Genomic DNA, 68,471 nt, shown 5'->3' on the forward strand with positions numbered 1-68,471 from the left:
CTCAGGACCTTTGGAAGAGCAGTCAGTGCTCTTAACTGCTGAGCCATCTCTCCAGCCCGATTTATTTTTTATTTACATTTTATTTTATTTTGTTTTGTTTTGTTTTGTTTTGTTTTGTTTTGTTTTTTAAGACAGCATTTCTCTGTATAACCCTGACTGTCCTGGAACTTACTCTGTAGACAACTCAGAACTCAGAAATCCACCTGCCTCTGCCTCCCAAGTGCTGGGATTAAAGGTGTGCACCACCACTGCCCAGCTTATTTTATTTTTTTATTTTATTTATTATTTATTTATTTTTTATGCTTAGACTTTTTTGGATAAGGTAAGGGTAGTTGAGACAAGATCTTCCCTTGTAGCACAGGCTAGCCTCAGCCTGCCAGGTGCTGGGATAAACGTATACAACCATGTCAGCTCTCTATGCCTTTGATTAAAAAGGAGTGGTGGACAAAAGGAAATGACCTGACCTGTCACCTGTATCCCAGAAGGCCTTCCATTCCTTCATTTCATGGCCAGTTGGTGGCAGGTCTTGACTACATATAAAATAGGTTCAACATTGCTAACTCTGAAATCTAAATGTTCCCTGATCTTGAAGGTGTGTGTGTGTGTGTGTGTGTGTGTGTGTGTGTGTGAGAAGGTGGGGCAGGGAGAAGCACCCCACACCAAGCTAGAGGTTAGTTCTCTGCTCTGAGGATCAAGTTCAAATTGTCAGACTTGAGAACGGGGAGACAGCAGGTGCCCTAACTCACTGATCCTGTTTTTAAACTTATGTATATGTGTCTGTGCATTCAAATGCCACAGAGGGTTGTACGGTTCCTTGGAGTTACAGGTGCTTATGAGCCACCTGATGTGGTTGCTGGACTCCAAACATGGGTCCTCTGATAAAGTGGCAAGTATTCTCCAGATCCCAAATCCATTGGTTAATTAATTAATTAATTAATTTATTTATTATTTTGAGACAGACTTTCTCTCTGTAGCCCTGGCTGCCCTGTAATTCACTCTGTAGACCAAGATGGCCTCAAACTTAGGGATGTGCCTGCCTCTGCCTCCAAAATGCTGGGATTAAAGGCATGTACCACCACCGCCCAACTAAAAATCTTATTTATTGCTTTTTGGGGGTGGGGATGAGCATTTTGCTTCAAGTCTGAGTGACATGTGGATGCCAAATATCTGGGGGGGAGGCCAGAAGAGGGCATAGAATCATCTGGAACTGGAGTTACAAACAGCTGAGAATCACCCTGGGTCCCCTGGAAGAGCAGCAAATACTTTTAACCTATGAACTGTCTCTCCAGCCCCCACTGAGCTATCTTGACACACTCAACGTAATCCACTGGTATTGCTTCATGGCCTTGTGAGAGCAATATAAAGGCTGTAGCATTACTTCTTAGTGTGTATCAGGCACATAGGAAAGAAAGAAATGCATTTGGGCTTTTGTCCTCTCCTCGGGGGTCTCCTATGTGGCGTTCTCTGCTCCTCTCAGCCCCCTGTTCCTCAGGAAGGAGGCTTCTGCTGGCCGAGCCCATTCTTCACGGGAAGAAACAAAGACCAGAGAGTGATTTTCAAGGGTTTCCCAGCAAGTTGCAAGCGGCGTGCCTTGTCGGGGTTCTCCTCTCAGATTAGCAACAACTGGTATTTCCTGCTGCTTCCTGTGAGTCAGGTCTTGTAATACCCACTAATAGCTGAACCCAGTTTTACCAATGCAGGGCCCCTGCTTACTGTTTCATGCTCAGTGGGGTGGTGAACCCCTCAAGACCTGCCAGTTTGCATTCTCTATCTCATACATGATGGGGAAGCTGGCAGATAGGTCCGTAGCGTGCTGCCCAGTGCCAGTGCTGGCTGGCTTTATTTAGTCACTTATTTCTGAGACACTCGCTCTGTGTCTTCCACCCTGGGCTAAACATGTGTCATTGAACAAGCCACCTTGGAGGGAAGAGGTAAACCTTTATTTTCCCAGTAAGGGGGCTTTGTAAAGTTAGGTCTAGGAATGCAGGTCTGTTTAGGTACAGGATGGCGGGGAGGTGGGGAGGGGTGTGGGAGCATTGGGGAGGGCTGGATAGTGAAGTCCCTGGCTTGTTCAGTGAGTAGACACTGTGGGATTTCTCCCTATGGACAGAAAGTGTAGCCTAGTGGTAGAGTGAGAAAAAAAAAAAAGAATCCTAGTTGGGTGTAGTATTATATGCTTAGAACCCCAGAACTTACAATGGGAAGAAAGCTCCAGACCAGCCTGGGTGATATGGCAACATCCTATACTTTAAAAAGTGTGTGTGTGTGTGTGTGGTGTGTGTGCGCGTGCGTGCGTGCGCGCGCGCCTGTCATAGTGGCAAATACCTTTCATCTCAGCACTCAAAAGTTAGAGGCATGTTGCTGTGAGTTCTAGGCCAACCTGGTCTACATAGCAAGCCCCAAGTCAGCCATGACTATACAGTGAGACTGTCTAAGAGAGAGCTGGAGAGCTGGCTCAGCAGTTAAGGGAGTTTACCGATCTTTTGGAGCATACCAGTCCATCTCCGTGGCTCCACAGGGCTAGTTCTGAGCTTTGGCGCTGACATCACAGAACCTAGGGATTCCCCGGTAAAGCCCAAACTGGAAACACAGAGGCTGAGTTCCATTCTCCATTCTGTTACTGCTCTCCACGTGCCTCCGCTAACACTTCTCTCTCGTGGCTCCACTGAACTCAGCAGATGCTGACTCCCAAGCTCAGGGTTCCCCCAAGCAGTGGAGAACCTGCAGGGTGTGGGGAAGAGCTAGAAACTTGGTGGGCATTTCTTTCGATCTCGCTCTAGGTTTTCATTTCTTGTGTTAGTACAGTGGCTGCCGGTGAAACTAGCTGTCAAGTCACAGTGAGGAAACTGAGATCCAAGACAGGCAAGTCACCCCCAAGCTTCCTAGTTCCCATTCCTCACCTCTTACCACATCCCTTACATTTCCTGTTGGCTCCAGCCTAAGCCATAGCACTCGGGACATGAAGCAGGAAGAGTTCTGGGCTACATAATAAGACAGTGTCTTTTTATTTTTATTTTATTTTATTTTATTTTATTTTATTTTATTTTGGTTTTTCGAGACAGGGTTTCTCTGTGTAACCCTGGCTGTCTTGGAACTCACTCTGTAGACCAGGCTGGCCTCGAACTCAGAAATTTGCCTGCCTCTGCCTCCCAAGTGCTGGGATTACAGGCGTGTGCCACCACTGCCCGGCTTTTTTATTTTTTCTTTATTTGTGTGTGTGTGTGTGTATAGTTATTTTATTTTATCTTGGAGATAAGGTCTCACTATATAGCAGACCAGGCCAGCCTCATAGAGATCTGCCTGTCTGTGTTCCCAAGTACTGGGATTCAGTGTACGAACCACTATGCCAGGTCTTGGAAAACGGCAATAGCTAGATAGCTAGATAGCTAGAAATAAGGAAGGAAGGAAGGAAGGAAGGAAGGAAGGAAGGAAGGAAGGAAGAAAGGAAGAAAGGAAGGAAGGAAGGAATGGAGGGAGGGAGGGAGGGAGGAAGGAAAGAAGAAAGAAGAAAGAAAGAAAGAAAGAAAGAAAGAAAGAAAGAAAGAAAGAAAGAAAGAAAGAAAGAAAGAAAGAAAGAAAGAAAGAAAGACAGGTGAAACTCAAAAATATATCAGGGAGGAGGGCTAGCAAGGTATCTTAATGGGCCAAGCAAGCATTTGGCACACATACCTGAGGATCTGGACTGAATCCTTGAAACTCACATAAAGGTGGAAAAGAATAACTGACTCACAGAATTGTCCTCTGACTTCCACATGTGTGTCTTGACATGCATGTGCTACACATCTCTCCCTCCCTCCCTCTCTCTCTCTCTCTCTCCCTCTCTCTCTCACACACACACACACACACACACACACACACACACACACACGAAAAGGATCAATCTGCAGAGACAAGTGGAAGCTTTTGGTTGGAGTTCAAGGGTTCGTGCATAGCTTCCACCTGAGAGAGGATTGTATTGGGTGAGTCATCTGAGGTGAGGCAGGAGACAGATCTTTCGAAGAGTAAATTCTTCAGTATCTGAGGAAAGGAAGAAGGAACAGCCAAGTGTAAAGGCTCTGAGGACCTGATGTTCTAAAAACAACAGAAAACCAGAGTGTCAGAAGCGTGTGCATGGGAGCAGAGTGAGCGAGTTATAAGAACTTGGAAGGATCCACTCGAGATAAGACTTATTGTGAGGAGGGGATAAGCTATCCCCAGGTCCAGTGCTCACAGGTGGGGCCACTTGTGCAACACTTTGGACGGCACTGCAGTTTCTGAGCCCCCGACATGTGAGGGTGCCTCCAACTAAAGGTTGGGAGAAGGGATGAAGGCCAGAGGGACCGGGAGGGAAGGCCAGGGGCCCAGAAGACTGTAATTAAAGAGGAGGTTTGTTTGCAGAAGCACAGACAGCGGAAAGGCAGTGGACAGAACTGAGGGAGTACCAAGGATTGAGTGCTTCGTGGTGAGGAGGGGGTGGCGTGCAGAAGAGTAGAGTGACCAGTGTGCTTATCCCACACACACACACACACACACACACACACACACACACACACACCAGCAGTGGCTGGAGGAGCTGCTGCCTCTGGGACTGATGCAGCCAACATCTGCCTGGACCAGCGTGTTCTCCTCCAGCTTCCCTTTCCTTCCCTGAAGCTCTCTAATAGCTTCCAGGATTTGACATCTCCCTGGCACTGTGGCCCAAGGATCCTTAGATGGGCAGTTCCTGGGCAGGGATGAGGCGGTTCGATACCCAAAGGGGAAACCCCCTTAGTTTCTATCTCACGACAGGAACCCAGTAGGGAAACCCCACAAGTCCCAAAAGGAAAGCAGGACTTTGGGGAAGAGCAAGAAACCCCCATGCTCTCTCCGAAGATGGGAAACCAAGGGTGTGGTTGAGAGCAGGTTATGCTAGAAGGAGCGCTGTGGTCAGGCCCCAGCCCTGTGAAGATCATAGAGTTCTATGATCTTCATGGTGCTGAAACACTAGGATTACTGTGGGTCGTGGCTGAGCCTTGACCTGACCTCATGCAACCCCCAAGTTGGCCGCAGGCTGAACCTCAATTCTAGTCATTGGTTGAGTACTCACCCTAGCTTCACCTTCCCTGAATCATGGCTTCAGTCAGAGACTGCACAGCTCTGTCCCTGATGAAGCTCTAAGCCTAACCCTGACCAGCCACAGCAGAAGGTTCCTTGATAGCTCTGAGCCCAAACACAGAGAGATCACATACACTGGCCCCAGGCTAGGCGCTGAGTTTCACCTTAGACCAAATTCTGACCCTTTCATATGGACTGACCCCTAATCCTATGTGACTCTGTCCATAGACTGAGCCATTGTCTAAATGAGGCTGATCATGAGACCATGGCCCTGAGCTGGGTCTCCTTCATCCATGATACTTACTTATAGACACCTGAGTGGCGGCTCTCAAGGCATCAAACCAGTTCCTGCCAGCCCCACACAGACTCATCCAGCACCATGGAACTACAACTTCCCGCACACTCTACAGCCATCTGGTAAACCAAATGAGGGTGTGGATGAGTCACCTCCACTGAGTCCCCTCTTACGGGTAATTCCCTTACCTGGCCATCTGTCATTCACAGGACAGTGGACTGCCAATGGCCCTTGGATGCTCATGACAGTAGAGAAGCACAAGGAGATTGGGTCTTTTGGGTCCCACCGGTGGACAGTGCTATGTGAGTGGCCAGAGCCCCAGGGGCGGGGAGGTGAGGGAAGGGCTGGCCCTGGGTCTGGAGCTCAGATGGGCTGAAACCCCAGCTTCCTGCCACCCCCATGCTTCCCCCTCTGGGAAGGGAAATTACGTTTCCCCATTTTAACCAGGGAAGACTTAGCACAAAGCTGAAAGTACAAGCAGGACAGAAAGTGAAACTGGGCGCACCCCCCAGTAGTATAAGACCCCCCTACCCAGGAGATGGCTGCACACAGAGGCTGGGCCCTGACATGGGCCAGGTGACAGGAGACCTTGGCTGGCGTGAGTTGAAAGTGGGGACTGGGTAGAGGGCTGGGAGGTTTGGGAGCCTGGGAGAGGTTGGGAAAGTTTAACAGGTAGGGTTGGGGCAGAAAGCTGAGGGACGACACTTTGGCCAAGCAGACAGACATGGCTAGCTGACCACAGGAATGAGACTGGTGTAAGTGGGCAGGGGTTAGAGCAGTGGAATTATGGTTTTGCCCAGGCTAGGCAAGCGATAGCACCTGTCTGGGATATGTGAGGAGGACTGGACAGGGAATATGGCTGGGAGCAGGGCTGAGTAGACAAATGAAGGGTGCAGAGGAAAGAGGCTGAGAACCAAGGACAGCTGGAGAAATGGCACAGGGGGCTGGTACAAGTGGTGACTGGGACCAAGGGGGCAACCCCTCTGCATAAAAGGTCTCTAACTGGAACTTAGAAGGTAGCTAAAGGAACAGAGCTGTGGGAAGAGGGGCAAGTGGTAGGGCTGGATGGGCTCAAGAGCTGGAGCATGAGGGCAGAGTCTCTACAAAGGGATCTTGGAGTGTCTAGAACTTAGAGAGGCGGTAAGTGGGTATGAGCTAGCACACCTTAGTCTGGGGTGTAATATTTACCAAGGCGCAAGGGCCCATGTCCTGTCCCCATCCTAGAGCTAGGAAGAATTCCATTTAGTCTCCAGGATACTAGGGAGTCAGAATGGCTCTCAAGCCAAGAGACTGAAATGCCAGAGATCTCAATCACTGCCCACTTCTGAAAGTGCATGGGGAAAATAGATGGCCCCTGAAGCTTCCATTAACGGCCGCTGAGGGCACTTTGGGGAGGCTTATAGATTATGAATGGATCGGGAAGGGACCTGGAGAGGAGCAAGGGTGGGGAGAGACTTGGGGATGGTTTTGGTTTGGGTTTCGGGGAGAATTGTGTAACTCCCACTTGAGAGAGAAACCACTGAAGATTGCTCTCTTCCCAGAGCCCCCACCTCACAGCCTTGCTCCCCTCTTATCATGAAACGCAGGGCTTGAAGTCCCCTGAAAAGTCAGAGAGCCTGACATTCCATAGTTGGGAGCCTGGGACACCAAGATAAGAGGTGACCTGCTCAAGGCAGGATGAGGAGATTCCCCTCCGTCAGTGCCATCCCCACCGCATGTCCCTTCCAGCACCGTATATACTGCTGATTTACCCCAGAAGGGCTCAGTGCACAGTGGCGTGTCTTCCATATGAGTCCCTAGAATAGAACCGCTGGCTTTGTCAGGTCTCCCCCATAGGGCCCTAGGTCTGTTCAAAGCATCAGAGCTGCCTGGGTGTGCCTAAGGAATCCTTAGCAGAACACAGTGTCTTCACTTCTGGGGCTGGTGGGTTCTTCCTCCGAGTTCCTTGGGGAAAGAGTACTGGCCTGTGTTTGGATGGATCTGGAACCCACCCTTGCCTCCCTGACCTCTCACTAAACGTGGCTATTCACTTTACCCAGTCTCAAGGTCTAGGGCACATACTGCAGTTATGTAGGCTGGGCTCTGGAAATGGCAATTGACCAAGGGAACTAGTTGGACTGTGTGTATTAAGATGCTGCCTTTGGTGTTCTTACAACAGTATGCAGAGATGACATGGGGTAGCCTCTGTGGTCCAAATGATGGTTCTAAGGGGGCAGCTTGAAGATGCCAGCCAAAGAGACTCAGTGATCGTATAGACTGGTTTCTTCTTTCTCCAGGGTTCTCCAGCCTTTATCTTGTCCCCTTTACCCCCTCTCTCCAGGGCTCAGCCTGTTGCTGCTACCCTTGCTTCTGATACAAGCTGGTTCCTGGGGGTTCCCAAGAGACCCCCTGAGCCTTCAAGAGCTGCGCAGGGAATTCACAGTCAGTCTGTACCTTGCCAGGAAGCTGCTCTCTGAGGTTCAGGGCTATGTCCACAGCTTTGTGAGTCTCTTTAGTGCAATTGGGTCTGGAGGTGAGGACACCCCCAAGTCTCACTGTCCGTCACTAACAGAACTTACCCCTCAGGCTGAATCTCGCTTGCCAGGAGTGAACCTGGACCTCCTGCCCCTGGGACACCATCTTCCCAATGTTTCCCTGACCTTCCAGGCATGGCGTCACCTCTCTGTGAGTGAAGGGCAAGGGGATGGGGAGACTGGCAGTAAAACATGGCACACGGACAAGTGTTCGGGCAGATGTGGATCTGTAGATTTGTGTGACTAATATGTCTCTGTATATGGGTGAAGCTGGAAGCTGAGGGTAGTGGTACACATCTGTAATCCCAATGCTTGGGAGGCAGAGACTAGAATTTGAGAGAGACAGAGAAACAAAGAGGGAGAGAGAGCATGCTGGGATTTGAAAATGGGAACTGAGATGGTGAGCATTGACACTTGGGTGGGGGAAGAGGTGGGGCTGGGATCCTAATGTGGTCGAGAATGGAGGTAGCTGTGGGATGTGTGACTAGGATGGGAGTGGGGTCAAATCAGAGAGAAGACAGTTGTGGATAGGGGTGAAAATTGGGTTGGATAAGAGAAGGAAGTGCAATGGACAAATTGAATTTGAGCCCGTGGAGGGAGGTGGATTTGGTTTAAGAATAAGAGTGAAGGCTGGGCCGGGCAGTGGTGGGGCACGCCTTTAATCCCAGCACTTGGGAGGCAGAGGCAGGCAGATTTCTGAGTTCGAGGCCAGCCTGGTCTACAGAATGAGTTCCAAGACAGCTGGGGCTACACAGAGAAACCCTGTCTCAAAAAACAAAACAAACAAACAAACAAACAAACAAAAAGAGTGAGGGCTGGAGGGATGGCTCAGCAGTTAAGAGCACTGACTGCTCTGCCTGAGGTTGTGAGTTCAATTCCCAGCAACCACATGGTGGCTCACAACCATCTGTAATGGGATCTGGTGTGTCTGAAGACAGCTTCAGTATCTCTCTCTCTGTCTCTCTCTCTCTGTCTCTCTCTCTCTGTCTGTCTCTGTCTCTCTCTGTCTCTCTCCCTCTCTTTCTCCACATATATCCCAAAGAGGTGGGAAAGCTGGTAGAGATGCTGGAACAGGGTGTGACTGGCAGGTTGTGTGGGATGGCAAAGGAAGGAATGGAACAAGGCTGTGCATGGAGGGAGTGGGTTGAGGAGAAGAGTAGGGCTGAGGGGATGGGGCCGACCTCACAATGATAGGAGAAGGCAAGGATAAATCCCAGGAGGCTAGTGGTATGGCTCAGAAGAGAAATGCTTTTGCTGCTAAGGCTAACAACCTGAGTTCGGTCCCTGGAACCCACATGATAAAAGAATCAATTTCAGTAAGTTGTCCTCTGATATTCACAGGCATGTGCACAGGTACACATACACACATGCTATATAAATAGACATGATATAATACTATTTGTTGTTGTTTAGGGTTTTTTTGAGACAGGGCATCACTATTTTCCCTGGCTGACCTGAAACTCACTAAGTAGACCAGGCTGGCCTCTGACTCACAGAGGTCCACCTATATCTGCCTGCTGAGTGCTGGGATTAGATGCGTGTGCCTGAGACAATAAAAATTCTAAAACATAAACTTGTGGGTTAAATGGAAGCTAGAATCAAAAAGAGACCCACATAGAGATGGTGCTCGATTTGGTGTTCTACGGCTGTCTCTTGACCATCCCCCTTCTCTTCAACAGGACTTCGAAAGACTCTGCTTCCTTGCTACCACGCTTCGGCCCTTCCCTGCCCTCTTGGGAGGGCTGGGGACCCAGGGGACCTGGACCAGCTCTGAGAGGGAGCAACTGTGGGCCATGAGGCTGGATCTCCGGGACCTGCACAGACACCTCCAGTTCCAGGTAGAGTGCACACTATACCCTTGACCCCAGGGCTCTACAAGCAAAACGGGCTCGCTGGCTGTCTTTGGAAACACCTCTGGGCATCAGGTTGAAAAGGCCTAGTGAGACACTAGCAGAGCCTGGCTCTGCCCACAAGTTTCTGCCTTCTCTCGAGTGCTGGATTCCAGTGAAAGAAGAACCGTGGGACACCAGGACAGCCCCTGTCATCATCAGGCCCAGTCAGTATCCATCTCTTCCCAGCTCCGACTTCGCTCGGATTCTCCGAGATGGTTCAAAGGGCAATAGAAATTTTACCTTAGTAAAAAGAAAATCGAAAATGCAAAACAGGAAGTACCTGTTTCACCCCCTCTGATCCTGAAAAATCCTTAACAGCAGAGAATTTCCTGACCAGTGATCCACAGGGCAAAGCAATCCCACCCGGTTTAGAGCATCTTGCTCTACCATGACCATTTTCTAAGATAGATAGATAGATAGATAGATAGATAGATAGATAGATAGATAGATAATAGATAGATGATAGATAGATGATAGATAGATGATAGATAGATGATAGATAGATAGATAATAGATGATAGATAATAGATAGATAGATGATTGATAGATGGATAGATAGATGATAGATAATAGATGATAGATAGATAGATAGATAGATGATAGATAGATGATAGATAGATAGATAGATAGATAGATAGATAGAAGGATAAAAGGTAAGGGGCTGGAGAGAAAGCGCTGTAGTTCACAGCACTGCCTGCTCTTCCTGAGGACTTGGGACCAATTCCCAGCATCTAGATGGCAGCTCACAACCATCAGTAACTCTAATCCTGGGGCATCTGATACCTTTTCTCAGCTCCTTGGCACTTGGTAAGTGGTGCACATACATGCAAGCAAAACACCCATACACATAAAATAAATTTAAAAGTTTTTTTTTAATATAGTATGCCAAGTGTGGTGATGCATTCCTGTGGTCTCAAACACTTGGTGGGCTGAGGCAGGAGAATTGTGATTTCAAGTCCATGCTGTGACTATATAGGAAGACTCTGTAAAATAAACAAACACAAGCAACATAGAGCTAGAGAGACGGCAGCGGAAGTTAGGAGCACTCACTGTTCTTGCACAGGATAAATGCTAACACTCAGTGCTCTCTCTGGCCTCCAAGACCACCAGTCATGCAGGCAGTGCACATACATGTTTATATACACAGACACACATATATATTCAAGATAGCTCAGCAGTCAAGAGCACGGTTTGTCTTGCAAAAGATCCAAGTTTGAGTCCCAGCGCCTATATAGTGACTCATAACTGTCCCCAACTCCAGTTTCAGGGGACCTGATATCTCATCTCACCTTAAGCACTGCACACATGTGGTATACATCCATACACATAAAAATAAATAAATAAATAAATAAATAAAATAATAGAAATGTTAAAGGAAAAAAGAAACAAATGTAAGATTTAAATAAAGACATGTCTAGATTAGATAAAGACTTGGACCCTGGAAGTCTGAAGTGGAGGCTCCCCAGAGCAATCGTGGCCTGTGGTTACTGATGTCATTGGAGGTAATGGGCAACAGAAGGCATGGAGACTCTCTCGGGTTCCTGATGTGGCACTGTGCGACCCATGGGTCTTTCCTCACAGGTGCTGGCTGCAGGATTCAACTGTTCTGAGGAGGAAGAGGAAGAGGAGGAGAAGGAGGAGGGGAAGGAGCAGCTCCTAGGGGCTCTGGGTGGCCCCAACCAAGTGTCATCCCAAGTGTCCTGGCCCCAGCTGCTCTACACCTACCAGCTCCTACACTCCCTGGAGCTTGTCCTATCTCGGGCTGTGCGGGACCTGCTGCTCATGTCCTTGCCCAGGCGCCCAGGCTCAGCTTGGGAATCCTAACGCCTAGCTCCAGGGCCTGTGGAGTGACCTTCCAGCCCCCTTCCCTCAAGCACTAAGACTCTAAGGCTGGAGTCTGGCCGACTGTGCAGGACAGTCTCTAGCTAATCTGCCTCAGACCAGGCAGGGCTTCACTAGTTCCCAGCCCTGACCCAATAATTTAAAAGCCCTCCAGTCCTTACCAGATATTTATTTCTTGGATATTTATTTATTTTTAGGAAATGGTTTATTTATTGTTTCATTCTTGAGTTAGGCCACCATGCTGGGTGCCTAATAAAGCCATCCAGCCCAGTTTGTGACTCCACGTCTCTTCACAGGAAGGTCTGACACCCAAAGAACAGGACAGCTTGGGGAGGAGTGGGGGGGGGGGCTTCCAGCCGCCACAAACCCCTCTCTACTCCTGTATTCTTAGAGTTCCTGGGCACTGTTCCCCAACTCTGGCATGGAGGTTACCATAGTAACCTGCAGAGTTGTGATACTGAGCTGTCATTTTGGAAACTCAAAGCAACTGGTCTGTTGCCCGTGGCCAGTGACTCCAAGTGGTGTCCCTTGGTCCTTGCACCTCATTCCTTTGGGCTGTCTTCCACCCTGAGGTGTGCTATCTTACACAGCTCTCTGTGGGGCTCCATCATGACATGAAAGATAATTGGGAGGCGAATGACCATGGGGCGGGGAAGTCTCCCCAACCCTGTCTTCCTTGTAGTCTCTCGAGTAGCTGAAACAGATGCAAAAGGTGACCAGGAAAGGAATCCATGACAGATGCTGGGACACCAGGACCCCCACCACGCCGGGGCAGCAGGACCCCACCAGCTTAATCCTTAGATTCAAGGTCTTCATAAATATCTGGCTTAGCTGAGGCCCAGAGGGTGTAAACGAAGTGTTCCAGTGGCTGAGGGAGTCAAGAGCAACCAGGGTCCAGAGAGCCTTCGGACCCTCCCTTGGGAGGCCTCTCTCACAAGGCCCTGTCACTGTGGCTTTGGCTGGCTCAGTCGGGCTTGCAGCTCCTGCATCATGCCAGGATGAGCGAAGCCAAACCTGTGGAAGGAACAGACCCGTGGAAGCTGTGGGAGCTGGACCCCAGGGTCCCACAGCCTCCTCACCATCCCCAGCATAGTGCCCCTGTGCCTACCCACGCCCCAGCATTTTTCTTCTGGCTGGCACTGGAGTCCCTTCGGGCTTTGTGGCACTTAGCTCTGGAGTTTCCTCTAGCTGAAGAGGGGACTGCTCAGAGAGCGGCTGCTCCTCCCGGGCTTGGGGGCTGGGAGGGTCACACTGCGGCGGCGGCTCAGGAACAGAGATTCGATGGAAAGAGGGCCTTGAGCGCCTCCGTGAGGAGCTTCGTGAAAGGAGCACACGACTCCGAGGGACAGAGACATCCAGGCGGGACCCAGGGAGCAGGGCCTGCAGGGCAAGGGACACAAGGACTGTGGCGAACTGACTTCCGGATTCTGCTTGTTCCTCTTGGGGCCCTGCTGAAGCCCTCACCTCATTCCAGTTGCTGTGAACATCCCCTGGGGCACCTGCTGTGGCCTCTGCCGATTCTGAGGGCGCAGGCACAGCTACTGTGGGGATTTGGTGTGTCTGCTGCCCCTCCTGGCCTGAAGAGTCGTCCTGGCCTGGATAGGCCTCCTGGGTCTCTGTCCTCTCTGCTTCCTCCTCCTCCTGTAGCCTTCGGATCTCGCCCTCTGAGTTGTGGCCCTTCGGCTCTCGTGACTGCCCGCCCCCAGCCTCTTCTTTCAACAGCATCTGATCTCTTAGGAACCCCTCAGTCTCCACAGTGGTTATGGACCCCTCTGCGCTCTCTGCCTGGGAGCCTAGAGTCACACCCTCTGTCCCCCTTAGTTCTTCTGCCGTTACAGATAGATCCATCTCTGCCGGCTCCTCCTCTTCAGTCCCATCAATTTCTTGGATGTCATAGCCAGACAACTTCTCCTCTGCTGAGCTCTCCATGCCAACCTCCTGACCACTTTGCTTCTCTGTAGTCTCCTCCAGCTTGGTGCCTCTCCCAGCATCCCCTCTGCCCTCCGAATACCAGGCTTGCCCAAGCTCTGTTTCTGGAGCCAACCCAGCTTCCCATTTTGACCCTTCCTCTGCATCCATAGTACTGATACCCACAATAATCTCATCAGCCAAATAACTGGTCTGTGTATCTTCACTGTCATGCAGGCCCAGAGGCACCTCCTCCAACCTCCTGTTCCTGAGAGTTCCGTCTGCCTCCCAAGGCACTGCAGCCTCCTCCTCAGCCGCCTCATTTTCTGTGGGCTTGGATGTCCCCACTGACTGTTCTGTCCCTGCCTCAGTTCCTTGGCTTCCGCCCAGCTCCGGGTTAAGTGCTATGGAGGCCAGTTCCTCCACTCTTCCTGACCTGAAGCCCTCTGGCTGTTGGGCCTCCTGGCCTCCTTCAGCCTGGACCTCCACTGCCTGCTCCACAGCAGTCTGTTCCTTACCTGCTTCAGCATCTGCGTTTTCCTCCTGGCTATTTCTGCGGTCCATGCCCCTACTCCAGTTTCCCCAGGCTTCTAGCTCAGGACCTACCAAGCCCAGAGGCCTAGGATATTCCTTCAAGCTTAGCATCCCCTCTGGACTCAGCTCTGGAGCTCCACTCGTCTCTTCCTGACCCTTCTGTCCTTCCTCAAGTTGTTTAGTCAAGGTCTGGGAACCTCTCATCAGCTCAGGGTCCAGTCCTTCAGCGACCTTTACTCTCAATACCTCTGGTGTCATCTGAGCTGCTTCACTCTTCTCTCCCACAGACAACTCCTCAGTGCTGGCTTCTGGAGAGTCTTCCCAGTCAGGCTCACCTTCCTCCGTATCTAGGGCTCGTATAGCCTCTGTGGCCCAGGAGCAACTTTTCTCCCTGGAGGATTCTTCTGCCTGCACCTCCTCTTTCAGACTCACCCCATTATGTCTGATGGCTAAGTCTTGCCTCTCCTCGTCCTCAAAGCTGCCCCCTGTCTCCAGGTCTCCCACGGCCCCCTTTCCAGCTATCTGGTCTTCAGTCATCTCTACGGTTCTCTCGGTCTCCAGGGTCTGGATCGGAAGCCTAACTTCAGCCTCGCTCTTCTCGTCGACCTCATCCCCCTGGTCTCCCTTGCCAGGCTCTTCTAGGACCCAGACTCTCCCAGGAGCTTCTGGGATGTTGTCTCCTGGGTCTGACCTATATTCTGCTTCCTGAATTCCTAGGCTATCAGCCCCCTCCCTGCCTGAGACTGTCCAGGCCTCTCCACTCAACATGGCCCAGTCCTCAGATTCTTCCCCTGAGCACTGTGTCCCCTGTGCCCTTGCACTTTGGCCATCCCTAGTTGGGACCATCCTCTCCTCTTCATTGTCAGCCCCTTTGGTACTAAACCACCTGACTTCTGCAGCTATGTCTTTGGCCACCCAGTCCAGCTCTTTGCTGCTCTCTGTCACATTCTGTCCCTCAGTGCTAGCATTCCCCTCAGGTTGGCTGTGACAGGCTGGCTGTGCAAAGCTGGCCGTGACTCCTCTGGCCATTGCTGGTTCTGCTGCTATGACTTCCTCCTCCTCTTCCTTCTGTTCACAGGTTCTCAGCGGCCCCCCACTACTCACATCTTCCTCACCGTGCTCCCACCTCTCCTGGGCTGCATCGCTCCTGTCTCTGTGAGTCCCAGGCCCCGCCTCAGGCTTCAGTGGCTCCTGGCCCCTGGCCCCCTCAGCTGCCTTCCTGGACCCAGTGTCCTGCCTTTCTGCCTGGGGCCTTGTGGAGCTATCTGCTCTCCATCCCCAGGTCTGTTTACCAGCTAAACCTTCTTCTTGGCATCTTATGGTCTCTTCAGGTGCCCCTGCCCTCTCACTCTGGCCACTTTTAAGTCCCTCCAGTACCTCCTGGGCTTCCTCCCCTACAACCTTCTCTGCAGTCACCTCCCCCAGTTCCTCAGCTGCCTGAGTCTGCCTCTCTACTGTGGGGACTGTGTCTCCTATGAGGTAGGACACAAAGGCACTGAAGGAGTCCTAGAAGAGAAGAAAGAAAGAAGAGTGAAGACACTCAGGGGAGGTCTACCCACTTCCCCAAGAATACTCCATCAGCAAAGCCCGGGTAAGAAATCTGGGATCCGGACCTCTGCTAGACTGAGACAGGGCCTAGCTTGAGTACATGGGTGCGTTTGTGGAAGCGGGAGTTTGAAACCCAGGAAAGACTGGGCTAGGAGTCTGGCTAACTGTAGGAAAGGGAGCTCGGGCTTGGGCTTGAGGAGAGGCTCTAAAGGGGGAGGGGGTGGGGAGGAAAGGTGAGATTACAAGGAATGGGTGGAAGTTTCTGGTATCTCTCTGCCCCTCTCACCAGTGCTCCCCTCAAAGCCTGATGTAGCCCAGGGAGACGAAGCCGGAGAAAATCCATCCTGCAGGTCTCTGTGTGTCCAGAAAGCTCACAATGACCATCCGTCCCCACCCACGAAAGTAAGCCAGTCCTCCCCAGCACCCAAGAGACTTCCTCTTCCCCGTCTGTCCCTGACGTATCTCCACCCCAGGCCCTAGGCACCTCCCCATAGATGACTTCATGACAGGCAGAGGAATGGCTTAAGAGTGTCCAGGTGACTCAGACTCAGGTGTACATCTGGAACTAATGGGCAGAGGATCGGGTCAGGAAGGAAAAAAAATGTGGAAAATGGAGTGCTCAGAATTGGGTATGGGGGAGGGGGCGTGTGGCAAGTGCAGCCTGAGTGACTCAGGTCTTGTGTTCACACCTCAGCCATTTCCGCCTCCTCCAAGCAAGCCACAGCTTTCAGTGAGAGGAAGTTAGGGTTTGTGGTTCCTGATTTATCTGGGGAGAAGCAGTAGAAGTGAGGATATGACCAGTGGAAGTTCTGGCTTCTCATTTCAATGCTGTTAAGATTTTTCTGGGGATGAAAGGTCTGGATGCCCACACCCTCACCTGGGTTATTCTAGGACTGTGACCATTTGTCACTCACAGGAAGCTGTGAGTTCCTTAAGGACAGAGGCTGCAGAATTTCTGGAGCCCCGCGTGGGTGGTAGGATCCTTTGTCTCACTGGTTGAGTGATCTAGGAAGAATGGCACAGGAGGGAATATTTCAAACAGCAACCTTGATGACAGGTGGTTGAAAAGACCTGGTAGAAGTGGGCAGAGGCTGCTGGAGGCCATAGCAGTGGAACAGGCTTGATGAAGAATGATCAAGATGCTGTCCTACCATTGAGCGAACGGTAAGGGAGGGAAGGATTCCTTATTTGGGGCTATGTGAGGTGACGTATTCCACTTGGCCTCATTAGGACAAACAGCTGCTATCACAGACCAGTGAACTTAGCACCTCTGCTCTATTTCTTACTGCATGGAGTCTCTGAAGTCAGCTAAAGGTCTAGCCTCTGAGCACAGGGGGAACAGGGGGAAGGGGACCTTGGTTTTCTCATATGTAAAACCAGGGGTTGAACTATTTTTGAGGTATTTGTAATTCTAAGATAATATGGCAAAGGGAATTTCGTAACATCGTGAATATTGCCATAGATAATACCTTTTTTTTTTTTTTTGGTTTTTGGTTTTTGGTTTTTTTCACAGAGACCAGGTTTCTCTGTGTAGCCCTGGCTGTCCTGGAACTCACTCTGTAGACCAGGCTGGCCTCGAACTCAGAAATCTGCCTGCCTCTGCCTCCCAAGTGCTAGGATTAAAGGCGTGCGCCACCACCGCCTGGCGTGGGTGTTTATTTTTAATTGATCTACTCTCAGCTACTTCCCAGATGATTATTATAGGTCTTTACAATAGGTCTGTAAGGACTACAGATAAAAAGACTTGAGGCTGGTCGCCTTTGCCCCCAAACAGAACTTGTCCTTGGGACATTGGGTGGAGTAGTGGGGCAGACGCAGCAAAGTAGCCATATTTGTTTCAGGCAAGTAAGAGCAGCAGGAAAGCTGAAGCCTCTCGCGCCATGACTAGTACTGGCAGATTTGGTCGGCTTCTAGAGTGCCGCTTTTCATGGCTCTACTTGTGGCTCCCTTCGGTTTCAGTTCAAAATAAGTGCTTCCAGGGTTCTCTCGAATTCTCTTTCTTTCACTCCCCGAAGTTTGAGAAACCCAAAGGCGAAAAGGCGAAAGAAAGGACCCGGAAGTAGGAGGGGGCAACCTCCAAGCACGTGATGGAACGCTCACCGGTACTGTCACGTGACCCCTAACCTGCTCCTCTACTTTGCGCAGAGTTCAGCTGCTCTTAAAGGTACAGTCCTGGGGGCGGGGGCTTTGCTTTAGAGGGGCAGGGGGCGGGGTCAGACGAGTGGGACTTGGGTGAACACGAGCTAGAGATCTGGGGTTTTTTTTGATGGACAGTATGGACAGTAATATATAGCAGACAGCAGAACCTGGGAGTGACCACGGGGCATCGATCCTTCGCACCCACCTTTCCCAGACTTTAATCTGTTTTCTTGAAGCTAACTCCGAACACACGCTGACTTTGAGCCCTTTGGGGGACCCGAACTCAATGTTATGGGAAGCTCTGCGGGCTCGTGGAGGCGCCTTGAGGATTCTGAGAGTGAGTACTCTCGTCGGTTGCCATGGGAATGACCACCTCTGCCCCGCGGCTCTCCCGAGGAGTTGGGATGCTGGCCCTGCCCCCTCAACCAGATCCGGGATAGGCGGGGCCTTCGCATACCTAAGTGAGTGGTGGGTCACGCTTTCTCTACCTCCCAGGGGAGGAGACCAACTCAGAGCCCCAGGCCCCTCGGTTGGAGAGTCTGAGTGTCCTCTGGAAGAATGCGGTGGGCTTCTGGTAAGTGCTCTTAGAGTTGTGCAAAAAGTAAAGTGCAATTGGAGCAAAGATGATGAGAGCCAAGTTGTGAAACGCAGTTGAATACACAGATACCGAATCAACTGTGAACTTTACAACTTCCATTAAATTACCACCTTCACCAATTGATCATATCCTGTTTGTATCTGTAGTGTTTATTGAATGTTTTTCTCCAACCAACTCGGTTGCAGCAACTTTGGGTTTTCTTTCTTTCCTTCTTTCTCCTTCTCCTTCTCCTTCTCCTTCCTCCTCCTTCTTCATTTTGGAAAGGTCTTCTTCAAGTGCTATAAGCAGTAGAGGCTTGCTTTAAATTTCTAATCCTGGGGCTGGAAAGATGGCTCAGTGGTTAAGAGCACTGACTGCTCTTCCAAAGATACTGAGTTCAATCCCAGCAACCACATGGTAACTCACAACCATCTGTAATGAGATCTGACGCCATCTTCTGGTGTCTGAAGACAGTGACAGTGTACTTACATATAATAATAAATAAATCTTTGGGCCAGAGCAAGCAGATGTCCTGAGTTCAATTCCCAGCAACTGCATGATGGCTCGTAACCGTCTGTACAGTTACAGTGTACTCATATACATAAAATAAATAAATCTTAAAAAAAAATTTGTAATCCTGCCTTTGCAGGCCTACTGTAGCACCATGCCCAGCTCACCCACTGTTTCTGTTTGCAGTACAGGGTATTAAAAGCAGGTCTTTCCCGGGCTCATGCACTGCTGTACACGTGAGCTCTGTCCCCAGCCAATTTGTTTTTGCCAAGCGCAGAGCACAGCTCTGGGAGATGAAAATAAGAACAATATGCTCTGCTATTGTTTTGATTCCCTTGAGGTCAGCAGGTGAAAACTTGTTCCTGTTTTGCACAGGACTATGCTAGGTATTTCTAGTGTGCCATGGTGTATTGGTTGATGAGAAAGGAACAGAATCTTAGTGTAAACATAGAAGAAATAGCGCTGAGGAAGAGGTCTTGGCACTTGGCCATGAGTTGGTCTAATCTCAAGGTCTGTTAGATAGTGGAGAAGGAAGAAAAGTGTTTGCAGGGCACAGGTAAGGGAGGGATCTTTAAGATCTGTAGGGGGACAGGAAGCCAGACAGTGAAGATCTGTCCTCGCTCTAGGATCTTGGGTCTTTGCAACAATTTCTCATACGTGGTGATGCTGAGCGCTGCCCACGACATCCTTAAGCAGGAGCAGGCATCTGGGAACCAGAGTCACGTAAGTGAACCCCTCTTTAACCCCACCAGAGGTTAGTTCCCATGGGAACACTAAGGGCTCACCCAGGGCCTGAGGTCCCCTGAAAAAAGTCATGAAGTAGCTTGGGTGGGATATGGGAGCTAAAGAGTGTCTCCCACGTCCTCGCGGCAGGAGGGGTCCCAAAGAGAGCGACGGGTACTAGGTTGGTGAACTCAGATAACTGGCTGGGTAAGATCTTATTTTGTGGTGTGTTTTGTCTCTGTGCCCTGTTGACATTTGAGGTTAGGTGGCTGTTGTGAGTCTGTCCTACATGTTATAGGTGTTTAGTAGCATCCCATGCCTCTAACAACCAAAAGTGACATCCAGGAATGTCTCAGATGTTACAGATGCTCCTGGAAGGTAAAATCACCCTGGTGGCGAGCTTTCTGCATCAGGGAGCTAGAGCGTGCAGGTCCTAAGAGGCACAGCCTCTACTTTGCAGGTTCAGTAGGGAACTTGACCCAAGTTGAGATTTTCCAGAAGCCCAGATTTCTATAGGAATGCTCTTAAATATGGTACATCTGGGGAGGGGGGGCTATCTTTGACCTCTGGGCTATTAGTTTGAGATGTTTATAAACATTCTCCTTCATTATGGACATAGAAAAACTAAGGCCCCAAGAAGCTATGCCTACCGGCTATTTGTAAAGTTAGGGCAGAGCTGGGACTAGGCTTTGTTTGTGAAGTTAGTGTTTTAGCCTCCTGCCTCTTTGTAGGAAAGACTCTCTTTTCTCCCATAGGTGGAACCAGGCCCAACACCCATGCCCCGCAACAGCTCATCTCGATTTGATTGCAACTCAATTTCCACAGCTGTGAGTGTCCACGTGGGGTCCCCATGACCCATGCCTTTGCAACCTCATTCTCCCGGTGTCCAGTTGGGACTGTGCAGATTGCAATGATCAGTACTTTCTGTGAATGGTAATTATTAGCTCAGGGTGACACACACACACACACACACACACACACACACAGACACACACACACACAGCTTCGTGAATGAGACACTGTAAGCTTCCCTGTTTGGGATGAGGAGATTGGAACTCAGCGCGTGTAAGTCTGCCGCGACAGCCATCAGAGGAGCCTCGAACCGAGAGCTGTCTGACTCCAGAGCCTAACCTGCAGCAGCTCTCAGTGGCTGGCTCCACGGCTGGGCTGGAAGGTTGTCTCTGGCAGGCTCTGGGCTCACTGTGCTCTCCTGTCTCAGGCGGTGCTCCTAGCTGACATCCTCCCCACCCTCATCATTAAACTTCTGGCTCCTCTTGGTCTTCATTTGCTGCCTTACAGGTCTGGGTCGGGGTGGCAGGAGGAGGGCAGAGTGGGAGGAAGCTGGAGTGTGGAGAGTCTCGCGTGGAGGCCGCCTTCTGAGTTCCTCCTCATCTCTTCTCAGCCCCCGGGTGCTTGTCAGTGGCGCTTGTTCTGCTGGAAGCTTTGTTCTGGTTGCCTTTTCTCAGTCAGTGGGGTTAAGCCTGTGTGGTGAGTATGGAGCTGGGAGAGGTTGATGGGCCCAGAGAAGCCCCAACAGGGTGATGTATGGGTAGTGTCCCAGCTTCCCAGAGTAAAAGGATATGTCCGTAACCCCGGGAGACTGCTAGTGGTGTTGGTGTGTGTGTGTGCACACGCATGCGCATGCATGTGCATACCTCTACCACACACACACACACACACACACACACACTCTCGCACGCTCCTATGCAATTTTAACACTTGGGAGACTGAGACAGGATGACTGTGAATTTGAGGTTAGTCCGGGCCACATAGTGAGTTCTAAACTACCCTAAGCTTCACAGCAAAACCCTATGTCAACAAACAAAAACAAACAAGGAGAGAGCCAGGCCTGGCTGATCTGCATAGCAAGTTTCAGGCCAGCTTGGACTATATTTCGAGACTTTGTCTCAAAGACAAACATTCTAGAGCTTCCCTAACCAGAAGTGAGCTCTAGGAGCAATTGGAGGGTGTTAATAGGAAGAGATGGGAGAACTGAGTATTGGTGGGGATGAGCAGGGTTGAATAATTGGGAGTTATTAACTGAATGAAGATGGGGTACAGTCTTGGAGAGGACATGCGGAGGAGGGTGTGGCTCTTCAGATGAGACTCTAGCCTGTCACGTCTGCTCAGTGACAGATCTATTCTTAGCCCTGCTGAGCTGATGGGGATGAGGCTGTGAACAAACCACTGGGGATGTGGCTTTCAGTTAAAGGTCACCGTCTGCTGTTTGTCCTCCCAGGAGTGGTTTTGGCCAGCATCTCGTCGGGGCTGGGGGAGGTCACCTTCCTCTCATTGACCGCCTTCTACCCTAGGTAAGCGGCCTGGACCAGGAGGACTGGGAGAGGTGCGCCCCCTGCCGGCTTCCATCTCCCTAAATGCTCCTGTGTTCTTTTCAGTGCAGTGATCTCATGGTGGTCTTCGGGTACTGGGGGTGCAGGGCTTCTTGGATCCCTATCTTACCTGGGACTCACCCAGGCTGGCCTCTCCCCACAGCACACCCTGCTTTCTATGTTGGGAATCCCTGTTCTGCTGCTAGCCAGGTGAGTGTCCTTAGGCCCAAAGGATGATGGGAGAAAGGCCCAAAGGAAAGATGGGAGGAGGAACTTGATCCTAATCCAATCTTCAGAACTCTTTGGCCTTGTTTTGAGGGGGGTGAATTCTGGACTCTCGACGTTCCTCGATTTGAGGTCCAGAGTGGGGCTGTGTTAGCTGTGTGACTCTGGGCAGCTTCACGCCTGACTGACCCTCAGTTGTCTCTGTCTCACAGTGGTTCTGTCTCATCCACACAGGGAGGCCCCTGAGACTGGGGCTGGGACCGAGTGTACCTTAGTTTATTTGTTCTGTGTGTATTTGTGTGTTTTAGAAAACATTATTGAGCCAGGTGTAGTGGTCCATGCCTTTAATCTCAGCACTCAGGCAGAGACTAGCAGATGATGTTATAGTTTATGGCTGTTGTGGTGTCCACAGAGAAGCCTGCTCAGACACAGCTTTAAGCTAGTGGAAAGCCAGTTAGCCATCTTGTGCCTACACTGAGAGTTTGGAATCCCAGTGTAGCCTGAGCCTTTCTCAGCGTGAGTTTTTGAGTACAAAACCACAGTCATGGTTCAGTTAACGAGAACTGTTAGCCAGAAGTAGAACTACAGAAGCCAAAAAGCAAGGCTAGTAGTGCATTCAGAGTCTGTCCCTGAACGATTGACTTTGATAGATTAGGCCCTTGTTTTAGTTTTGGAAGGTGGTGCTGTCTACGTGCTGAACTTTATAGTTAGAATGGCACTTCCATTGGAGTGAGTCACCCTAAGGTCTGGGGGCCTGTTACAAGGACAAGGTGTGTAATGCCAAACACCTGGCTCTCGGGAGCTGAAGCAGAGGGATCACATGTGTGAAGCCTTCCTGGGATACGTGAGGAGACCCTGGCTCAAAAACTAAATGAGATATATTGGATATATGGCAAATGTCTCTAATCCAAACACTCAGGAGGCAGGTGGATCTCTGGGAGTTTGAGGTCAGCCTGGTCTCCATGTTGAGTTCTAGGCCAGCCAGAGCCACGTAATAAGATGCTGTCTCAGAAAAACAAAGTAAAGAAATCCCACGATTATAAAATCCCTGCGTAAACTCAGTCACAAAATGAAGCAAAAAGACACTGAGTATGAGAAAGGGACCTGTGAAGTGGGAGAGGTCACAGGGTGTGGGGACACGAGAGGGTGGGTGAGAGTTACCAGAGTGTAGTGTATATGTGTATAAAAATGTCAAGAAACACATTTAGTAAAAACTACTGTAAAGTGGTGACTATAAACAGAGCTGCTGCTGTGACCGAGTCGAGGAGGTCTCTGACTAGACTAGAAGCTCTCCCGGCGCAGGGTACCCTAGAGGCTGGGAGTCCCCCATGCAGATGCCAAGGGGCCCTGGGAGGGCAGGGCCCGCAGGACCTCTGGGGCCTTTCCCAACAATAGCTCCCTGACTCACTCTTCCATTCCGCCCCAGCTATTTCTTCTTGCTCACATCTCCTGAACCTCTGGACCCTGGAGGGGAAGATGAGGCCGAGACTGCTGCCCGGCAACCTCTCATTGGCACAGAGACCCCAGAGGCAAGGCCAGGTAGGACACAAAGGCCCTCCCAGGGTCACTTTCCCCTTGGGGTTTTGGTCTCAACGGTGGACACAGTTGAGGGAAACAGGCTGCTAAAGGTTTGGGTCAAAGCAGTCATGTATACTTACTAACCACTGACTGCATGCCAGGCATTCCGATGGCTGAGAAGGGTGGTGCTCGAGATGAAGAAATGAGAGCATTTTCACAGGGCAGAACACTGTGATGGGCCCAGAGGGATGGCGCATGCCTTTAATCCCAACACCAGGGAGGCAGCCACAAGCAGATCTCTATGGTTTTAAGGCCAGTCAGGCTACATAGTAAGATCCTGCACAAAACCAGAAAATAAGTTAAGGAAATGGGGCGGGGATGGCAAAGGGCTCTGCTCTACAGAAGGTTCTTAGTGTGGTTTGTTGTTGCTGTTTTGTTTTGTTTTGTTTTCTTCAAGTTTTTGCTTATTTGTTTTTAAACAGAGTCTCCCCGTGTATTCCTAGCTGGCCTGGAACTCTATACACTAGAATGGCTTAAACCTCACAAATCCACCTGCCTCTGCCTCTCAAGTGCTAGGAATAAACTCATATGGCACCATACACCTGGCTAAGATTTATATTGATATTTATTTATGTGTGTGAACTTATACCATGGATGGCCAGCAGAGGGCAGCAGAGGCCTTAGAATTGCTGTTTCAGGCAGGTCCTGTGAGCTGGCTGATATTGCCCGGACTCAAATTCTGAGCCTCATGGTTGAGCAGCCAGTGCTCTTTTTTATTGTGTGTTTGTTTGAGGCAGGGTTTCTCTGTGTGGCACTGGCTCTCTTGAAACTCTATAGGGCAGAACTGAAACCTTCTCCTGCCTCCGCTGGGATTCAGGATGTGTGCTGCTACACACCCTGTGATGTCCCAAGCCATCCCTCCAGCTCTGAGAAAGGCTCTATTTATTTATTTACTTTTGTAATTATTTGTTTGTTTTTCTTTTCTTTTTTTTTTTAAGAACACACTAAGGACTAATGTACTTCTATTTTTTTTTAATATTACTTATCTAATGTATATGAGTAAGTACACTGAGGCTGTCTTCAGACACACATCAGAAGAAGCCATCAGATCCCATTACAGATGGTTGTGAGCCATCATGTGGTTGCTGGGAATTGAACTCAGGATCTCAAGAGGAGCAGACAGCACACTTAACTGCTGAGCCATCTCTCCAGCCCGTTTGTTTGGTTTTTTTTTTTCTTTTTCTTTTTTTTTTTTTCCGAGACAGGGTTTCTCTGTGTAGCCCTGACTGTCCTGGAACTCACTCTGTAGACCAGGCTGGCCTTGAACTCAGAAATACACCTGCCTCTGCCTCTGCCTCCCAAGTGCTGGGATTAAAGGCGGTCACCACCACCGCCTGGCTGTTTGTTTTTCAAGACAGAGTTTCTCTGTGAGTAGCCTTAGCTGCCCTGCTCGTTTTTTAAAATCAGTTATATGTGTATTTGTGTGTATATACATATGTACATAGCATGACGCTTACCATTTGAACGACTACTAAGTGTGCGACCCAGTGATGTTTAAATCCATACACTGCTGTGCTGGCTGGTTGCTTGCTGCATGCTGGCGTCTAGCTAAGCGTTCAGTGTTCAACTTCCTCCTCTTCTCCCTGCTCTGTAGGTGCCAGCTGGGACCTCTCCCTCCAGGAAAGGTGGACGGTGTTCAAGGTTTGGATGGTGGCTGCGGGTGCCCTGTGAGGCTCCTCTGCCTCCTGCCTTTCCCTTATATCTCCCAACTCTTCCAGGGCCTCTTGCGATACATCGTCCCCCTGGTGCTGGTCTACTTTGCAGAATATTTTATCAACCAGGGACTTGTGAGTGAGGGGTGCGGGGATGGGGGAAGGGGAGAGGGGTGCGGGGATGGGGGAGGCGGGGAGGGGCTGTGGGAGGAGGAACAGAACTGAGGTTCCACAGGCTCCGTTTGTCTGATCTCTGCCGCAGTTCGAGCTCCTGTTTTTCCGGAACACATCCCTAAGTCATGCTCAGCAGTACCGATGGTGAGAGAAGTTGGTAGGTGGGCAGTGGGCTGGGGTTGATCCCAAAGGTGCCCTGAGCGCTTCTTCCTCCTCCCTGTCCCTACCTCAGGTACCAGATGCTGTACCAGGCTGGTGTGTTTGCCTCCCGCTCTTCTCTCCAATGTTGCCGAATCCGGTTCACCTGGGTGCTGGCCCTGCTCCAGGTACTGAGTCCCTGCTCTGTTCATTCACATCCACCGTGGTTCCCTGAGTTCTTTACTCAGCAGCAGATGTCAGTGTACTAAAGCATTCCTAAGGACAGCACTACACGCCAGCTGGGCTCCATAAAACGTGTGGTGGCCTCAGGAGGAACCAGTCATACTTGTGGGTAAATAAAGGCCAGTTTCTGTACTCAATAGCTGTGTGCCTCAGAGCAGCTCCTGGGACCTCTAATGAGCCTCGATTTTTCTATCAAGAAGCCAGATGTGGCCGGGTAGTGGTGGCGCACGCCTGTAATCCCAGCACTCTGGGAAGCAGAGGCAGGCGGATTTCTGAGTTCGAGACCAGCCTGGTCTACAGAGTGAATTCCAGGACAGCCAGGGATATACAGAGAAACCCTGTCTCCAAAAAAAAACAAAATCCAAAAAGAAAAAGAAACTAGATGGGGGGCGGGGGGCAGGACTGTGTATCTCAGGGGCAGACTGCTTGCCTGGCCGGTCTGAGGCTGTGGGTCCCTTCCCTGGTACTGCAAAAATTAAAATATTTAATAGCTATGGGCAACACCTATTTCTCAGTGTTATACAAATAACAATATTGAGGGGAGGAAAAGGAAGAACAAGATATTGTTTTGATTTATTTTGATTTTGTTCTTGTCTGCTTTATTTTTTTTCTTTGTTTGTTTGTTTGTCTTTGAGACAGGATCTCACTGTGTAGCCCTGGCTGGCCTGGAATCCGATCTATAGACCAGGCTGGCCTGGAGCTCACAGATCCGCTCCATGAACATTGGCACTGAAGGCCTGTTCCGCCATACCTGGCTTCTGCGCTTTGTTCTTGCAGTCGTTCTGACTGAACCTAGGGCCTGTTCACGCTAGCTCAGTGCTGTTTGTTACTGAACTTCTTAAGCCCTCAAGCTTTTTTTTTTTTTTTTTTGGATTTTGTTTTTTTCAAGACAGGGTTTCTCTGTATAGTCCTGGTTGTCCTGGAACTCACTCTGTAGACCAGGCTGGCCTCGAACTCAGAAATCCTCCTGCCTCTGCCTCCCAGAGTGCTGGAATTACAGGCATGCGCCACCACTACCCGCCCAGCTGCCCTCAAGCTTTTTATTTATTTTTTTACAGTTTAAATAATTGTAATTAGACTTTTATTTATTTATTGGTGGGAGGGAGGCACTTGCCAAGTCTTGTATATGGAGGTCAGAGGACAGCTTGTGGGATTGGTTCTCTTCCTCCACGTGTGGGTTCTAGGGATCAAACTCAGGTCATCAGGTTTGGAAGGAAGCGCCTGTCGCTGAGCCATCTCATCAGCCCAGACTTTATTTGGAGGCAGTCACCATAATACAGCTGGCTTTGAACCCATGTCTGAAGCCCACAGAAGCTGTGAACTTTTTTTGCTGTATATATACACGAACCTTTGTCTGCATGTATATATGTGAACCACCTGTGCACCTGGTGCCCATGGAGGCCAGAACGAGTGTCAGCTCCTCTGGGCCTGGAGCGGCAGATCGCTGTGAACAGCCCTGTGGGCGCTATGGAAGAACAGCAAGTGCCGTGAACTACTGAGCCATCTTTCCAGTCCAAAAGTTTGTACTCTTGACGTTTGCAGCTAGATAATTCTGGTGTGTAACTTGCTGTCCTGTGAGTTGTAGGTGTTTAGCAGTATCCCTGGCTAGATGCTGGCTGGTAAGACGGCCACGTAGGTCTCCAGATATTGTCAAATGACCCATTGATCTCAGTGCAGTAATTAGGGGAGAATAGGTGCTATTCAGGGGGTCCTTGGGTGCTGAAGATAGGACTCTGGTAGAGCGTTTGCCTGTGAAGCACAAGCTTCTGTGATAGATCTGCAGTGTGTGTGTGAGTGTGTGTGTGTGAGTGTGTGTGTGTATACACACACCACGCACAGTGGGCGTGTCTAAGTGTGATGATTCATACCATTAAAAAAGAAACAAAAAGACAAGAAGGAAAGGAGGTGTCTGGTGACCACAGTGGGAATGACCCTGGTCCAACTGAGAGATCACCAGTGATGGGACGCTGAGGAACATTCCAGGCTAAGAGTGATGGGGGTGGGGGGACAAAGGAAGGGGAGGAGCCTCCAAAGCATGTGAGGATGGGGATGGGGCCAGCGAAGGCCCGTCAAGATGTCAGGGTCCCACAGACCTCTGCCCCACCAGGATCTCCCACCACCTGGCAGCTCTGAGACCTGCTGCCTCCCTGCCATGCTATGGCCCAGCCTCAAGCCTCCCTTCCTCTGCCCACAGTGCCTCAACCTGGCCTTCCTGCTGGCTGACGTGTGCTTGAGCTTCCTGCCGAGCATCTACCTCATCTTCATCATCATTCTGTATGAAGGGCTCCTGGGCGGGGCCGCCTATGTGAATACCTTCCACAACATTGCTCTGGAGGTCGGTGCCAGTTGGACAAGGGCTGTGGGTGGCCGTAGGAGCCCTGTGGATGGAAGCCTAACCCTCATTCTTTGCTCTCCCAGACCAGTGACAAGCACCGAGAGTTCGCCATGGAAGCTGCCTGTATCTCTGACACCTTAGGGATCTCCCTGTCAGGGGCCCTGGCCTTGCCTCTGCACGACTTCCTCTGCAACCTCCCTTGACAGGAGGTGCTCAGCACACACTGACCAAGGCCCGTGAGCAGATCACACATCTGTGAGCTCTGCCACCAGCTTTCCCTGCGAGACTCCGGAGTGGGAAGAGCTACAGTCCTGCCCTACTTCAGCAGGGAGCCCCCGTTGTTCCCCACTCCCGAGCTGGCCTCGGAGAATCTTCTCTCACCCTCTGCCCTTCTAATAAATGCTTATTTTACCAGTTTCCTGTTGTGAAGTCTCTGAAACTGAATGTTTATATAAGCCCACTGTGGAATATATGTATTTATGAATGTATAAAGTATTTCAGACATGGTGTGACACACACCAGTAATTCCAGCACTCAGAAGACTGGAGAATACAAGTTCATGTCTGACCTGGGATACACAGTGAGACCCTGACGACTAGGGCCATGGTTCAGTGGTAGAGTATTTGCCTAGAATGAGCTCTCACTTTTATTCCTGGAAAACAATTCAAAAGCAGGGTATGCTAATATAAGCCTGTAATCCCTGTATTGGTGCAGTAGAGACAGGAGGATCAGGAGTTCGTGGTCCTCAGCTACATAGGAAGCCAAGATCAGCCTAGCCTACATGAGATCTTGTTTTAAAATAATTCCATTGTGTATTTCTGGCTTCTTTATCAAAAACAAATGTCCATAGGTGTGTAGATTTATATCTGGGTCTTCAATTCCATTGATCAACTTGTTGTTTTTATGCCAATACCGTGGGGGTTTATTACTGTAACTCTGTAGTAGTGTTTGCAATAAGGATGATGACACCTCTAGGAGTTCTATTACTGTACAGAGTTGTTTTAGCTATCCTGGATTTCTTGTTATTTTCATATGAAATTGAGTATTGTTCTTTCAAGGTCTATAAAGAATTGTGTTGGAGTTTTGATGGGGATTGCATTGAATCTGTAGACTGTTTTTCCTAAGATGGCCGTGTTTTTTGTTTGTTTTTAATATTTTACTATGCTAATCTCACCTATCCATGAGCACAGGAGATCTTTACATCTTCTGATGTGTTCTTCAATTTCTTTCTTCAGTGTCTTAAAGCTTTTCTCATATAAGTCTTTGACTTGCCTGGTTAGCCTGACCCTAAGATACTCAGAAGAGAAAGTGGACAGTAGCCCTGAACACGTGTCTCAGGAGACAACTTCCTGAACAGACCTCATGAAACTGAAGAGCTTTTGTAAAGCAAATGATACCGGCATCTGGCAGCCTACAAAATGGGAAACGATTTTCATCAATTCCATATATGATAGAAGGCTAATATCCATAATATATAAAGAACTCAAGAAGCTAGGCATCAATAAGCCAAATAACCCAAATAAAAAATGGGGTACAGAGCTAAACAGAATTCTCAACAGAAGAATCTCAAATGGCTGAGAAACAAAAGTTCGTCATCCTTATCCATCAGGGAAATCCAAATCAAGGCACTCTGAGATTCCATCTTACACCTGTCAGAATGGCTAAGATCAAAAACACAAGTGACAGCTCATGCTGACGAGGATGTGGAGCAAGGGGTCACTCCTGCATTGCTGGTGGGAGTGCAAACTTGTACAGCTACTATGGAAATAAATATGGTGGTTTCTCAGAAAATTGGGACTCAATCTACCTCAAGAGCCAGCTCTACCACCACTCCTGGGCATATATACCCAAAGGATGTCCCATTCTACCACAAAGACACTTGCCCAATTATGTTCATAGTAGCTTTATTCATAATAACCAGGAACTGGAAACAACCTAGATGTCCCTCAACTAAAGAATGGATAAGAAAATGTATATTTACATAATGGAGTTTTACTCAGCTGTTAAAAAATAATACCATGAGCTGGGCGGTGGTGGCACATGCCTTTAATCCCAGCACTTGGGAGGCAGAGGCAGGCAGATTTCTGACTTCGAGGCCAGCCTGGTCTACAAAGTGAGTTCAGGACAGCCAGGGCTACACAGAGAAACCCTGTCTCGAACCCCCCCCCCAAAAAAAATAATAAAATAAAATAAAAAAAGAAATACCCATAGCCTTAAAAAAATAATAATACCATGAATTTTGGCGGGCAAATAGATGGAACTAGAAAAAAAAATCCTGAGTGAAGTAACCCAAGTGAATTTTAGGTAGAAAGAATAATCACGCTACAACCCCCAGACTCAGAGAGGCCAAGTAACAAGGAGGGCTAGAGGGGAGACATATGGCTCTCTCTGGGAAGGGGAAATAGAAGAGATTTTGAGGGTGGACTGGGGGTAGGTAGGGATGAGAACAAAAGGGATCAGGTGAGGGCAGGATGGAGGGAGAGAGTACTGGGAGAGATAAGTGGAATGGGGGGTGAGGTAGAGACCTAGTGCAATGGAGACTCCCAGAAATCTATGAGGGTGACCCTAGTGAAGATTCCTAGTAACAGGGGATACGGAGCCTGAACCTGCCATCTTCTGTAACCAGGCAAGACCTCAGGTGGAGGGAATGGGACACCAACGCAGCCACAAAACCTTCAACCTACAACTTGTTCTGTGTTGTTGTAAATGCTATTAATTCCTATTAGTTCTTAATATGCCCCTGCCACTCCCGCAATAATCAAGACACAGTCCTATTGATTTATTTAATCAGCTTTAACACAATTACTGGGTGATTATCCCTAATCACTAGACTTTTCATCACTAGGCTGGCTATTTCCCAGCTGCGCTCACCGAGAACTTGCTGTTGAGTCTCCCCCAGTGCTATTTTTGCTCCATCAGTTTGTCCCAGGGTACACTTCTCTCAGCCACGTGCTCCTGGTCCATCTGGGCTAACGGAGACCTCCTGCTGTGCCTTCGTTCTTCTTCTCTCTCCTTCCTTCTTCCTCTCCTCGTGGTCCCTACCTGGGACCCTCAGCATGGGAACCGAAATCCTGCCTATCTCTATTCTTCATAGAAACTTTTATTTAACCAGTCAGAAAAGATTGATGAGCAAACCTCATACAACAACATGTGGTGTATGTGAGGATGTGCTCGTTGGACCCTACCTGAGGGTCAGTATTAAGCATTCGAATACATAGCAGCAGCAGAGGAACCCCCAACAGTCCTGCCAGCAATATGTCTGGGTAAAGGTGGCACAGAACTCATGGGAGTGACTGGCCAATGAGTGGTCCAACCTGAGACCCATGCCATGAGAGGAAGCCCACACCTGATACTGCCTAGAGGGCTTGGAACCAGAGTCTGGAAAGCCAGAGACCTAATAGAACCAAACATGATTCGCCGGGCGGTGGTGGCGCACGCCTTTAATCCCAGCACTTGGGAGGCAGAGGCAGGCGGATCTCTGAGTTCGAGGACAGCCTGGTCTACAGAGTGAGTTCCAGGACAGCCAGGGCTACACAGAGAAACCCTGTCTCAGAAAAAAAAAAATGATTGGAAGAAAAAACGTCAGTGAGATGATTCCTAATGATGCTTGGCTGTGCTGTATTTGTAGACAGGAGCCCAGCGCAATCGCCATCAGAGAGGCTCCATCCAACTGACAGGAGCACATGCAGAGACCGGCAGCCAAACAGCAGGAGATGCTCAGGGGATCCTATAGTAGAGGGGGCGGAAGGACTGTGGGAGCCGAAGGGGCCCAGGACACCACAAGAAAACAGCCCACAGAATCAACTAAGCAGGGCTCATAGGGGTTCACAGAACTAGCTATTCCCCGTGTGTGTGTGTGTGTGTGTGTGTGTGTGTGTGTGTGTGGTGTTTGGTTTGGTTTTGTCTTGGTATAGCTATTCTAGTGAGTGTGGCATCTCCCTCTGGTTTTGATTTGCATTTCCTCTATTAGTAAAGTTGTCTGACATTTAAAACTTTTTGTTGTTGTTATGTGTATAGAGCATACCATAATCACACACTTGACAGATTCAGAGGCACCACGGCCTTGTTTATTGTTTTGGGTTTTTTTGTTGTTGTTGTTTTTGTTTTTTGTTTTGTTTTGTTTTTTGAGACAGGGTTTCTCTGTGTGGTCCTGGCTGTCCTGGAACTCACTCTGTAGACCAGGCTGACCTCGAACTCAGAAATCTGCCTGCCTCTACCTCCCAAGTGCTGGGATTACAGGCATGCACCACCACGCCCGGCTTTTTGTGGTTTTTTGTTTTTTTGTTGTTGTTGTTGTTGTTTTTTGGCACCAGCCTTGTAAGGCTTGGTGGTGCATGCCTTTAACCCCAGCACTGCAGAGGGAGAAGTTGGAGGATTTCAGAGTTCATAGCTAACCTGGCTACGGGGCAAGTTCCACCAGGACAGCTGACGTTATAAAGAGAAACCCTGTCTTGAACAAAAGAAACAAGAAAAAAACTAGGCATGGCCTTGGAGGAGGTGACTCTGGCCCCACACTCGTCCCAGTTCTCTGTCTCTTCCCCTCTGCCTTTGTTGTGTCTTCTCTCAGCTCCTGCTCCGGTGCCATTGCTCTTGCTGTGCCCCCTGCCCGGTTGATCATGGACTCACCCTCTGAAACTGTAAGCCCTAGTGAAGTCTTTCTTCTATAAGTTGCTTTGCTTTTGCATGGTTTCTTCACAACGACAACAACAAAAAAATTGTCTTAATCCTGAAAGCTGAGCTTGGAGGCACATGAGTGCACAAGAGCCTGGCCCTCAAGCCACGCTGAGGTAGGCACATCTCGGTGCATACACCTCAGCAGATAAAGGGAAGCTTCAGGCCTGTTACCTCCAGGCCGTCTGTATATAAACCCCACCCAACAGTGGCCTCTTGATAGAATTATACTTCATTGTTTATTTTGGGGGCACCGCAGACATCAGTTGGTGAAGTGCTTGCCTCATGTGGATATAGACCCCGAGTTCCATCCCAAGCACTGCAAAAATCTTCATATGGAGATATACCTGTTAACTTCAGCACTTAGAAGGTGGAAGCAGAAACATCAGAACTTTATACTCATCTTCAGCTGTCTGAGGCCAGACCTAGTCTCAGAAACAAATATGGATGTGAATTCCCTTATACTTTACCCCACTTTTACTTACAGCTGTGACACTGCTCACCCACAAAAATATTTAGTAAATACTCCTGAAATAATGACTGAATGACAGAGTATTTTTATTATTTTTTAAATTACAGTTTGTGTGTGTGTGTGTGTGTGTGTGTGCAGTCGTGGGAAGCAGCTAGTCAGTCTTAGACTCTAAGACTTAAGGCTTCCACAACTAATTCATCCCAGGCCTTGTTTGGTACAAAGGCCACTGGGAATTATGTGCGGGGTTGGTGGGGGGTGGGGGGTGGGAGTGATCAGGGGAGGTGGTCAGAGGACAACTATCAGGAATTGTTTTTTCTGTTCTGTGGCCACAGAGAACTAACACAAGTTCTTATACTTTGTGACAAGTGCTTTTTCATCTGAACCATCTTGCGGGTCCCGTGGCTAGTTTATGTTCATTTTGCACGAGGTACTGTCCCACACACGCCATATTGTCATTTCATTCTAATATCTAATGAACAAGTGCTATTATTCCCCCTTGTTGGAGCACAGGGAGAAGAGAAGAGGGGGGTTAGAAGTTAGAAAAGTTGCCTAAGAAAACGGTAAGCTAGGTTTCCAACACTGAAGAGCTAGGAAGTTTGCTTAAACCTGCAAACCCGTGCTACCTTCTGCAGCACATATACTAGAACTGCAAAGCTACGAGTAAGATTAGTATGGCCCCTGAGCAAAGATGACACGCAAATTTGTAAAGCGTTCCGTATTTTTAAAACCCTTTTCCTAAACAAAACAAAACAAAATAAGGACACCCTTCTGAAACCTAGCTGCCCTTCGGCATCACGCTGACACCGGCCCTTAGATTCCTACTCTGAAGTTAAGATGGATGGCCAGAATACATTTTCTTTTTGTTTTTCAAGACAGAGTTTCTCTTGACTGTCCCGGAACTCGCTCTGGAGACCAGGCTGGCCTCGAACTCAGAGATCCACTTGCCTCTGCCTCCTGAGTGCTAGGATTAAAGGTGTTGAGCCATCTCAGTAGGCTTCAGAGCATTTTTTTTTCCCAGTCTGGCCTCGAACCGATGACCCTGCTGTTTCACTTTTTCTTCTGTAGGGAATTACAGACATGCGCCACGAGGCGGTCACTAAATTCTATATTTTCAGTCTTTCAGCCTAGTCCCAGCTAGTCAGTCTTAGTTTAGACTCTTAAGACTTAGCAAACGAATTCGTCCCAGGCCGAGTGTAGCGCAAAGGCCACTGGGAATTGTAGTTATTTAGCCCATTCTTTGGTGTTCCGGGAAGTGACGCCTTCAACCTTTTCCTCTTCCGGCGTCGCGTCTGTGTCGCCTGCTCTCCGGGACTCGGGAGCTCAGCTGGTTCGTGTCTCTTGGGCCTCGTGCTCTGTGGCGGGCAAGGGGGAGAGCGTGCAGGCGGGAACGGGGGTCCGGGTCGGGAGATGGTAGCCGCGGTTGCTCTCAAACCCTGACGCCGCGGTTTTCCTCAGGTTCCAGCCGCGAGCGCCTCGTTCAGCGCCGTCGCCATGTCGCGATTTTTCACCACTGGCTCGGACAGTGAGTCGGAGTCGTCCCTGTCCGGGGAGGAGCTCGTCACCAAACCCGTGTCCGGGAACTACGGCAAACCGTGAGCTGGGGTGGGGCGCGGGGGCTCGCGGGGGCGCGTCTCAGAATGGTAGCTCTCCCAGCGGGCTGCGAACTTGAGTCCCCGACGTCGTCGGTACTATGGAGGAGGAGAGGTTTCCCGCTGCTTAGTATTGCATCAGCTCTTAAGGCTTGGAAGTTTGCAGCCTCGTAATTCCTGCCCACATTCCATCTCTCGTACCCCTTCTTCCCCTGTCCGTGGCGCTCTGGCCTTCGGAAACTGCCCCTCCGAGCTGGGTTAGTTTGGCTCTGCGTGGAAATGTTAAGCACTACCGTGTTCATCTTTATTTACTGTCTTTTCTCGCATCTCTGCAAATTAATTTTTTTTTTAAAATTTTGAAACAGTTCTCAAAACATTGTTTTTGCTGTGTTCCTGTAGTATTCTAAGACATTTATACCTACCTCCACAGAGGCATGTAGAGAATGGTAGATGAATATACATACGTATCCATGTGAATTACAATTCCGTAACACTGTCCGAAGTGAAAAACTAACTCTCGTCACATAAAAGAAAAATGATCAGGAAAAGCTAACACCATGGAAAGAAAAGCACTGTTGCTAATTGAATGCTTTGACCCATCTCATTGAAAAGAAATATAAGCAAAGAGGGTGTTAGGAGGCACGAAGATTTTTCTTTACTAGTGGCCTCTCCTATTTTGGGAAATGTTTCTTTTTTAGGACTTGGCTAGGTACCAGCTCCTTGAAGCTTTTCCCATTTGTTAGAGTTAAGGGGCCTCTCGTCTGCTTCTTTCTTAGGTACTCTGTGCCTTTAGACAGTGAGTTGTCTCGTACAGTACATAAGCGGTTCAGTTATTTGTTCTCGGAGGGGACATTCTTGTAGATACCGTCTGGGTTTGACCTCATTTAGAGTCGCAGCTGTTTAAGATGAGTATGAAGAACAAGGGTCAGAAAAGAAGATGGTGTGCATGCCTCAGTCCTCATCTGAGAAGAGAAATCACACTAGCCAAGACTGATGGCTAGTGGTGTCTGTTCCCTCCGTACAGGCCTTTGTTGCTGAGCGAGGATGAGGAGGATACAAAGAGAGTTGTCCGAAGTGCCAAGGACAAGAGGTGAGGCCGTGGGAGGCTGGGGCTCGGGGAGGGATGGTATTGCTTTCCGTGATAGACCGACAGGCCAATCTGGGATTGAACTCCCTACCCAGGTTTGAGGAGCTGACCAACCTTATCCGAACCATCCGTAATGCCATGAAGATTCGCGATGTCACCAAGTGTCTGGAAGAGTTTGAGCTCCTGGGAAAGGCCTATGGGAAAGCCAAGAGCATTGTGGATAAGGAAGGCGTCCCTCGGTTCTATGTCCGAATACTGGCTGACCTGGAGGACTATCTTAATGAGGTGGGACTCTGAGGAGACAGGGTGGTGGGCCCGGCTGTGCTGCTTTCCTCTTTGCCTTCTTGTGTACAGTGTTCCATAGAAAATGAGATTAAAGCAAGGAGAGAAACCTATTTTTTGGACAAGAGCTTGACTATATATAAGGGGGTTTTGCTGGGTTTTTTTTGGTGGTGGTGGTGGTGGTGGTAGTGGGGTTTTTTTTTTTTTTTTTGGTGTTTTTTGTTTGTTTGTTTTTTGTTGTTGTTGTTCATTTGTTTGTTTTTCTGGGCAGGGATTTTCTGTGTAGTCTTGACTCCCCTGGAACTCACTCTGTAGACCAGGCTGGCCTCGCGCTCAGAGACCTGCCTGCCCCTGCCTCCTCCTCCCTAGTCCTGGGATTAAAGGTGGACACCACCACTGCCTAGCTTTGTAATTATGTTTGTAATCACCTTTTGCTTGTGATTTTGCATTTGTAGTAGAGATTTATAAAGGTTTTCAAGAAGTAACTCAGGGTCGGAGTGTAGGTCAGCTATAGGCACTTGCCTCCATTGAGTCTCCAGTGTTGCTTAATTGACAGTCTTGGTTAATAACGATGCAGATGGGGTCTAGAGAGCAAGATCCCGGAAGGTGATCTTAAAGCCTGCGTTTTGAAAAGGCCACTTAGACTCAGATCCCTATTCTTCCTGTTACTCCCGTTAGCTTTGGGAAGATAAAGAAGGAAAAAAGAAGATGAACAAAAACAACGCCAAGGCTCTGAGTACCTTGCGCCAGAAGATCCGAAAATACAACCGAGATTTTGAGTCACACATCACCAACTACAAGCAGGTGAGTCAGCCAGAGGCTAAGGTTTTGAACTAGGAGACACTGTGACAACTGGAGCTGTGACAACTCCAGAGCAGATGACACCTGGCTAAGGAGAGAGCCATACTGAGCTGAGTGGAGTTCAGAGGAGGGTGGCAGACATTTTGTTCTTTTGTTGTTGCTGAGTCGGGGGTCTCACTGTGTAGACCTGGCTAGCCTTGAACTCACAATGATCTCCTGCCTTTGCCTCCTGAGGGGTGGGATTAAACGCGTGGGCCACGGTGCATGGCTTATGGTAGGCATCTGAGTTATCTGATCTTCCTCAATGCAGAACCCTGAGCAGTCTGCAGATGAAGATGCAGAAAAGAATGAGGAGGACTCGGAAGGTGAGAGAAGACCCGTCATGAGCTCTCTTGATCTAGTTTCTGTTTTCAATCTTGGCCTTAAGTGTTCTGACTTTTCTTGCTCCTATTTTCTATCAGGTTCTTCAGATGAGGATGAGGATGAAGATGGAGTCAGTGGGACAGCTTTCTTGAAGAAGAAACCCGAACCTTCTGGGGAGAGTCGAAAGTTCCACAAAAAGATAGAAGTAAGATTTTCCAGAGGTATACTGGGGGTGATTTCCTCTTAGGATATTTAGGTCTTGGGAAGAAGAAATAAAATCTTACAGGATCCTGAGGTTCAGAGAGTGAGTTAGTGGAATTTGACTTTAGAACGGGCTTCCTGTTGTTGAATTGGGCACTAGGTGGATTGGGATCCAACTGCAGGCCCCCCACTGCTGGAGAGCTGTGGGTACTCCTGGGTAATTTGTAATCTCCAGGGTTATAGTGGACGGTTTTGTCTGATACTGGATTCCATATCTGTCAGTGGTAATGCCTGGGATGTGTGTCAGTGGGAGGAGCAGAGTGTGCCTGTCCTCCTGATCCTCTCTTCCCTCCAAGGATGATGATGAGGACTCGGAAGATTCTGAAGATGAAGAGTGGGACACCAGTTCTACATCTTCTGATTCAGACTCTGAGGAAGAAGAAGGAAAACAAACTGTTCTGGCCTCAAAGTTCCTTAAAAAGTAAGGAAGCACTGGCTTTAGGGGATAGACGGGAGGGTTTTAAAGCCTTGAGTCATTCGGAGCTCTGATGCCCTTTGCGTTCATGGAGTCTTCGGTCGTAGGTAGCCCACTGCCCCCCTTTCACAGCAGGACGTTAGAATCAAGTACAAGGTTCCAAAGCTAGTATGGCTTGAATATAGGATTTGAAGGCTCCAGAGTTCAAATATTTAGCCATACTCTCAATAAAAATCTCATTGAGGCTTCTATTGGTTATGAGATAGTCGGCAAGCCGTACCTTTCAATCTTTAGTTTTCTGCATTTGAAATGGGCAGGGGCGTTATAGCCCAGGAGAGCTGGTAGAGGTGGCGTAGGAAGCGGCTCAGTTGAGGACATAGTTGCTGTTGGGTTTGCCCTTCCTGATAATCAGCTTCTCGGTGCGTGGTATGTGCAGTGCAGCAAGCCTTCATAAACTTAACTCCAATGGTCAGAGGCTGGAGGGACCTGATGGGCTCTGTCACCAGTCTTATAGTAATGAGTGGTTAGGGACGATGTGAGAGAGCGCTCAGGGGGAACAGTGCCTTTAAAGGAGCATGCTGCACCCTGATGCTCATGGGAGGCTCTGCTGGATTTAGAAGTGTGAATTACAGTGCTACAGGGAATGGTAAATTCCTCGACACCAGAAAGGGCTAGGTGTAAGCTAAAGAACATCGGGAGACATTTTGTTCACAATTACTTTTCATCAAGTGCCTCAGAGAGACAAGACTGATCAAAGTTTGAGCAAACGTTGTCTGTTACGTCTTTGGAGGGTTTACAGACTTATACTACTGAAAAGTTTTACCAAAATACACATATTTAATGTTCTATAATTATGTCTAACTTTCTTTTAAAAAAAGATTTATTTATTTTATATATGTGAGTATAACATAGCTGTCTTCAGACACACCAGAAGAGGTGTCAGATCCCATTACAGATGGTTGTGAGCCACCACCTGGGAATTGAACTCAGGACCTCTGGTAGAGCAGTCAGTGCTCTTAGGCTCTGAGCCATCTCTTCCAGCCCACTGTCTTTAACTGTCAAGTTTACTTAATTCTATTGTTTTGTTTTCACGTATGGCTGTGCACCACATTCCTTTTGTGTTGAGACAGAATCTCACTGTATAGGTCAGGGTAGCCTGGAACTCATAGAGATCTGTGTCTGCCTCCCGAGTACTGTGATTGAAGGCTAACAGTGTGTGGTATCATGCCCAACCTTGCCTTAGTTTGTTTTTATTTTTTATTTTTTTTTTTTTGTTTTTTGTTTTTTTTTCCCGGTTTTTTGGATTTGGTTTTTCCGAGACAGGGTTTCTCTGTATAGCCCTGGCTGTCCTGGAACTCACTCTGTAGACCAGGCTGGCCTCGAACTCAGAAATCCGCCTGCCTCTGCTTCCCAGAGTGCTAGGATTACAGGCGTGCACCACCACCGCCTGGCTCTTCCCTTAGTTTTTTAAGACCAGGTTCTTCCATTGTCCTGTGGCTTACTGAGTAGTTTTGGCTGCCTGGGCTGTGAGCTCCAGGGATCACCTGTCTCAAATCAGAGAGTGCAAGCAGGTGCTACCTTACCTTCCTTGGCGCTTTTGTGTATGCAGCAGGGAAACAGATTTATGTTATTTCCCCTTTCTTTCCTTCCAAACCCTCATGTATCATTCTTGCTCTCTTTTAAATTCTTATTTTTTTTCCCCATTAATTGTTACTTACACAGGTATGGGGTGTGTGTGTCTGCTTGCATTGGGAATCAAACCCAGATCTCATTTACACAACAAGCATATTACTGAGTCATTTCTATGTCTCCAACCCTCAAAAAGTATGTAGAAATTAAAGTGTAGGACATCATAAACATGATCTGACTTTCAATCATATGCTTTTCAATCATATCTTTGAGGGTTTTTTCCTTTGTTTTATTTTTAACACAAAATTTACCACTTTAAACATTAATATGTATTTATTTTGCTTTTATATTTTCATGATTGTTCAACCATCAACCCCATCTACAGAACTTGATCTCTATCTTTCTTGTTCTCCCCCTGCCTGCCCTTTGGTTTTTTTGTTTGTTTTGGTTTTTTTTGTTTGTTTTTAAAGATTTATTTATTTATTATATGTAATTACACATTTGCTGTCTTCAGACACTCCAGAAGAGGGCTTCAAATCTCATTATAGATGGTTGTGAGCCACCATGTGGTTGCTGGGATTTGAACTCAGGACCTTCGGAAGAGCAGTCGGTGCTCTTAACCACTGAGCCATCTCTCCAGTCCTTGCCCTTTGGTTTTCAAGACAGGGTTTTTTTGTGTAGACTAGGCTGACCTTGAATTCAGAGATGTGCCCTACCTCTGGGGTACACCACCACTGCCTAGTCTGCATCTGTTTTTCTTTTACTTTTTTTTTTAATTAGATATTTGCTTTATTTACATTTCAAATGGTATCCCCTTTCCTTGTTACCCCTCCGAAAGCCCCCCTATCCCCTCCCCTCCCCTTTTCTGTTTTTCCTTTGGCAAGTTTACTAATATTTTTTGTAGTCATTAATGTATTAGGACTTGTTACTGTTTGCTTATGTATTGTGTTTTCTGTTTGGCCTTGTTTTGTTTTGTTGGGACAGGGTCACCTCTATCCAGGTTGGCCTTGAACCCTTGAAGTGTTTTCACCTTCTGTACCTGGATTATAGGGATGTTTTTCCATTCTTGACATCTTTGAAGTTTTTAATAGCTTCTCTCAGGTATAATTGTATGTATGTATGTATATATAAAAGTTTGGGGAGGGGTTGTTTGTGTCTCTATGAGTTCAAGGTAGGCCAGGTCTACATAGAGAGTTGAGCAGCCTATCCTTAAAACAATCCAAAAGGGCTAGAAAGTTGACTCATTGGTTCAGGACACTTGTTACTATTGAAGAGGACCCAGCACCCACATAATAGCTTACAGCAGTATGTAATGCCAATCCCAGGAGGGTCTAAAGCCCTCCTCATCCTGGCTTCGGCAAGTAGTAGGAATGCACGTGATGTACATACATGTGTGGAGGCAAAACATTTAGATATATAAAATAATTTAAAAACAAAAAAGATATAACTAGCCGGGCAGTGGTGGCACATGCCTTTAATCCTAGCACTCTGGGAGGCAGAGACAGGTGGATTTCTGAGTTCGAGGCCAGCCTGGTCTACAGAGTGAGTTCCAGGACAGCCAAGGCTATACAGAGAAACCCTGTCTCGAAAAAACAAAACAAAAAAAGATATAACTATACTGAGATATTAATGTGTCTTAAGAAATATCAAACCCAAGTCTTTTTACTTCAAATTCATAGAGGGAATTATTTTTCCTTTTTAAGTATGACTCACAATATCCTTAGCACTAAGTAAAACTCAGTGCAAGAAAAACGAAGTTGATTGGAAGCACTGATGATAAGTACTTGAAGATCCTTTAATCTCAGAACTGTGGGCATGGTATAGTCTCTGTAGACCAAGAGAATTCAGCTTACTGAAAATAATTGATATATTTGTAAAATGTGAGAAGTGAGTTTGGGCCTAGGGATGCAGCTCAGCTGAGAGACTGTCTGCCTAGCTTGCACGAGGTCCTGGGTTAGATCCCTCAGCTCTGTGTAAATTAAGTCTTGCTGGTGTACACCTGTAACCCCAGCATTTGGAAAGAGGAAGCCTCAGAGGGGAGGAAAGGATGTGTTCATTTTTTCCCTCATCTCCTGCCAGGGCACCCACCACAGAGGAGGACAAAAAAGCAGCTGAAAAGAAACGGGAAGACAAAGCCAAGAAGAAGCACGACAGGAAGTCCAAGCGCCTGGATGAGGAAGAGGAGGACAATGAGGGCGGGGAGTGGGAACGGGTCCGAGGCGGCGTGCCACTTGTTAAGGTGAGCATTGTAAAGGGATCGGATGGAAGGTGCCCACCTGGTTGGAGTGAGAGGAGTCTAAAGCAAGAACAGGTTCCCCTTGACATTTGTGTAACACGATACGTGATATGTTTTTAACCAGGAGAAGCCAAAAATGTTTGCCAAGGGAACTGAGATCACTCACGCTGTTGTCATCAAGAAACTGAATGAGATTCTACAGGTCAGAGGCAAGAAGGGAACAGACCGGTAAGATGTGCAGACTTGAGCATTGCTACTTTTTTATAGCAAAGCTTTCTTTACAGTACTGTTAAACATTGCTGTGAGTGGATATCACTCTATTTAGAGAATATTATCTATGCTTGTATACTGGAGACCTGTCTGTTTCCTGTTGTGTACTCTTGTATAACTTTGACCTACTGAGTTTCTGTTGCAGTCTGTTCCTCTGTGTCTGTAGTTACTAGGTGATCAGATAGGATGGACAGAATGAAGACCTTTTATAAATAGCACTTAAAGATGGCTAGCATTACTATTGTTTCTGTTGGGAGTTTAAAAGAGAAGCAAGGATTGGGTATAATTCAATTGGTAGTCTAGCCTAGCATACATGAAGCCCTAGCTGGGTTTGAGTCCTGGCAGCTCATAAAACCAGATGTGGTGGTACACAGCTGTAATCTCAGCGCTTGGGTGGTGAAGGTAAGAGAATCAGAAGTTGCAGGGCCTCCTTAGCTGCATAACATGCTCAAGGCCTTCTTGGAGTACGTGGAACCTTGTCTCAAGAGAATACATAAATAAGAAAGAAACACATATGCAGATAGTAAAGACATGTGGCATCAACCGCTCTGCTGGTCTTAAGAGGATATCCTGCATAACAGGGTGAGAATGGCTAATTTATCTCCAAAGCCTTACCCAGTTCTGTGTCCCTCCAGTGCCACCCAGATTGAATTGCTCCAGCTGCTGGTTCAGATTGCTTCTGAAAACAACTTGGGAGTGGGTGTCATTGTCAAGATCAAGTTCAATATCATTGCCTCTCTCTACGATTACAACCCTAACCTGGCCACGTACATGAAGGTGAGAACAGAAGAGAACTGGGGTTGAGTTGTGGGTGGTCAGAAGAAGGTACCAACTGCTTAAAGACCTGAGGCCGACAGCAGCCTTGTGTGTTGAAGGTCCTGTGATTCTTGGTGAAAGGGTTCTTTAGAAACGTCACTTACTACTACATGCCTCTAACTTTGTCACTTCATCTCTTGACAGCCAGAGATGTGGCAGATGTGCCTCGACTGCATCAATGAACTTATGGATACCTTGGTTGCACATTCCAACATCTTCGTTGGGGAGAACATTTTGGAAGAGAGTGAGAACTTACACAATTTTGATCAGGTAAAGAGGGATTAGCAGGTTAACTGGGAAGGCGGTAGAGACAGGAGTTGAGATTAAGATACAAACCTGGATTAACTGTTCGTTGCATAATTGTTTAGCCACTGCGTGTACGAGGCTGCATCCTAACTCTGGTGGAGCGAATGGATGAAGAATTTACCAAAATAATGCAAAATACTGATCCTCACTCCCAAGGTAAGCCTTAAGAAAGCAGGGACTTTGAAGACAGGAAAAGTACAGGAGATAATACTAATGATTAGCATTATATGAAGTCAGAGGCAAGTGCTCGAGTTACAGGCTCTGTTGAACAAGTTGGTAACTCAGGTACTTCCCTAGGCAGTGAATGGTAAGCTCCTGGAAGAGCATGCTGTTTTTAGGGTGTAGTGTAGAGGGGAAACCAGAATGGCTGGACATGGGTGGTTGGAGAAGGCGGTACTCAGAGTGAGGATGGGTGTCCTCCTTACCAGAGTATGTGGAACACCTGAAGGATGAGGCACAAGTGTGTGCCATCATTGAGCGTGTGCAACGCTACCTGGAGGAGAAAGGTACCACCGAGGAGATCTGCCAGATCTACTTGAGGCGCATCCTGCACACCTACTACAAGTTTGATTACAAGGCGCATCAGCGTCAGCTCACTCCTCCTGAGGGATCCTCAAAGGTGAGATTCCTTGGTAATCATGGGGAGCAAGAGAAGTGTGAATTCTCCTCCTTATCTGCTAGGCCTTGATGATAAGTCCTCAAGGGACTTTTGTAGTAGAAGAGGGTTGGGGGGGTGGAGGGATTGCAATGAGGGTGGAAACAAGGTTGGCCTTGTTTTGTTGCTAGGGCCTAAGCCATTTAAAGCCATGGTCTTTGCCTGGATATCCATTGCTAACAATTTCCCATTCCTCTAGTCTGAGCAAGACCAGGCAGAAAATGAGGGTGAGGACTCAGCTGTGCTAATGGAAAGACTGTGCAAATACATCTATGCCAAGGACCGCACAGACCGGATCCGTACCTGTGCCATCCTCTGCCATATCTACCATCATGCGCTCCACTCCCGCTGGTATCAGGCCCGTGACCTCATGCTCATGAGCCACCTGCAAGACAACATTCAGCACGCAGACCCGCCAGTACAGGTAGGTCGGTGAAGGAGTCGTCTGGCCTCCATTAGGTCAACAGACTCAAGGATCAGCACATGCTTAGCTAGTGTAGACCCAGACAGGTTTGGGTCTTTTCCAAACTCTGTTTTCTTGCTTGCTTTTTATTTTCCTAGCTACCCAGTATTGGATTCAAAACATTAGGAGCTGATCTTAGTTTTCTAGAAAAATAAAAGCTATATTAGAGGTGTAGATCCCTCTTCTAGTAATAATGGTGGTGAGGGGTGCTTGTGCCATGGCACACATGTAGAGGTCAGTAGGTAGTCTGTGTGTCCTTCTGCCACGGACCATCCCAGGCGGGTGTGGTCCCTGGGGTGGGGGTCCCTGGGATTCGAGTTCTTTTTTTTTTTTTTTTTTTTTTTTTCTCGAGACAGGGTTTCTCTGTATAGCCCTGGCTGTCCTGGAACTCACTCTGTAGATCAGGCTGGCCTCGAACTCAGAAATCCGCCTGCCTCTGCCTCCCAGAGTGCTGGGATTACAGGCATGCGCTACCATCACCCGGCTTGGATTCGAGTTCTTGAGGCAGGTGGGTAAAGATTTGACTGTGACAAACAGAAACAAACGCAGAGGCAGTTTGAATCTGAGTCTGTCTTGTAGCTCTCGAGCAGGGATTTTATGCATAGAGAAATAGGTAGTACAACTCAGGAGAGCTATGTTCAGTGAAGCAGTACAATAGAATGAACACTGCAATAATCATTTGGTACAGCAAAATACAAAATAAAAAAATCACCCAAGTATTAGAACTTCAAAAAGAGTGTTTCCAATAAAAACAGCCAAGTAGAACAAACATTATTATGATCATTTGGTACATCAAAATATAAAAATTATCTAAGGCTAGGTGGCAAATTTCCAAGAATAAACTAATACATTTTTATGATCAGTTACTGTTTAACTCCTAGCTCCTGTTTTTCTGTAAATATTCAAAGCATAAATTTAAACTTCTAATTCTCTTTATTTAAGGCTTTTTAAAAACAATATAGCAAAACCTATTTCCGATGACACACATGTAGCCATATAAAATATTATTGTTGGGAAAGTTTATATTTATCAATACTATCTTATACGTGACTTATGTGAAGCTGGTTTTCCCAGACATGAGGTCATGGTTAGTAACTCCATCTTAGGGAATGGTTTCCAACCCATTGTTCTTGCTTAAGATCTTAGCCTAGGCTATCAGGAACATTTAGTAAATAGGAAAAGGAACAGAAAACATAAGATAGATGAGTTACCAAGAGAACTACGGCTCAATCATTTTTGTCAGGCAAAGAGTTCCACAACCAGTTCCAGGAGGCCTCCCCCTGGAGGTCAATCGCCTCAGTCTGAGTCACCTAATGGAGGTGGTGTGGCAACCTTCTACCTTGTTTGATGGAGAGTGTTCTGTAATTTGCTGACCTGTGGCTTCCCAGGAGTCTCCTGTCTCCCATCTTCCTGTAGTAGCAGTGTGATTATAGATGCACTCTTCTGCATCACTATTAATGTAGTTTCTGGGGAATTCAAACTGATCGTTACGCGTGTGTAAGTGAACGAACGATACCCCACCGTTCAATTTCCCTGGTCCAATAGCAGTGGTTTATGCAGTATCTTCTCCTTATTCTTTTATTTCATTGATTAAAAGCCAAGTCTCTCTCTCTCTCTCTCTCTCTCTCTCTCTCTCTCTCTCTCTCTCTCTCTTACATCTGAGTATTTGTGTTTTTATTATGGAATTGTAGGGATTCTTAATATCATTTTGGATGGCCACTCATATATCAGGCTTCAGATATTTTATTCTAGGCTGTAGTTTGCCTCTTGCCTTAGTTGTGCCTTTTTGATAGAGTACTTTATTATATTGAATATATTTTCTCTGAGTCATGTCTAAATAAATCTTTGCCTAAAATTCATGAAGATGGAGACTGGAGAGATGGTTCAGTAGTAAAGAGCATTTGCTTTTCCAGAGGACCCGAATTCAGTTCTCAGCATTCATTCACCCCAGGCAGCTCATAACCATCCATAACTCTAGTTCCCGGGAGCCTTACACATCTGGCTGTCACAGCACCTGCACTCATGTGCACATATCCAAATGCAGGCACACACCACACACAATTTAAAATAATAAAATAGGGGCTGGGAAAACAGCCCGTCAGTTAAGAGCACTTGTTTTCTAAACTGAACTCTCAGCATAATGGCTGAAAACCAGCATCTCACACCCCCTGTTGACCTCTGCTGGCACCAGGTACCATGTGGGCACACATACCTACATACATGTAGGCAAAACACTTACACAAGTAAAAAAAAATTTAAAAGTTCGAGGCCAGCCTGGTCTACAGAGTGAGTTCCAAGACAGCCAGGGCTATACAGAGAAACCATGTCTCAAACACAAACAAACAACAAAAACCAAACAAAAAAGTATTTTAAAAGTTTTGTTTTGAACTATGTAGCCTTGCCTGACCTGAAACTCACTATGGAGACCCAAAGAGCTCCACTTGCCTCCTGGATTCTAGGATTAAAGGCATGTGCCACCAAGCCCAGGTTAACTTTTGTTTTGTTTTTATCTATTTGTTTGTTTTGGTTTTTCAAGATAGGGTTTCTCTCTTTGTGTAGCCTTAGCTATCCTGGAACACACTTTGTAGACTAGACCAGTTTCAGAGATCCACCTGCCTCTGCCTCTGTCTCTGTGTGCTTAGATTAAAGGTGTGCATCACTGCCCGACTCTGGCTTAAGTTTTTTTAAAGAATAAAAATAAATAAAATTTATGAAAGTGTTTTACCATTTCTTTTTTGATAAGCTTTTGTAGTTTCAGTGTTTACATTTAGACTTCCTGTTTATCTTGACTTAATCCTCTCATGTAGTGTGAGGGTGGGGTCAGTTCTCTTCCCCTCACATTGATACTAAGTTGTATGAGCATCATTTGTAGCAAATACTCTCTTGTCCTATTATTTTGCTTAGGTGGTCTTGTGGAAAACTGCATAAACATGACTGTGGCAGTGAAGCACTTCTGGGCTCTTGGTTCTGTTATATTGATTATGATTTTAATCTAGCATTGTACCAGTCCAACAGTCAGTCTCTCTATGCCTGTCTCTTTCCCTCCCTCCCCCTCATTCCCTCTCCCTTTCCCTCCCTCCCTCCCTCCCTCTCTCTGTCTCTCTCTCCCCGCCCCCAACCTGCTGGCTGTCTGTCTGTCTGTCTCAGTCAGTGGAATTGGCTGATTGATAGAGAGAGATGAAGGTGTGTGCCACCACTCCTGGCTCTTGATCTCTTACTGGCTGGCCTGGAACTTTTGCCAGTCCTCCTGTCCTATGCCTGGATTCATTTTTCTCTTACACACAAATTATTATTGTGTGTGTGTGTGTATGAGCACACACATGAAGTCACAAGAAACAGCTTTCAAGAGTGGTTCCGTTTTTTACCATGTGGGTCGTGGAGATCAAACTCAGGTCATCAGGGTTTTGTTCCTTCCGAGCAATCTCTGTGGCTAGTATTTCTTTATTTTTCTCTTCAGCGCATTTGCTAGGGTTTTTTTCTTCTGGCTTCAAACTTGCTATGTAGCCAAGAATGACCTTGGCTAAGTTCTGGAATTCTGGTCACACACCACTATGTACTTTGGGTGATATTATGTGTACATGTGTGTCTTTCTGTAAGCATGTGTGCATTAAGTTCATGTGCCCACAGAAGCTAGAGGCATTGGATCTCCTGGAGCTGAATTTAGAGGTGACTGTGAGCCACCTGGTGTGGGTGCTGGGATCCAAACTCAGGGCTTCTGTAAGAGTACACTCAAGTAAGAAACCTTAATCTCTGCCTCCCAGTTTTCTTCTGTTCATAATCTTGTGTGTCTTAATTCGTGGCAAATCTGCACACTCTTTATCTGGTTTGCCCAGAAGTCCCAGTGCCCTGTTTGGTTCTGCTGTTTCTTTTTCGTTCCATTTCACCCTGACCCACCTGCCTCTGCCTCCTGAATGCTAAGATTGCCAGTGTGTGCCACCTTGCTTGCCTGGTTCTTTTTTTTTTTTCTTTTTTTTTTTTTTTTTTTTGGTTTTTCAAGACAGCCCTGGCTGTCTTGGAACTCACTCTGTAGACCAGGCTGGCCTGGAACTCAAAAATCTGCCTGCCTGTGAATGCTGGGATTAAAGGTGTGCGCCACCCCTGCTTGGCCTCACTGTTTTTGCTTCCTGTCCCTTTGTCTTTCTGTGCAGTTTTTACTGGGATAGGCAGAGTGTAACCCTGCTAAGTCAGGTTTTGTTATCTACTTGCTCAGAACTTTCCATGGTTTCCATCTTTACATCGCGCTTTATGTGTGCCCACTTCCTGGTTTATGGTAAGGTCTTAGCCAGGTCAGGTACTCATCTGAACCACCGCATTCCCTTTTCCTCTGTGGACCTTATCCCTGTTTATCTGTGTGACTTCTTTAATTCCTAGCTATTCTTCATAATGACGCCTTTACCAAGCCTCCATCACCATACATACATACTTTCTAAATTTTCCCCTCATTTTTTTCTCCATTCTTGTAGTAATTTTATCATGCACACCCCACGTCTACAATTGATATAGAGTTTGCCTGTGGCTGTCACCTCTGTCCTTTGTGCCTAGATCCTATATAACCGTACCATGGTGCAGCTGGGCATCTGTGCTTTCCGTCAAGGCCTGACAAAGGATGCACACAATGCACTTCTGGATATTCAATCAAGTGGCCGTGCCAAGGAGCTTTTGGGCCAGGGTCTGCTGCTGCGCAGCCTACAGGAGCGCAATCAGGAACAGGAAAAGGTAGAGCGGCGCCGACAAGTGCCCTTTCACCTGCACATCAACCTGGAACTGCTGGAGTGTGTCTATCTGGTGTCTGCAATGCTCCTGGAGATCCCCTACATGGCTGCCCACGAGAGTGATGCCCGCCGGCGCATGATCAGCAAGCAGTTCCATCACCAACTGCGGGTGGGTGAGCGGCAGCCCCTGCTAGGTGAGTGTGGGCCTCTGTGGACTGTGTACACTTTTTGGATCTTTGCTTGCCCATAAGCATTAAGAGACGTTCATGGAATAATTCCTCACAAGATGACTGCATTTGATTTATATCTTATATTGATGCCTTCTCTGCCTGGCAGTCTTTGATAAATAATAATTCATTATTCAAGACATGATGAGTTTGAGATCAGCCTGCTCTACCAAGAAAGTTCCCAGGGCTACCTAGTAATCCTGTCTTTTTGTTGTTTTATTTTTTTAAGATTTATTTATGTAATCTATGCATGTGAGTGCTCTATTGCTTATGTGTTTACATGTCAGGAGAGGGCATTGGATCCCATTGTAGATGGTCCTGAGAGGACTCGGGACGCTGGAAGAACAGCCAGTACTCTTAACCACTGAGCCATCTCTCCAGCCCAGTAATCCTGTCTTGATAAGACAAAATTTATTAAATTTGTATTAATGATAAAGCACGTGATGTGTGAGTACTCTTGTTACCGTTCACCTGATGGTGAGACTGCAGTGCAGGGAATTTAAATGGCTTGTCCTCGTTTGCCGAGGGTCATAGGTCCCTCTTTCCTTGTTTCAGTCAAGACAACCACAGTAGAGTTTTATCATTCAAGAATTTTAACATTGGTTTCTTTAGTCACTGTTTTGTTGTCTTAACTATGTGGCCCTGGCTTTCCATGTAAACCATGCTGGTCTTAAACTCATAAAGATTTATCTTTTGGGGGCGGGGTGGGTGGTGGGTGCAGGGCTTCTCTGAGAAGCCCTGGCTATCCTGGAACTTGCTATGTAAAGGGAGGCTGGCCTCAAACTCACATCTACCTGCTTCTGCCTCCTGAGTTCTGGGATTAACAGTGTACAACCCCATACCTGGCTCAGACTTTTAAATGTTGTGTGCTTGCCTGAGTGTGTTTATGTGCAGCATGTGGTGTGGCTGCTGGCAAGACCAGAATAGTGTGTTTGATTTTCCAGAACTGTAGTGAGAAGTGCTTGTGGATGCTGACAACTGAACCTAGGTCCCTCAAGAGCAGTAGTTTTCTGTGTAGACTGTGGTTCAGTCTATAGATCAGGCTGGCCTTGAACTCAGAAATCTGCCAGCCTCTGATGGCATTAAAGGCATGCTGCACTGCTGCTCAGTGACATTTTTTTAAGGTCAAGGAACTTTAAGAGAATCTGGTGAGAGTTGTGGACCTTTTTCTTAGGAAAATGCACACAAAGGGTGTACACACAGCCATGTGTCAGCAGTTTCGGGGATCTAGCAGTCCCTTGAAGAGTGCCGATGGACTGATTTAGTTCAATCCATAGTGTCTTCAGCTGTTAAATGACTTTTACAGTCCCTAGGAGACTGTAAAAGTGGAGAGCTGGAAAGTCTCTAGTCTAGTTTGCCCTTCTAGCCACTGCTTCTCCTTAAGCAGTGCTCACGAGGGCAGAGCCTTGAGTTTGTTTCCGTCCTGCCTTATTCTCACCCTTCCAGGTCCTCCTGAGTCCATGAGGGAGCATGTGGTTGCTGCCTCCAAGGCCATGAAGATGGGTGACTGGAAGACCTGCCACAGTTTCATCATTAATGAAAAGATGAATGGCAAAGTGTGGGACCTTTTCCCTGAGGCGGACAAAGTGCGCACCATGCTAGTTCGGTGAGCAGTAAAGGGAGCCGTGGTGGGTGGAAGAGAAAAGATCTGCCAGGCGCCTTCCCTTAGGACCTCACGCTTTTTTGTCCTCTCCTCACAGGAAGATCCAGGAAGAGTCTCTGAGGACCTACCTTTTTACCTACAGCAGTGTCTATGACTCAATCAGGTAAGATGGGCTCAGAGTCACGGAGGGCCCTGCTCTGTGAGCAGTGCTCTAACAGCCCTGTTTCCTGCCTTCCCTCAGCATGGAGACACTGTCAGATATGTTCGAGCTGGACCTGCCCACTGTTCACTCCATCATCAGCAAGATGATCATTAATGAGGAATTGATGGTGAGGACCAGGGGTGGTAGACTGAGTAGAGACCGCTACGAAGAAGCCGGTAACGTGTGACCTGACTGTCCCTCTCCCTCCCATCAGGCTTCCCTGGACCAGCCAACACAGACGGTAGTGATGCACCGCACCGAGCCCACTGCCCAGCAGAACTTGGCTCTGCAGCTGGCTGAGAAGCTTGGCAGCCTGGTGGAGAATAATGAGCGGGTGTTTGACCATAAGCAGGGGACCTATGGGGGCTATTTCCGCGGTGAGTGGTGGTTCCGTCCTCCATTCTCCCACGATCCTTGCGCCTTTGTCTGTCTCCAGGCTCTCACTCCTTCCCAATCTTTCCTATCCACCTTTTACCTGCAGACCAAAAGGATGGCTACCGGAAAAACGAAGGCTACATGCGCCGTGGTGGCTACCGCCAGCAGCAGTCTCAGACAGCCTACTGAGTTCTCCACTTCTGTCATCCCTGTGACCAGACTATCTGTCCTTTGTTCCTAAACTCACCCCGGGTCATTAAAGGTCTGTTGAGAATTTATGTAGTTGCTTGTTGTCTGCTTGCTGCCACATAGCTATCTTGGACTTCATTTGCCGATTTTGTTTCTGAGTTCCACCACATGTGGGCGAGGTTTAGAGGCAGGAGAACTGGACACTCCCTCATTTCAGAGAGTCATTACTCTGACATCAGCAGGGAAATGTCATAACATGTTACAAGAAGAATATGAAGGAGGAGTTAGGTATGTTGAACTGAATATGATTGCAGGTGTAGTGGACGGAAGGTACAGTGGGCCTGGGGTTTGGAGGGTAGTGATTGTCCGGCAGGAAGAACTTAGTGCAGAGTACTGGGCATCAGATCACTGTTAGCTGGTGCAGGCCAAGTACCATCATCACAGGTAAGCACTGAGAGCTATTGCTGACATGTCTGAGCCTCTTACTATTTTTCTAGTAATTTGTATGATTCCCATTGATTGAAATGGTGTCTTGTGTATCACAGAGTGGCCTAAAACCAAACCTCTGATCCCTTTAACCTCCACCTCCCCAGTGCTGAGATTTGAGTGTTCCATCATGCCTGACGTCAAACCAGGTCCTGGTACCTGCTAAGTGAGCATCTTACTACTGAGCTGCATCCCTTTCCCTGCGGATGAGTTGATCACGTTTGAGAAGCATGGTTATTGGGAGAGGAGTGGAGAAAGTGAAGGAGGGTCTGGGAAAGGCTTTCGATGCTTTGGACTTTCACAGGCAAAATAAAGGCAGTGGATCTCGGGGTTTCACTGTGTGGCCTTAGAGCTCGTGGAACCTTGTATAACTCCAGCCACTCTTGAGCTCTTACGCCCGGCTTTGAGCCTCCTGCTCTTCGTGCTCTGAAGCACTGGGACTGTGGGTGTGAGCCGGTATGCTTAGGCTTGAATCCGTTTTTAAGATATTTAACTTTCATTTTAGTTTAGTTTTTGAGACAACGTTTCTCTGTGTAGATTTTCTGTGTGCTGGAATTAAAGGTATGTACTACCACTACCCCGGCCTTGATTATTTTGTTCTATTGAGTGCGCATGGACACATGCAGTAGTGGATGTCAGAGGACGGGGATGGTAGCTAGCTCTCTTCTCACACTATGTGGGTCCTAGGGACTGAACTGAGCAACCAGCTTAGGAGCAAGTGCTCTCACAAGTCATTGGGTCAGTTTTTTGTTTTGTTTTTGTTTTTGTTTTCTGAGACAGGGTTTCTCTGTATAGCCCTGGCTGTCCTGGAACTCACTCTGTAGACCAGGCTGGCCTTGAACTCAGAGATCTATCTGCCTGCCTCAGCCTCCCAAGTGCTGGGATTAAAGGCGTGTGCCACCACTGCCCGCGGATCAATTTTTTTTAAAAGAGAGATGAAGCACTGTAGATTGTGAGATTGGAGGCAGAGAGCCAGTGCAGAAAGCAGTAGTATCTACAGCCAGGGTGATTGGGATGAGCAGTAGGAGAACAATTGAAGAAGTATGCACAAGCTCAGGTTCCAGTGACACACTGGACCCAGGAGTAGAAGCAAGAATGACAGATCCTCCCCGTAGATACCAAGGCTGTCACCCTTACAGTAAGTAGGATAATGCTAGTATTCAGGCATATACAAGGAAGTGTGTCGGACATGAGTCTGAAGATCTTTGGGAGATGGGTAGGAGTGGGAGATGAGTTTGGGCCATGTATTATAGGTCAGACTCCAAGGAGCTCTGAGAGACTGAAACTGATGCAAACAGTAGTAGGTGAAGTCCAGGCTGAGTGACAAGTGTTGCAAGAGGTAAATTAATGGTAATGAAACGGTTCTTGTTTAAGCCCATTGTCCCGACCTGCAGGACAGTCAACAGGGTTCCTTTAAGCCACCTAGAGGAAAGGCGATGGGGCGACAAGACACAAGAGAGAGGCAGGACAGCCTGTCTAGTTCTGATCAAGCTGTCAAACTTTAATTTTCAGACAAGTCAATATAAAGGGAAGCATACAAGGTTTGGGAGGGGTAAAGGGGTGAACAATCTCAGGGGGTTAGCATCATTTCTAAGAAACAGTTTCTCATAATTTCTGGTAAAGCTAGTTATTGCTGTTGGAATGTTGGCATGATAAAAGAGGAGTCATGAGGCTGTGAAGTGGAAAGGGGTTGCTACAGTAACCTATCTACAGATGAACGTCAAAAGGAGGGGGTTTTGAGATTTATGTAGGAACAGTTCTTGGCATGGAGATCTAAGTGAGAATGACTCCTGGTATCGAAGTCTCCTGGCATTGGGAGCCAGGTGGGGATGGCTCCTGGTATGGAGAGTTCTTGGCACTGAATTCTGAAGATGGCTCCCGGCAATTCCCCCTTCTCTGTATAGAGAGCAGAGGTCAGACAGCCATTGATGGCAAGCAGATAAGGCATCAAAATAATGGGACAGCGCCTGTCTTAGGAATCGACCCGGTCATCCAACATCCCGTTCCCGTTTGGCCATCCCTGCCAGCCTCCAGAGATACCTGTCTTAGGTGGGAGTGGCCCTGGGAAGTTGCCCGTCATTGGCTAACTGCCCAGCAAGTTAATTGTTATTGATGCCTTTAGCTTGTGGGGCTCCTTCTGGAGTCCCGGCTGGAATGGCTGTGACAAGGATGCTCTTTCTGTTAAGGCACTAGAGTGTGCTGTTTGGTCTGTTTTGCCCTGGGGGTTTAGGTAGCCATCTCTCAGTCCTCCATAGCCAAACGATGGTAATGTACCTGAATAGGTTTGGCTGCCAGGTCATCTATCCGCTTCTTAATTAGGGCTGTGAGACGTTTAAAAGCCCATGGTCCAAAAGAAAATAACAATAACAGACCTACAAAGGGTCCTAGGACACTGGGTAAAAGTGTAGTGAGCCATGGAGAGGTGGAAAACCAATTTTCATGCCAGCTTTCTTTCTGCTCTCTTTCTCTCTTACGTTTTTCTAGGCCTTGTCTGACTATTTTCATACTGTCTTTTACAACTCCTGTCTTACCAGCATAAAAACAGCACTCTTCTTTTAAGGCTGCACAAAGTCCACCCTGTTGGAGGAACAGGAGATCAAGTCCTCTCCTATTTTGGAGGACAATCTCAGCTAGGAAGTCAACGGAGTCGGAGAGATCAATTATCCCCTGCTGAAGGCGTTGGACGTCTTGATCGATGGTAGCACTTAGCTCTGTGTACCTAGAGTTGGAAAGAACAAGGGAAGAAATACCGGTCCCTGCTCCTACAGCTCCAAGGCCAAGTAGGACAGAGAGAGTAACAGCAGAGATAGGTTCTCTGAGAGGGCGGCTCAAAGAAGTGGAGCCTCCAGTAGATGTGGATTGATCCCACAAGTGAAAAAATTCTTCAGAGCGATAATAAACTAAACGAGGGAACATCTTAATAAGAATGCAAAACTCAGGTTTCTCCCCCTTCTTTCGATTTTGAAAAACTGAGGCAGAGAGGCAAGGTGTAAGGCCGTCAAGGCACACCCACCAAGTTCCCTCTGGGGGGAGAATAAAATAATTGCCAGGAGGGGGAAAATAGGTTTCATTGCACAAGTGAGCATAAAGTGAGGGGACATTTGTTCCACTAGAGATCACACAAAGTCCCAGGCCAGATATCTGGGTTAATGAAAGACCTGGCCAAGCGCCCTTTTGCCAACGGCAGCGCCGTGGATCATCCGCATGGGGGGGGTCACCAAGAACAGCAATTCCTTCATAAAAGGGTGGTTGCGAATGGTAGCACAACCAGCAATCTTCAACAAGTTCAGGGGAAGTTTCATTTAAGGTGAGAAAAGTCTGATTAACTAAAGAAAGTACAAGATTTTTAGTGGGAGCTGGCTGTACAGGCAGTGTAGTAGCTGATGGCTTAGCTGGTGGCCGGAGGGGAAATACAGAAGGTAGGGAAGTGTCTTTAATAGAAGGAGCACGGGTGCTGTCCTGATCAATTCCTTTAGGAGGAACAGGATGAGGTACCAACACAGAATTAGGTCCCATTGGGACTGACTGGGCATGATATAAAGGCTCTTTAAGGAGCTTAATGGGGAAAATATTACCTGCATCAAAGCCAAGTACATAGAGGCGAAGATCCCATTCATAGCCTATCTGCCAATGTGGATTGGGAGATTTTGCATAGGTGGTAAACTTAATTTGTAAAAGTGTGCACCATCCCCTTGTAGGAGGATTAGAGGCCTTGTGGACTCATCATCTGTTAGAAAACTAGCTGAGGGTGTAACATTGTGTTTTACTTAGATGTAACCCCACAGGAGAAGTCCAGAGGCTCTCCTAAAGGCCCCAAACAACCAAAGTAAATCTTGAAGATGTCTTAAAATAAATGGCAGGCCACGTTCTATTTGGTCTGCACTTGAAATCTGTAAAAATTTAAATATATGGCCTTTTGACACCCTAAAGGGGGGCAATCAGCAGTAGCCAATATCTCCCCTTTAATCTGTTTATAATTTGTCCAATTTTTAGCTAAATAAATTTGCCATGCAAAGAGGGATGTTGAGTCCGTAGATGTCCGTGGTGTCAGCACTAGTAAGAGGCATCCAAAGGTGTTGAGGACTGTGGCCATTTTCAATGATTATAATCAGCATCATTCTTTGTCTCAGCATTAGCATACTTTGGCAGCTAGCATGTTCCTTCAGCATCCTGCAGAAAAAAACACAAACATGCCCTCTCTCTACACTCAGAGAGTTCCCTGGTATATAGAGATGTGATTTTTCCCCTCTTTTTTTTATAAAAAATATTGTTTTAAAGTTCTATGGGCCTGTTCCATAATATTTTGTCTTTGAGAATTATGAGGAATCTCAGTAATATGACCAACATCAAATTGTTAAAACATCTCAAATGATTGACTATAATAATCAGTTATAATATTTGTCTTAATCTGATTTGGAACATCCAATATAGAAAAATAACATATGTGATGACTAATTTTATTTGTTGTTGTTGTTGTTTCTTCTGTTAAAACATTTATAACTAGAAAGCTTGAGAAGCTGTTAATAATCATATGCATATTTTTAATTAATTCTTTTGAATTGCATTTGTATAGATAATTGTAAAAGTTAAGAGTTGGTAGCATTAAAAGGAAACAATTTCAAGCAATTGTAAGGCATGAGCCATATATATATTATTAATATAAAAATTAAAAGTTTGACTTTTAACATTTAAAAAGGAGGAGCTACAGCACCCAATTCAATTATCTGTGCTGAAACAAGGGGACTCTCAAAAGAATAAACATGTGATTTAATTATATGAGCTTTACTCCCAGAGTAGATGCATTTTTATAGGATGCATGTATAAATCTATAAAAATATAAAATCATGTATGGAGGCAAATTTTTTAACAATTTATCTTTTGAATAACAATTATTAATTTTGTCAAAAAAAAGGCTTGCCATGTAATACATTGACTATCACTAATAATTAATTTGATTGCTGTTTAAAATAAGGAACAAACATTTTATGATTTTATTTTGTAACACTTTATTATTACACCAAATCTTCATTGGAGGATGTCAAAACCTTATTTGGAGAAATTTTACATTAATGTTCTCTTTGTCAAGGAATGGAAGTAAACATATATCATAAACTGTTGACAAATACTTACGGTAGCTTTCTCCAAGTTATGTCTCTCAATATTTATTTTGTATTTACCTTGAGAACATCGGAGGCTTAAATCCTCTTATCGTAAACTTAAAGCAGTGTCTTAGCCAAATAATTTATTTTAACATTTTTTTTTAAATTATTTACTTAAAAAGTTTAAAAGCCCATTGTTAAGAGCAAGCCATTTCTTGAGGAAGAACTTTCTAATGAAATATTTTTTACTGTTTTTTTTTTTAAGTTAGCTTATGTTTAACCTTTCACAGATATAAGTTTGAACTTTATTTTGAACCACATCTATATGAATCTGTTAAAAATGTTCTTTTGGCCAGAACTCTCTAGGTGAGGCCTGCAAGATAAGGCTAGACCTACACCCATCAGTCTTGCAAAGGGTAGCCCATTGTATGAAGGTCAAATAACAAAAGGAACCTGTAATATCACAGCATAACTACAATTTTTTGAAAGCAAAACCCAGTTTTAAACAATCTTTTCTCCTTAAAATTAATGGCAAACACATTACTTTCATATTGCAAAGTTTGTCTATCAGCTTGTGTGTTTGAGTGTATGACAGTGTAACTTATTGAAGAGACATTATTTTAAATCTTATTTTTTCTAGGATAAGAATCACATAAAACATTATGTCAATTTAGAAATATCTTAGAGGCCTGTTTTTCTTGGATTGTGTCATGCCACGTGTTGCTTAAGATAGCTTTAACCCTAAATTATCAGTTTTAAACTTACCTTTTGTTATCATCATTATATTTTTTAAATCATGTCCAATAACTTTTGAGCCAATATTCTATAGTCAAGGCATGTAAAACATTTATACCTTTAAGACCAATTAGAAATAAAGATGAAGCAATTACACAAATCTCATTAGTTTAAACCAAACTTTTTTTTTTTTCCAGGTGTAATTTCAGGGGAATAAAGCACTTTGAACCCAGTCATCACCATGGTAGAAATTTGTCTAGGAGAATTAACCATTGAGGTTGAGGCTGCTGGGCCCTTAAGAAGTAGCTTTTTCTCCAGCTGTGTTTAACTTGTAGTTAAGAATGCGAGACACCTTTAATCATCTTCCTCTGTGTAAATTGCAGACTGGCAGGACTACCAGTAGATAACGCATTTTTTTACCATTTTTTTTTCTTTTCAACATATAACATAAACACAACAATCATTCAGCCAATCAAAACAATAGACAAACAAATTGACACACATATGGACAGGTTTTGGTGCACCAAAGACAGACAACAGACAGAGATGGAACTTGATGTCCCAAAGAGATCCAAATATCTTAACCAGAACTAAGGATTTTTTTTTTTTTCAGGAGAGTTTTGAATTAGTTTTTAACCAATTTTTCTGATACCACGTCCTGCACATGGAAAAACTGCTTTTCCAAAACCTGCTTTTCCTCTTGTTTAAGAGTTAACTCCTTATCTTCTTTTTCTTCTAGGAATTCTGCCAGAGAAGGGCAGGGGCAGGGGGGGGAGACACAGTGGCATCCACTGATAGTTACTCCATAGTGCCCTGCTTTTGTAACCCCTATTGCGTTCATAAAAAGAGAAAGAGGTTTAGAGAATGTGATATACCTCAGGGTAGAGAAGGGCGGTGCCTAGGCAAACACACAGACATGGTATAGAATAAAGTTTATTCAGGATGGAGGATGAGAGTTAATGGGGTAGTGGAGACAGAGAGAGGCAGAGAGAGTGTGTAGATAAGTACAAACTGGCCATGACCATGTAGAAAGAGGTAGGAGGGGAGGAGAGCCCAGGAATTTCTTTACAGTCTAGGACTTACATTCTGTCCCGTGAGTAGTTTTTACTTTCGATTTCTCTGGCAGTTTTAGCTGCCTCTGACTTCCAAAGAATAAATTTTCCCCCAGAGAACTCAGCTTGGGTAAACTGCATAAATTCCTCAGGTGTCAGCCAGCCCTCAGTGCCAAAGTGAAGGGAGCAGTCCGCCCATAGGCTGTGACTGCGGACTTTAATTTTTCTAAAATTTTAAAGTCAAGGGGCTTGTTTTGGCTCTGGCTTTTTCTAGCTATTTGTCTTTGAAATAAGTCTTGAAGTTAGGTTTGTCCCTCTGAGTCTCGTAGCTCCTTTAAGAGGACTACTTGCCCCTGTGGCTATCACTTGGTGGAGAGAAGAAATTTTTTCAGTGGCTCTCCTGCTAGCAGCTTCTCTTCCAAGTTGTCTTCCTCCCTGGGAGATAGTGTCAGCACCTGGACTATGACTAGATTTCAGAGTTTGTAGAGAAGGATAGACTTTGGTCTTTTTGAGAAATTAGGGAAAAGAGCAGACATAGACAGAAACCATTTTAAATGTCCCTCCTCCATATCTATCAGAAGCGGGAGGTTTAAGAGAGCACAGAGACAGTGTCCGGACAAGCACTTTTTCAGAGAACTAGATCTTGGAAACAGGAAGAATTCTGAATAATGTTATTGATCAGAGACCAGTAGTTAAAGGCAGTAACTGGAACTTTTTTTGTTTTGTTTTTTTCTTTTTCTTGACCAAAAGTTGCATAGTAATCTCGTACTCTAGCCCATGTTTTCTTACCTATGGTTCCTTTCTCTGGGAACCAGGGACAATTTGTCCGATCTCCTTTTCTTAACCCAGCCCCGTGTCTTGTGAGATTCCTGAATCCCTGAAATGAGCAGGGATTGTTAAGTAAAAGCTTGCCCCATGGGGTCTCACCTTCTGAGACGAAGTTGTCGTGGAGATTTTCCCCTGGCCGAGCGCACCGGCGGGTCAACCGTGCTTCGACCAAATCCAGTTCTCCCAGGGAGCTGCTCCTCTCCGGGAGCCGAACGCGGAGGGCCCTCCTCCTTGATCCACGACCTCCTTTCTCTAGATCACTCCACAGGTACCACACTGTTGGGCGCCAAAGTGTCCCGACCCGCAGGACAGTCAACAGGGTTCCTTTAAGCCACCTAGAGGAAAGGCGATGGGGCGACAAGACACAAGAGAGAGGCAGGACAGCCTGTCTAGTTCTGATCAAGCTGTCAAACTTTAATTTTCAGACAAGTCAATATAAAGGGAAGCATACAAGGTTTGGGAGGGGTAAAGGGGTGAACAATCTCAGGGGGTTAGCATCATTTCTAAGAAACAGTTTCTCATAATTTCTGGTAAAGCTAGTTATTGCTGTTGGAATGTTGGCATGATAAAAGAGGAGTCATGAGGCTGTGAAGTGGAAAGGGGTTGCTACAGTAACCTATCTACAGATGAACGTCAAAAGGAGGGGGTTTTGAGATTTATGTAGGAACAGTTCTTGGCATGGAGATCTAAGTGAGAATGACTCCTGGTATCGAAGTCTCCTGGCATTGGGAGCCAGGTGGGGATGGCTCCTGGTATGGAGAGTTCTTGGCACTGAATTCTGAAGATGGCTCCCGGCAGCCCATAGGAAGGAAAAGATGAAGTAATGGTTGTGGAAATCAAACTGATCCTATTGGTAAACATTTACGTTTTGTGGACCACCTACTGACTTCCTCATACTCCTTCACTTTTCAAACAAATGTATAAACAAAATGTAAAATTCATTCTTGGCTAATTATGGTAAAAAACAAGCCAAGCAGTGATGGCTCACACCTTTAATCCCAGCACTTGGATGGCAGAGGCAGGCAGATAGATCTCTGAGTTCAAGAACAGCTGGGGCTACACAGAGAAATCTGTCTTGAAAAACAAAAGAACAAAACCAAAATATGTGGACCAGATATGGCCCATGGATCGCAATTGGCCAACTCCTGGAATTCTACTTCATAGCATCTGCTAAGCCTTAAGGATACACTTTGGGGTAGGGGTGGGGAATGGGGTGATCCCTCCTTATGCAGACTTTGAGTTTTTACACATGCATGCATGCACGAGTAACATAAGTAAAAATGAGTCTTTAAGAAAGTATATGCAAGGCCCGGCAGTGGTGGCGCACACCTTTAATCCCAGCACTTGGGAGGCAGAGGCAGGCGGATTTGGATTTCTGAGTTCGAGGCCAGCCTGGTCTACAGAGTGAGTTCCAGAACAGCCAAGGCTACACAGAGAAACCCTATCTCGAAAAAAACCTTTAAAAAAAAAAAAGTATATGCAAAATCTTTTTTTTTTTTTTTTTGAGGTGAGTAAAAGCTCATGATTTTATTGTCTTTATAACAAAACCAGCTTAGAACTAGATCACATGGCTTTCTCTTTTTACCTTACAGTTCAATGCATCTCCTAGTAGCCAGTGTTCTAGAGTTGCAGTTAGGCTCAACCCTCAGAAGCCTCAGCACAATCTCAGTAGTGTTAGCCTGTCCTCAGAAAATAGGTTTAGCCCGCCAATCATAGCAACTCTGTTTCCTGTCCTGATGCTGCTTTTTCTGGGCATAGGGAAAAATCTTGACCTTGCACTGTGTAACTTTGTAGGTTGGTTTCTTGTAGAGTTTCCAGCAGGTCTTAGGAATAGTCACCATGTTTGAGGAATTGATACATACACAGGAAGAAGAGGCAAGACCAGCAATGCAAGTTTATAGGAGGGACCTTAATAATGCAAATTCTTAAAATTAATTTCTCAACCAAGCTTAAGAAAATTTAGGTGAGGAGTTGGAGAGATGACTCAGTGGTTAAGAGCACTGACTGCTCTTTCGAAGGTCCTGAGTTCAATTCCCAGCAACTTCATGGTGGCTCACAACGATCAGTAATGAAATCTGATGCCTTCTTCTGGTGTGTCTGAAGACAGCTACAATATACTTAGATATAACAATAAGTCTTTAGCTGGGTGGTAGCACACGCCTGTAATCCCAGCACTCTGGGAAGCAGAGGCAGGAGGATTTCTGAGTTCCAGCCCAGCCTGGTCTACAGAGTGAGTTCCAGGAAAGCCAGGGCTATACAGAAAAGCCCTGTCTGGAAAAAAAAAAAAACAAAATCCAAAAAAAAAAAAAAAAAAAAAAAAAACAACAACAACAACAACCTAAAATCCTTGCTCTAGGGCTAGAGAGATGGCTCAGCAGTTAAGAGCACTGTTCTCCAGAGGTCCTGAGTTCAATCCCCAGCAACCACGTGGTGGTTCACAACCATCTGTATCAGGATCTGATGCCCTCTTCTGGTATGTCTGAAGACAGCGACCGTGTACTCACATGAAATGAATCTTTAAAAAAAAAAAAAAGAACAAGCTGGGCGGTGGTGGCGCACACCTGTAATCCTAGCACTCTGGGAGGCAGAGGCAGGCGGATTTCTGAGTTTGAGGCCAGCCTGGTCTACAGAGTGAGTTCTAGGACAGCCAGGGCTATACAGAGAAATCCTGTCTCAAAAAAAACCAAATCCAAAAAAACCAACAAACAAACAAAAAAAAAAAACAATACTTGCTCTTCTAGAGTTTGGTTCCTAGCACCTTGTTAGCCAGATCACAATGTCTATAACTCCAGCTCCAGGGTGCTTGCATTCATAGATACCTACACTTAGGTACACAGATGCTAACATCTACACATACTTTAATAAAACAATTTTTAAAAGAAAACCCAAAAAGGATAAGGATAAGAAATTAGCCAAGTTGTGAGAATAAAGGAAATGAGATGCATGCATTGGAGACACACCAGAACAGGAGTACAGGTCAGTGGTGTGTGCCTGCCTGGAGTGCAGAACAGGAGTACAGCTCAGTGGTGTGTGCCTGCCTGGGGTGCAGAAGGTAGACACACACATCTGACTTCTGGGACTCCCGAGAAGAGCATGGAGTGCCTGATTGTGGGTTTACTAAGTTGTCTAGGGAAACCTGGGTAACTCTAAGGCCTGGCCAGTCCCAGCTGCTTTACCCTTCTGGAGGAGGAGCCTTGCAATCTTCTAACTTTATGAGCTTCCTCAGTCTTGGGAGCGTCTTGGTTAGGAGGAGTGGCTGCACAGAAGCTAAAGTAAAGGCACTATAAGTAAAGTACTGTACATCTGGTACAGTACTTTCTGCTGTGGTAGGTCTCTATCATTGTGGCCAAATACCAAGAACTAAAGAGAAGAGAGGCTTGAATGTTGGCTAGAAGTTCTTAAGTTTGGATTCATGATGTCTAGTTACTACTCTGTTGCTATGAAGAGACACCATGACCAAGGCAACTTGAAAGCATTTAAGAGCCCATCCTGGTGCCACACACTTTCAATCCCAGCATAAGGTGACAGAGGCAAGTAGGTCTCTGTGAATTCAAGGCCAGCCTGGTTATAGAATGAGACCAGGATCATGTCCCAGTTTAGGATGGATTCCCCACCCCCACTTAGAATGGATTATTTTGTTTTGTTTTTCCGAGACAGGGTTTCTCAGTATAGACCAGGCTGGCCTCGAACTCAGAAATCTACCTGCCTCTGCTTCCCTAGTGCTGGGATTAAAGGCATGTGCCATCACTGCCCAGCAAGATGGATTTTTAAATGATTATTTTTGTCATAAAATTTTCAGATTAAGTGTTGAACAGGGCTGAGCAGTGGTGGCATATGTCTTATGAGGCAGTCAGGCCAATCTCATGAGTTTCAAGGCTTGCCTGGACTACAGAGTGAATTCCCATTATAGATGGTTGTGAGCTACCATGTGGTTGCTGGGATTTGAACTCAGGACTTCTGGAAGAGCTGTCAGTGCTCTTAACCACTGAGCCATCTCTCCAACTCCAAATCTTTTAGTATAAAGCCTGTCAGTACAGTAAATTAGTGTGCTTTTTTCAGCAAGAGACCTAGTAGCTCTAGAAAAAGAAGGGCTTTATTTTTAGATATGAAATTGACAGCTTTTTTTGGCATCTGGAACTTGCTTATGCAGCTACCCAAAGATTGTTTGTTTAAGTATAATGCTATTGTGCACTGTGTAAATGTTATCCTTGTATTATTCAAATGCTGATTTCTGTGCCCTCACATCTGGTTGCAAAACATTGCCCCCCAAATATTCTCTGATTTATTGACTAATAAGCTGATCAGCCATTGACTGAGCAGGGGGAAAGAACAGGGCTAGACTTCCTCCCAGTTGTGGGAGAGGAAAGGAGAGTGAGGAAGTGGGATTGACCTCAGAGACAGTCCAGGAGACACCAGGAGAAACCACCTGGAGCCCAGAGAGCCAGACCATACCGAAACACAGCTGTCACTGGACTTTGACTTGGGGGCAGCCAGATTGGCTTAGAGGATTAAAATGGAGCATGCTGTTCAGTTGTTATGCCCTTAAAGCTTGTTAAATTAATAGTCCAGTCTCAATTATTTAGGAGCTAGCTGGGTTAAGAGGAAAGCAAAGCCACTAACATTTGGTTTTCCTTTTTTTTTTTTTTTTTTTTTTTTTTTTGAGACAGGGTTTCTCTGTATAGCCCTGGCTGTCCTGGAACTCACTCTGTAGACCACGCTGGCCTCCAACTCAGAAATCCGCCTGCCTCTGCCTCCCAGAGTGCTGGGATTACAGGCGTGCGCCACGGTTGTTTTCCCTTTTAAAATCCTTCCCTCAACCCTCTTCTCACAGATATCTCAAATTTGCCTCATGTTTATCCTGTTAGCAGATAATAAATCTTTAGTTATAATTAGATTGAGCCTACAATTAGATTGGGTCACAAACTTCCTAACAGTTGAAATCAGTGAAACTGGGAATGGCTGCCTGTGATCCTATAATTCAGGAACAGGCAAGAGACACCCAGGCTCAAGGATATCCAGACCTGGCATCCCGCACACGGGAGGCAGATGTGGGCAGACCTCTCTGTTTCAGGCCAGCCTGGTCTACATGGTGAACAGTGAAATCGGTCAAACTCAAACTTCCTGGGAGAAAGCTTAATGTTCCAGTGTTTGCCTCATGTGGGAGGCCTGGGCGTGACCATTTTTATTTTTCCACACTTTATAAATTGTTTATCTTGCAAAAACTAGAGAGAGCTCTTTGATCAGAGCTTCTGTGGTTTCTGACCCTTTATCTGAGTTCTCTCTTTCCTCCCTGTCCTTGAGACCTGGATTTGCCCTCAAGGACATTCCTCCTAGGCATTATCTAGTGCCTGCATTGAGGCTTGTGCCCAGAAGAACTAGAGAGCATCTAGACACGGACACTAGGTTCCTACCTCCCTGGCACCTCAATTCTTTAACAAGGACACAATAAAGTAAACTTGCCTGTTTCTTTTAAAATTGCTTTGAATATTCTTGGCCCAGGGAGTGGCACAATTAGCAGGTGTGACCTTGCTGGAGGAAGTGTGTCACTGAGAGTGGGCTTTGAGACCCTAGCTACCTGGAAGCCAGTGTTCTCCTGTTTGCTTTTGGAACAAGATGTAGAACTCTCAGTTTCTCCAGCTCCATGCCTGCCTGGACACCGCTTAGCACCGTGATGATAATGGACAGAACCTCAGAACCAGTAAGGCAGCCCCAGTTAAATGTCCTTTATAAGAGTTGCCTTGGTGATGGTGTCTCTTTTTGAGTCAGGGTTTCTCTGTGTAGCCCTGGCTGCCCTGGAACTAACTCTGTAGAGCAGGCTGGCCTCGAACTCAGAATCTGCCTGCCTCTTCCTCCCAGAGTGCTGGGATTAAAGGTGTGCGCCACCATCCACCCGGTGGTTATGGTGTCTCTTTACAGCAATGGAAACCCTAAGACACAAAACTAAAAAACAAACAAAACACAGGGTCAGATAGATGGCTCAGCAGATAAGGCACTTGCTGCTCTGCCTGATGACTAGACTTCAATCCCTGGGACCCATTTGGTGGAATGGGAACTAAAATGAAAAGTTATGCCTGTCCTCCACAATAGCACTGTCATGTGCTCATAGCACACACACAGACATACATACTACACATATGTGCACACACATGTGTGCACACAAACATGCACACTTAAATACACACATGCAAATTCACATATATAACACATGTGCATAAGCATGCACACACACACACACAAAGTAAATGTGATCCTTTTAAGAGTATGCCAAAAATAAAAAGACCAGAAACAAAAAGCAATATTCCCCATTCTAGCAATTAAACCCTAAATGCTGGAGCTTGACCCAGATTCTTGTGATGCTCTATACAAATAATTAGTTTCTAATTCCCAGTGACAGTCAGTTTCAGAAAGTACAGGCAAATGGTGTTACAAGATTTACTACTTAATTAGATAGCTGCCCACCTATTCCTATTATGAGTTACACTAATGGCTCATGAGAGGGCCAGGTATGGGTCAAATTCCCTTTCAGGGGTGATTTTTAAGAATTGGCTTGGCCGGGAAATGGTGGCAGATACTGCAAACATTTCCAAGTTCAAGGCCAGCCTGGCCTACAGTGAGTTCCAGGATAGGCAGGGCTACACAGAGAAACCCTGCCTTGAAAAAAACAAAACAAAACATACCAAGGCCTGAAGAGTTTCCTTCTACTGTGTGTGTGTTTAAATTAACTGGTCCTTCTCTCTTCGTGTGCATGCACATGCTATGGCATGGGTGTGGAGACCAGAGGAAATCAGAGGAAACAAATCCTCAAACTTGTGGGCCCTCTGGATGGTACTCTGATCATCAGACTTGTCACAAATGCCTTTACCTGCTGAAACAGTTTGCTGGCTCAGTATGTTCTTTGTTGATATATATATATATATAAGATTATGAGTGCACTGTAGCTATACAGATGGTTGTAAGTCATCATGTGACTGCTGGGAATTGAACTCAGGATGTCTGCTTGCTCCAGACCAAAGATTTATTTATTATTATATGTAAATACATTGTATCTGTCTTCAGACACACCAGAAGAGGGTGTCAGATCTCATTACGGATGGTTGTGAGCCACCATGTGGTTGCTGGGATTTGAGGTCAGGACTTCTGGAAGTGCAATCAGTGCTCTTAATCACTGAGACATCTCTCCAGCTCCTGGAGGAGAACTTTTATAGAAACTTTTTGGAGCACTTAGGACTTAGAAATAAAAGCTAAAATCACTTTTCAAAGTGTCCCTTTTCTTCCTGAGACTTCAACAAGCAGGCTGGAAGTTAGAGCTGTGCAGTCCCTGTGGAGATGGAACAATGGCTGCTTTATTTATTCCCCTGCTGAGGTGCTAAACAGTTTCCCACCTCAGAGCAGCCCAGACAGGCAGGTCAGCTACAGAAGCAAAGTGACTCAGACTCAAGACAGGTAAATGTTTTCTTATTATACAGCAACCCTAAATATCCAGTAAGACCAAGTCTCCCCCCTCTACTGCCACATGAAGAACAAAGAAGAAAGAACAACAGCTGGGTCTGCTCCGTGCCCCATGTTTAATAACTCAATTCTGCTGTCTAGAGTCGACTCAGTCTTCAGTCTCCTCCAAAGGTCTCGGGTCACTTTGGCTCAGCTGTCTGCACACACCTGGCTTGTTTTTTAGGCTCCAGCTGTCTCCGTTTAATGACCACTGATGTTCTTGGTGGTCATCCCACTACACTGGGATCTCCAGAATGCTGGGGTCTTCTGGTGCAACTGGGAAGCACCTTTCCCAACAGCCTCTCCTGGGCTCTCTCCATGGTGCCAAGCCTCAACTTCTCTGCTTGATTCCCTCAATCCTGGGCCTTTAGCTGCACCTTCACCAATGGCCTTCCCTGGCCTCTCACAGTGCCAAGCCTCAGCTGCTCTCCACCTGGATGTGTGGGAGATGACTCTTACACATGACCAAGAAAGTTTTGCTGCCAACTTGAGGTACAACCTTGGCTGCCTCTGGAACACAGTTTCTCTGTGCTGACTCTCAGGAAACACTTCCCAGATTTCACCTCAGTGATGCTGGTATCCTCCTCCTCTTCCTCCTCCTCCTCTCCTTCTTCCTTTTCTCCTTCTTCCTCCTCTTCTTCTTCCTCCTCCTCTTCTTCCTCTTTCTCCTTTTCCTTCTTCGTCTTTTTTCTTTTTTTTAAAGACAGGGTTTCTCTGTATAGCCCTGGCTATCCTGGAACTCACTCCGTAGACCAGGCTGGCCTGGAACACAGATCCGCCTGCCTCTGCCTCCCGAGTGCTGGGATTGAAGGTGTGCGCCACCATGGCTCACCTGCCTTGGTCTCTTCCTAGTCACTGCTAATTTCTTAGCCCCTGCTGGCCAGCATCAACTGTCCAGGAAAGCAGAGGTTTTGCTTCAGTGGTGCTTGT

The 68,471-nt window shown here is 46.8% G+C and overlaps 4 protein-coding genes and 1 non-coding gene across 11 annotated transcripts; 4 read left to right on the forward strand and 1 right to left on the reverse strand.

The window, feature by feature from the left end:
* Window positions 1-5,828: 5,828 nt before the first annotated feature.
* Il27 (interleukin 27) lies at window positions 5,829-11,775 on the forward strand. Its single transcript, XM_052199177.1, has 5 exons — window positions 5,829-5,966; window positions 7,689-7,849; window positions 7,934-8,032; window positions 9,561-9,719; window positions 11,355-11,775. Exons 1-5 carry the CDS (start codon window positions 5,936-5,938, stop codon window positions 11,595-11,597), a joined length of 693 nt encoding a protein of 230 aa, XP_052055137.1. The 5' UTR covers window positions 5,829-5,935; the 3' UTR covers window positions 11,598-11,775.
* Apobr (apolipoprotein B receptor) lies at window positions 10,627-15,982 on the reverse strand. Of its 2 annotated transcripts, XM_052199107.1 has the most exons (6): window positions 15,892-15,982; window positions 13,080-15,563; window positions 12,724-12,995; window positions 11,777-12,629; window positions 11,211-11,379; window positions 10,627-10,756 (listed from the first exon to the last, which is right to left on the reverse strand). In XM_052199107.1, exons 1-4 carry the CDS (start codon window positions 15,946-15,948, stop codon window positions 12,560-12,562), a joined length of 2,883 nt encoding a protein of 960 aa, XP_052055067.1. In that variant the 5' UTR covers window positions 15,949-15,982; the 3' UTR covers window positions 10,627-10,756; window positions 11,211-11,379; window positions 11,777-12,559. The 2 variants fall into 2 exon arrangements, with proteins under 2 accessions (XP_052055067.1, XP_052055056.1); XM_052199096.1 differs by having other exon boundaries at window positions 10,627-11,379.
* On the forward strand, window positions 15,927-28,646 carry Cln3 (CLN3 lysosomal/endosomal transmembrane protein, battenin). 6 transcript variants are annotated; one of them, XM_052199120.1, is made up of 18 exons: window positions 15,927-16,007; window positions 16,663-16,769; window positions 17,621-17,769; window positions 17,981-18,081; window positions 18,240-18,318; window positions 19,458-19,554; window positions 20,310-20,381; window positions 20,774-20,853; window positions 20,957-21,042; window positions 21,794-21,866; window positions 21,951-22,094; window positions 23,536-23,648; window positions 25,282-25,328; window positions 25,406-25,474; window positions 25,602-25,657; window positions 25,746-25,839; window positions 28,089-28,229; window positions 28,313-28,646. In XM_052199120.1, the coding sequence occupies exons 4-18, from the start codon at window positions 18,036-18,038 to the stop codon at window positions 28,430-28,432; spliced, it is 1,317 nt and encodes a 438-aa protein (XP_052055080.1). In that variant the 5' UTR covers window positions 15,927-16,007; window positions 16,663-16,769; window positions 17,621-17,769; window positions 17,981-18,035; the 3' UTR covers window positions 28,433-28,646. The 6 variants fall into 6 exon arrangements, with proteins under 6 accessions (XP_052055080.1, XP_052055100.1, XP_052055091.1 ...); XM_052199140.1 differs by lacking the exon at window positions 15,927-16,007 and adding an exon at window positions 16,125-16,141; XM_052199131.1 differs by lacking the exon at window positions 15,927-16,007 and adding an exon at window positions 16,142-16,156.
* A 5,342-nt stretch (window positions 28,647-33,988) lies between these two features.
* On the forward strand, window positions 33,989-34,095 carry LOC127676635 (U6 spliceosomal RNA). The gene has a single exon (XR_007976084.1). It is a non-coding gene; the product is annotated as a U6 spliceosomal RNA (small nuclear RNA).
* A 548-nt stretch (window positions 34,096-34,643) lies between these two features.
* LOC127696437 (eukaryotic translation initiation factor 3 subunit C) lies at window positions 34,644-51,942 on the forward strand. The gene is made up of 21 exons (XM_052199189.1): window positions 34,644-34,699; window positions 34,828-34,964; window positions 35,986-36,051; window positions 36,144-36,333; window positions 37,009-37,134; window positions 37,442-37,496; window positions 37,593-37,699; window positions 38,052-38,176; window positions 41,879-42,038; window positions 42,160-42,263; window positions 42,941-43,082; window positions 43,266-43,391; window positions 43,490-43,583; window positions 43,856-44,046; window positions 44,282-44,506; window positions 49,088-49,451; window positions 50,931-51,090; window positions 51,185-51,250; window positions 51,329-51,416; window positions 51,504-51,666; window positions 51,771-51,942. Exons 2-21 carry the CDS (start codon window positions 34,864-34,866, stop codon window positions 51,851-51,853), a joined length of 2,736 nt encoding a protein of 911 aa, XP_052055149.1. The 5' UTR covers window positions 34,644-34,699; window positions 34,828-34,863; the 3' UTR covers window positions 51,854-51,942.
* Window positions 51,943-68,471: the final 16,529 nt, after the last annotated feature.

The sequence above is a fragment of the Apodemus sylvaticus genome, chromosome 1, assembly GCF_947179515.1.
Source record: "Apodemus sylvaticus chromosome 1, mApoSyl1.1, whole genome shotgun sequence".
Taxonomy (NCBI): domain Eukaryota; kingdom Metazoa; phylum Chordata; class Mammalia; order Rodentia; family Muridae; genus Apodemus; species Apodemus sylvaticus.

What these genes read in the sequence shown, in the direction of transcription:
- Cln3 (XM_052199120.1), top strand. Translation starts at nt 18,036, where the DNA reads ATGGGAAGCTCTGCGGGCTCGTGGAGGCGCCTTGAGGATTCTGAGA. An exon ending in AGTGGGGTTAAGCCTGTGTG is followed by an intron (nt 21,043 to 21,793) that starts GTGAGTATGGAG and finishes TTGTCCTCCCAG; the next exon opens with GAGTGGTTTTGGCCAGCATC. An exon ending in TTGACCGCCTTCTACCCTAG is followed by an intron (nt 21,867 to 21,950) that starts GTAAGCGGCCTG and finishes TGTTCTTTTCAG; the next exon opens with TGCAGTGATCTCATGGTGGT.
- Il27 (XM_052199177.1), top strand. Translation starts at nt 5,936, where the DNA reads ATGGGCCAGGTGACAGGAGACCTTGGCTGGC. An exon ending in GACAGGAGACCTTGGCTGGC is followed by an intron (nt 5,967 to 7,688) that starts GTGAGTTGAAAG and finishes CCCTCTCTCCAG; the next exon opens with GGCTCAGCCTGTTGCTGCTA. An exon ending in AGGGCTATGTCCACAGCTTT is followed by an intron (nt 7,850 to 7,933) that starts GTGAGTCTCTTT and finishes CTTACCCCTCAG; the next exon opens with GCTGAATCTCGCTTGCCAGG.
- LOC127696437 (XM_052199189.1), top strand. Translation starts at nt 34,864, where the DNA reads ATGTCGCGATTTTTCACCACTGGCTCGGACAGTGAGTCGGAGTCGTCC. An exon ending in GGCAAGAAGGGAACAGACCG is followed by an intron (nt 42,264 to 42,940) that starts GTAAGATGTGCA and finishes GTGTCCCTCCAG; the next exon opens with TGCCACCCAGATTGAATTGC. An exon ending in AGTGTCTATGACTCAATCAG is followed by an intron (nt 51,251 to 51,328) that starts GTAAGATGGGCT and finishes GCCTTCCCTCAG; the next exon opens with CATGGAGACACTGTCAGATA.
- Apobr (XM_052199107.1), bottom strand. Translation starts at nt 15,948, where the DNA reads ATGGATTTTCTCCGGCTTCGTCTCCCTGGGCTACATCAGGCTTTGAGG. An exon ending in AGGCTTTGAGGGGAGCACTG is followed by an intron (nt 15,564 to 15,891) that starts GTGAGAGGGGCA and finishes CTTCTCTTCTAG; the next exon opens with GACTCCTTCAGTGCCTTTGT. An exon ending in AGAAAAATGCTGGGGCGTGG is followed by an intron (nt 12,630 to 12,723) that starts GTAGGCACAGGG and finishes TTCCTTCCACAG; the next exon opens with GTTTGGCTTCGCTCATCCTG.